The following is a 71,300-nucleotide window of genomic DNA, read 5'->3' as shown; positions in this document are numbered from 1 at the left end:
TCTGGTTTCCTTTTTCGGTCATTGGGGCTAAAGCTTTTACTCACTCCAGTACTAGATGAGGTTTTCCACACGTCCCTCCTCTGAGTACTCTTTTTACGAATCATGCTTTCAGCCCCTCAGCAGTGAGAGCTAAGTCCACAATCTGAGGATAAGTCTTCACGATCCCTGATTGTTTGGCTGCCATAATCACATCTCTAGCAATATACTCTTCAAGACCTACGATAAACTTAGCTTTTCTTGCGGCATCACCGGCCACTTCATCGAAGCAAACTTGGCTAGCTCGTCAAACTTGGTAGCATATTCGATCACGGTCATGCTACCTTGAACTAATCGTGCGAACTCTTCGGCTTGAGCGGCACGAATGGATTCATTATAATATTTCTCATAAAACAATTACTCGAATGCATCCCAAGTCATAGTATTCGGATTATGACCTTGGGAAACAATCTCCCACCATATCCGGCATCATCTCGTAACATATAAATAGCACATCGTACCCGATCATTATTTTCTACCCGCATGAAATCAAAGATAGAAGCAATCATAGTCATCCACTGTTCTGCTTTCAGTGGGTCTGGGCCACCCTCAAACACAGGTGGGTTTTGTTTCCTGAACCGCTCATAAATTGGTTCCATACGATCCCCCACATTCGGTGGCACTACCTGAGGTGCCAGTATAGGTGCGGGACGAGCCCGTTGCTCTCTCGGGTCTCGAATCCGCTCCCCGTCGCCTAATCGTCTCTTGCATGGCGGCAAATAGTTGTTCCCGAGTTTTGAGGGGGTGGAGGATGCTCTTCCCCACCACCTAACCCGAGCTCCGGCTCGCGGTTTAAACGGCCAGATCGCCGTTGCATGATCCAATATCCTGCAACCCAAAACCTTCAACGATTTAGAATTCAAACAATATCAACATCAATATGCATATGCTATTCACACACTACTTCTTCTCATCATACACTATAATTGTCTAAACAGGTAAGGCAATAGCAAATAACATAAACACTTACTATACCATGAGTCGACCTGTCCTCGCAAAGAAATGTACATATTCGACCGCCTTCAGGACCTTTAAAACCATGGCTGCTCTGATACCAAGTTGTAACGCCCTAATCTATAGGAACGCCACGTGTGTGAATTTATAAAACTAGTTTAATACTAATATAGTAATTAATTATTAAAAACTGTGAGGATAATAAAAACTTGACTAAAATAAAATACTAAAAACGGACATTATAACGGCAGTAAAAAGGAGTTCCGGAAATCCCTGTTATAAAAGATTTATCCAAAAGATGATATACAACAACAGTTCAAAATACAATTCAAAATACAGCAGACACAAGACACGACACGATCTAAAACAACTCCTGTCAACTCAACACGCAAGTGGTGGGGTCAATATGTACATTCGGAGAAGATCGCCATCTCATGGTTGTTCTAACTTTGCCTTGCCCTTACCTGCGCCACAAAGCACCCGTGAGTCACATAGACTCAGCAAGAAAAGTAATAAAAAAGGATACATTAAATAGCTAATTATACATTTCATTATCACAAAATGATTAAACTATAACATTCAACAGTAGGTAATATAATCAATCACATGCATAGAAACAGATATGCTCATATATTTGTATTGCCTAATCAAGCAAGCCCGTGTCATAATGCAATATCATATATAATATCATTGCATCACCTAATCAGGTGAGCCCGTGCCACAACTTGACACTAATATATCGCATCGCCTAATCAGACGATCTCGTACCTACGCTCGGTACTCATCATATGCCACTGACGTCCGTACCTTTTCCTGGTACGTCGCCAAATGTATTGCATCACCTAATCAGGTGAGCCCATATATCGTGTCCATAGTATCATTACATTATCATTGCCTAATCAGACAATCGATAATTTCGAAACATGTCATGCCATGTGGTACATTATACTTTTCTTACCTCAAGTTTCGGATCAGGTATGTTGGCCGACCTGCTTGGAGAACGATCGATAATCTCGGGCCCTATGTCATAACAATAGTAAATCAATAAGTGTTTATCCCAAAACACCACTTAACACTCGCGTAAGACAATCTAGGATTTTCTACCAAACTCTGTGGTATAATACACTAAAATAAAACTTATATTTTGGCTCTAAAATATACACCATATTGTAGAGCTCGTCGCAAGCTTCGAAACGGTATATAGAACGTCCAAAATAGACACCCGAGTGAAAAGTTATGATAAAAATACGATTTCTGATCTCTTATGAATTTCTAAAAACTATGAAACACGAAAATCTCAATTTTCGCACTCACCGAAACACTACCAAAACTTATCCAAATCACTCCAAACTTCACAGGGCACATATATACCATGAATACTATCATTCTTATGTAACAGAAGTTAAAATCGAGCCCTTAAATGGAAAACGCCATTAACGCTCGGACTAAGCTTTAAAAAGTTCCAAACTCGATTTCTAACCCAAAACTACTTCAATTTCAACAAGAAAACATCGGAACTAGTCCCATGACTACCCGAGAACAATCCTATAAGGTCAGAACCTTCATAACTATTCTAATTCACAAAACCCCTATACGAAACTAATTGTTATTAAACTTAAAACGAAATTAAACCTTACTTTAAGCTTCTCCGCTCTGAGAATTCGCTATCCTGCTACTACCGGAGCTTAGATCGCTAAGTTTTGGATTGAAAATCAAAGAAAATGGATATAAAAGGAGAAAATTTGGTTGAAGGGGAGAAACGAGGGTTCGTCTCTCTGTTCTCTGATAAGTTATATATATAACTTAATAATATATATATATACGTATTCAAATTTTCTTTTAACGTTAATAATAATAATAATAATAATAATAATAATAATAATATATAATAATATAATATTAATAAAAATTTTATTATTAATAATTATTTTATTATTTCTTAGTTACTAAGAAACTTTTACTTCTAGAGCGCTACATTAAATTCTACATACTCCTAATTATCCCAATACCTATATTATCAACTTATCAAAATATTCTCATTAATTCTATCAATTAAGCCTGTTATGACATTTCTAGCCCCCGATCGAGTCTCCAAGGTTGCCAAACCTGAAAATATTTTTATTCCACATATAGTTCATATTACATTCACACATACTATATAAATCTCCGTAATTTAAAAATCACGCTTATTTATCCACTTATAGCAAATTTAAAATTTTATGTTGAACTAAATTAGTTGGATTATCATCCCACTCATTACCTGGTTAACTCATAATATAAATATAAACCCTAATTATTAATTATTAAGCTTATTGGGATATTACACACATCCTCAACGTCAATCCGGACATGCCACCAGTCCAGCAAAAGCGACGCCCTCTCGACTCGGTGAAAGCCGAGGCTCTGGAGAAAGAGGTGGATAAAATTTTGACCAACGGCATGATCCGTGACGTATACTATCCGGAGTGGCTAGCCAATCCAGTCCTGGTGCCCAAGCCGAACGGGACTTGGGAAGTTTGTATAGATTTCACTGATCTAAACAAAGCTTGTCCGAAGGACTTCTTCGCGCTGCCCAGGATCGACCAGATGGTAGACGCCACTTCTGGATTCAAGCTACTATCCTTCATGGACGCCTATGCTGGGTACAATCAAATAAAGATGCATACGGCAGACCAGGAGTGCACTAGCTTCAGGACCGATAAGGGGGTATACTGTTACCTAGTCATGCCCTTCGGACTCAAAAATGCCGGAGCAACCTACCAGAGAATGGTCAACCAGATGTTCAAAGGCTTCCTGGGACGAAATATGGAGGTTTATGTAGATGAAATGCTCGTCAAGTCCAAAGCATGCAACATCCATGCAAGCGACTTAGAGGAATGTTTCGAAGTAGTCCAGAAATACGGCATGAAGCTCAACCCAAAGAAATGCACCTTTGGGGTCAAGTCAGGGAAGTTCCTGGGCTTCATCGTCAGCCAGAGGGGGGTTGAGGCAAACCCGGAAAAAATTCAGGCTCTCCTGAGCATGCCATCCCCCAGAAAGCATAAAGATGTGCAGAGCCTGACCGGAAAGGTAGCTGCCCTAAGCCGCTTCATCTCACGGTCCACGGACAAATGCATACCCTTATTCAATATACTGAAGAAGTGTCAAAGGTTTGAATGGTCGGACGAGTGCGAGGAGGAATTCAAAAAATTAAAAGAGCACATGGCCAAGCCTCCTATCCTGTCAAAACCCGTTCTCGGAGAAGACCTATTTCTATATTTGGCTGTCTCCGAACACGCGGTCAGCGCTGCCCTAGTCTGGGAAGAAGAGAAAACTCAGCATCCTGTGTACTATGTCAGTAAGCGCATGATAGGAGCCGAAACGAGGTACCCCATCATTGAAAAGCTGGTCTTTTGCCTCCTGATGGCCTCGAGGAAATTGAGGCCATACTTCCAAGCACATCCGATCAAGATACTAACCAACCACCCGCTCCGTCAAGTCCTCCAAAACCCTGAAGCATCCGGAAGGCTCCTCAAGTGGGCAATGGAGCTAAGTCAATTTGACTTGCACTACATTCCGCGAATTTCTATAAAAGGCCAAGCCTTGGCGGACTTCATTACTGAATGCAACGAAGCCGAGGCAACCCGAATATGCCGGTACCGCCAATCCCCACATGGAGAGTATTTGTGGACGGAGCCTCCAATGAAAATGGGTCCGGAGCCGGAGTGGCGATGATATCACCAACCGGACTGCGACTCCAGGTGGCCCTGCGGTTCGACTTCGCAGCTTCAAACAATGAGGCCGAATATGAAGCTCTAATAGTAGGGCTAAAATTAGCAAAAGGTGTAGGAGCCAAAAGAGTGGAAGTCTATAGTGATTCCCAACTGGTCGTAAACCAGATATTGAGAGAATACCAAACACGCGGCGAGTGAATGGCCGCGTATGTAACAATAGTCCAGGAGCTGCTCCACGAGTTCACGGACTACAAAATAGAAAGAATCCCCCGGGAAAAGAATGCTCACGCGGACTGTCTGGCTAAGTTAGCTTCAGATAGCGATATCGAAGAGTTGGGGGTAGTACCAGTGGAACGCTTGGCAGAGCCAAGCATCAAAAGAAAAGAGGCCACAATAACGGTTGGGCAAGAACCCAGCTGGATGGTCCCCATCATAAAATACATAACAAAAGGTGAGTTGCCCCAAGAAAGGGCACTGTCTCGAAAGATTCAGTACCAGGCTCATCGTTATGTAATGATGAATCAAATTCTCTACCGAATAGGACTCAGCATGCCTTATTTAAGGTGTGTATCAGACCCTGAAGCTAGACAAATCATGCTAGAGGTCCACGAAGGGTTCTGTGGAGATCATACGGGAGGACCCAGTCTCTCAAAGAAAATATTGAGACATGGATACTTCTGGCCAACAATGAAAAAAGATTGTATAGACTACGTCCAAAAGTGTGATTCGTGTCAAAGGTTCGTGAACATACCGAGAGCTCCTCCAAATGAAATCACCCTGATGACTAGTCCCTGGCCCTTCGCGGTATGAGGAATAGATCTTATTGGGTCCCTGCCAACAAGAAAATGAGGAGTAAAGTATGCAATAGTAGCAGTAGACTACTTCACCAAATGGACGGAGGCTGAGCCCATGAAGACCATAACTGCTAAAAAAGCACTAGACTTTGTTATCAAAAACATAGTGTGTCGATATGGCCTGCCTCACAAAATAGTCTCTGACAATGGAAAGCAATTCAATTGCGAAGAATTTACTGACTTCTGCAACCAACACGGAGTAGTGAAAAGCTTCTCCGCGGTGGCAAGACCGTAAACAAACGGTCAAGCGGAAGCAGTCAACAAAATCCTAAAGGTCACCTTGAAGAAAAAGCTGCTGGTCTGCAAAAACAACTGGCCCGAAGAGTTGCCAAGAGTGTTATGGGCCTACCGGACGACCCCCAGAACCACGACCGGTCACTCGCCTTTTTCAATGGCGTACGGTTGTGAAGCCATGGTCCCGGTAGAAACGTTATTCCCGTCCCACAGGAGAACGACTTAGGATCCAGTCGCAAATCAGGCTTTACTTCAAGAAGCCCTGGATCAAGTTGAAGAACTCCGGGACGAATCTCAAATACGGATGGCAGCTTATCAAAAGAAGGTGACCAAGTATTTTAACTCCAAGGTTAAAAACAGAAAATTTGCTATTGGGGATATGGTCTTAAGAAGAGTCTTCCCAGCCACCGAAGAACCCGGTGTGGGGGTACTTGGGCCAAATTGGGAAGGACCATATGAAATCGAGGACGAAATCGGCTCATGCACTTATAAGCTAAAAAGGATGGATGGAACCATTGTGCCAAGGGTCTGGAATGCCGATCACCTCAGAAAATATTACCAATAGCCAAAAATATAACTTAGATTTTGTTTAAAGAGTTTGTACCGTCTAAATGTATACAGCCTCCGCATGTTAAATAAATCTGAGTGCCTTAAAAACAAAGTTTCTATGCCACTCAGGGGGGGTACTAGGGTATACCTCACGGACAGACAAAAAACAAACTAAGTAAAATATCCTGACCCAAAGGGCAGGTCACTAAGTAAAATATCCTGACCCAAAGGGCAGGTCAAAAAGAGTATGCACAAAAGTAAAAAAGAAGCATAAGTATAAACATCCTGATCCAAAGGACAGGTCCAAAAGAAAAATACGTGCATCAAAAGAGATCATGTATAAATATAAAAACCCTAGCCTCAAAGGGCAGGTCTAAATATATACAAATGGCCCGGGGACAGGCCTTAGAAATTGTCTCCCCTTTAAATAAAACAGCTATATAAATATTGTCTTAAATAAAAGAAAAATAGCTGTAAATAAACAAATATACAAAAAAAAAGAAGAGTGAAATCTTGGTTGTACTGGGTCAAACACGGAGCGGCCTAGTCGATGCGAGGAGGAAGACGAGGTCCGATGCGTGCCTCCACCATGGCATCAAGCTTTTTCTTCTTCTCTCGGAATTTGGCAATCATCTCCTCGGGTTTGGGGTAGAAGGTAAGCTTGATGTTCTGGTCGTTTGTAGACCAAGCCATGAAGACGCCATCATCAAAACGCTTGGTGCACCGGCTGCAGGAGACGGGAGAAAAAAGCTCATCCCTTTTTGCCTTCTTTGAGGCTTGTTCCTTGAAGTCCCTGAGCTCCTTCAGCTCTGTGGCCAGGGTGGCCCTGGATTCTAAGTTTGCCTGGTGAGTTTCCTCTAAGGACCTCACCTTGGCAGCCATCTCATCCAAGGCTTCCCTGGCCTCCTGAAGCTCCCGCCTGGCCTTCGCAGTAGCTTCACCTTCCGTCCTCAGCTCCTCCTGGTGCCTGGCCTCCAGCCTATCTCTCCGCAGGGCATCCTCCCGGATCATTGCCTCCGCCTGCGCTTCCCTCTGCTTAGTCTCTTCCTCATTAGCTTTGGCAGCGGCCTCCCGGCGCTCAGCAGCCTCCTAATAAAGCCGCCTCTCAGCAGTAAGATCCTGAAGAATCTTCCTGACTTCGTCCATGTCCCCAAAATCAGACAAGACGAAGCCATGGTTGATTATGTTCTTGGAGAGACGGCCGGCTTCAGCAGCAAGCTAAAAAATAATGCAAGTATAAGTAAGAATCTCCAGAAAAGAAAACAATAAGGGGAAAAGCAAACTACAAAACACTTACCACAGTGAGAGAGTGGCTGAGGTCCTGGACTTGGAAGATGGAGTTCAAGGATGCACAAGCAGCGAACCGCTTAGGTGCACACCGGGTAAGCTGGGACGCAGACTCGCCAGTCATCTCCGCAGAAAAGGGAGCTAAGGTGGGCCCGAGAAAGCGACCGAACCAGTCCGACAGGGGGTCCAAATTTAGATCCCACGGATTCTGGTATTCCGGATGGTTAAGAGTATTTTGCATCTCAACTCGCAAGACCCTCCTAAGGGCTTCCACCTCAGCATACCCCCGGGAGTATTCGTCCATGGCGTAGTTGTGTTTAGCTATCCGAAGCTCCTGTCTCGTCTCGTCTCCAGGAACCGGAGTCAGCACAATATTGGGAGGGGCAGTATGTTCCTCCATGGGAGAGACCCCGCCATCAAGACCGTGGGCCGGAGTATCAGCTCTCCGTGGCCGTTTGGGCTCCTCCTGGGCAATCATTTTGCCTTTACGTTTGCGAATTAGAGCAATTTCTTGCTCTTCTTCACCTTCTTCAACTTCCTCAAGAAGAGCCCGGTGCCCTCCTTCACCTTCTTCAACTTTCTTAGAAAAGCCCCATTGCTTTTCTTGACCTTCTCCCGGGAGCACCTCCTCGTCATCCACTAATTCAATAGTGTCTGGAGGAGCACTGGAAGAAATCTTTAGAGGGGGGGCCATCTGGGAAGAAGTAAAGGGAGGAGGAGCCTCAGGAGTGTGAACCCCGGCAAGTTCGACCAAAATGGCATCCATGGGAGCACCTGCTACAACAAAAGAAAGAAAGCAAGTGTTAGAACATCCGTGGGAAACCACCAACACTCAAATATGACAAGCAAGCTAGTCCTACCCTGACTCTCTAATTCAGCCCTAGCAAAGTTCTAAATTTTGATGCTGGCAGCATCATCTCCGAGATAGTTGTTCGAAGGCCGGAACCAGCTGGATGTAATGTAAGCTGAAGGGCCTAAGGGAACGGGCTCCGGAGGACCAGAACCCATCCGGGACCGACCTAGGAAATCTCCTAAGTTGGAAAAATAAAACTCCTTCAAATGGTCTCCCCACCGGGTCGAGGGCATCCTAAACCTATAAAGACGCTCATCGAACCCTACAGGCCTAAGACTGGCATACTCGCCAACAGAAGGGACATAATGAACTGCTAAAGGAGACTTACCACCAGAGCCGGAAGTGCCGGCACTAGGAGTCCCAGTGTTCGGCTCTTGAGCCGAAGGCTGTGGCGTGGGAGCCCTTCTCTCCGCTGAGTCCCCAATATGAAGGGGTTTCCCGGCGATCGCCTGGCTTCTTCTCTCGACCGGGCTCCCCACGTGAAGTGACCTCCCGGAAGCTGCCTGGGCCTTAGAGTATGCCTTCTCCTGAGCCTTCCGGTAGAGATATTCCTGGTACTTCTTCTCGGCGGTGGCGATGATCTCATCCCGGAAGGTCTTCTCCGCGACCGGCGCCCTCACGTTGGGACAGATAACCCGGGAAAGGTTAGAGTCCTCCACGGATTGGTGCGGAAGGATGAGTTTTGCCTTCCTGCAGTTCTCCGTAGTGACCAGGCCCCCGACGTCAAGATCAGCCCGGTCATAAGAGGCAAAGGCCTGGGCTCTCCGAAGAAAGACCTGAGTAGGTGCGGTCCGTTCGTAAGGAGGAATCCTGACCCACTCAGTGAGGAGCTCCGGATGGTCCACCGCCCGGAACCCGGAAGAGAAGAAAAAACGATGGCGATACTCCTTAACATGAGTTTGCCTATTATACGGGACCACCCCCTCATTGGCAGGGTGGGCCCGGAACCCGTAAAAACCGTCCTTAAGTTTGTCCCCCTTCTTGGGGACAGAAACAAGTTCGTAAAAATACAATATCTCCGCCGGGCGGGGAGAACCCCATCCCCGGGCGGAGTAAAAAATAAATAAGCCTGAAAGCAAGCGGTATGCTTGGGGAATAAGTTAGTATGGCACAAGGCCGACAAAAACTAAGAAATTAACAAAATAATCTTGGAGAGGAAGCATGGCCCCGACCATCAAATGCGTCTGGCTCTAGGCCCCAAAGCCGCCGTAGTTATGATTGGGCGTCTCCGCGTCACGAGGTGGCCGGTGGTAGGTCCCTGCTGTGGAAGGCTTGATTCCAGCTACCTCCGCGATGTTCTCCAACTGATGGGGACAAGTTAGAGTGGAGTGAAGCTCGGCCGCCTCCCATCCGGTCGCCCGAGACTTGTACCCCTCCTGGGCCACAGGACCCAGAGAGACCTCCTCAAGGGTAGCCAGGCGCTTACCGCTCTTCTTAGATGATTTTGAGCCAGAAGTAGACATGTTTCGATTCTGTAAAAAGAGTTAAGATTCCAGCAGTTAGGCCCCATACCAAACCCTAAACCAAGAAAAATGGAATGGGGGTCCCCTAACCGCTGGAAAGAGGCCCCCTCCGGACACCTGTCATACAGGAAACCCTAGGAGGATTCCCTGGACAAGAGTCGGGTGCAATAAATTCACAGAAGACGACATTGTACACTAAAGAAAAAGAAAGGGCAAAAAGTAGAAAGAAAACAATCTATCATATGCCCTAAGCGACCATTATACGAAGAACTTATGGTCTTCTACAAGAAATAACAGCAAATGCGTGACAAGAGTAATCCTGTCACTAGAGCAGTGAACCCAAACTGATTATATGAAGAGTCTTAACATTTGCATTCCCAGAAACTTCGAATACAAAACCCAGAAAAAAACAAGCAGATAAACAACAGCATGCCATGCATATTAATAATAAAGCAAATGGTGCAAGGAACTTACAATGAAGTGTTGAGACTGGGGGTCCTGCTGTGAATCGAGTGAAGAAAAGGAGAACTGACAGTAGCAAACGAAGAAGAACTGGAAAAAATTGCAAAGTGTTCAAAAGTGTTTTTCTGGGTCTGAGAACTTTTTCTCTTTGGGAAATTTGAGCAAAGTTGGCAAGAAATGGGAAGTAACCGAAATGAAGGAAAGGTGGTGGCTTTTATAGGCAAAGCTGCATGAGGAACAGGCGTCGTCACCTACCAATTGAACGGTGGGGGAAGTGCACGATTCGAATTCTCAGAAATCAACGAACCAGATTGGTTTGCAATTAAGGCGGTGGAAACGTTTGAGTATCCGTCTGAAACCATTAATGCGCCGTATCAATCAATGGGCATGAAACAAATCGATCTCTGCAAAAAGTGAATCGCTGCATTAAAAGCCATCATTAAATACACCCTCACGCGCTCACAGCTTGTGCCAGGAAACCGAGGAGTCAACCGGAAGCACTTAAGCAAGCCTTGTTTTATTTTTTTCAAATAAACAAGGCTTGGGGGGTAAATGTTGCCCCTGATTTTGTCCAATATACGTGGACCAACCAAACAAGGACACGTGGATCAAGCAATGTACAATCCAAAATATTTGCTAAGTCTTTATGCTGTAAGGTGGCTTCCAGGACATAGCTCCCGGAGAAGGCATATGGAACCCTATATGCTCCCGGAAGCTCGAAGTAACGTTAAGGCATCTCCGCGACGTGTCAGGTTTCTCCTGAGCAATCAAGTCGCATTTAATGCCGCATGGGAGGAAGCGTGTTGGGACTGCTACACGCAATAAAGTCTGACGGCACAACCTCCAACCAGCAGCTACAAAGTAATGATCATTTAAGTCTAGCGACGGCTACAATGTGAAGAGTCACATCAGTCAAAAGACAATAAGGATATTCCACATAAAAACCCTACAACACCTAGGGATTTGACCATGCATTACCCATGGTATATTCATTGGGAATGCCCAACTTTATGGATACTTACAGATACATTTGTAAGGATAATTCTGGGGATCACCCCACCAAAAACACTATAAATACCCCCTCAAAGCTCATTAAATGGGATGGAGGATCTTGGGCTGCATAAGAGCAAGTAGAGTAAATACTCACCAAGAACATTCTCTGTATTTATAAGGGTGAGACCCTCACCATATCATTCTCTGTATTAAATACATCCATAAATAACAAAGACTCGTGGACTAAGGCTCATTAACGCCCCAACCACGTAAAAATCATTCTCTAACTTTCTTACAGCTCTATAACTTTATAATATTTTATTAGTTGCCGAAAAGCTCGGTCAACACAATCCTATAAATGCCAAAACTATTTATTTAATAATTAAAATTAGTTACCAAATAAAATTGTCATTTATATTATTTATTAATTAGTCTTAATAAAGTCTCTTAATTAACAAATAAACCCTAAAATTCTATTTCTTCACAATCAAGCCATATCTTAGTGAAAATTCAAAAATAAGACACAGTCTAATTTTAGAATTATAATTGATCAATTAAAATCAATTAACTGAGTCTTACAAGTAGTATTGTCTCAACTAGTATGGGGACCATGAGCCTATATAACCGAGCTTCCAATAAGCAGATCTAGAATTTACCAAGTAAATTCTCTAACTTATTAATTCCTCATTGCACCACTATAGAACTTGGAATTGCACTCTCGGTTATATAGAACGCTCTATATGTTCCACGATATAGATACGCTACAAATATTTAACCATCGTTCTAATCCCAATAATCAAAGATCCTCTATAGATGATTTACACCGAGTAGTGACAAATTTACCGTTTCACCCCTTAATGTATTTTATCCTTAAAACACTTAGCTTCCTATAAATGATATTTCAGTAAACTAATATAATCACTGAAATAAGAGCTCTTCCATTTATCTCTATTAAGCCAAGCTCGAAAGAAATCATCATTTCACTTCTATGTACATATAGAAGCTATAGATTCCATATCCATGTTTAGCGCTCCCACTCAATTGTACTATCATGTTCCCAAAATGTACGTTTTACCCGGACCAAAAGGTAGGCTTAGCTAACAAATCAAAGAACACAAATAACACTCTTGAGATTGAACCTAACCATGTCAAGATTGAGATCTTTTGATCTAAGATCAACCAGTGATATTGACTTAGAAAGATACAACGATAAGATTATAATATCTTTACCAAGATCAATATCAGTCTCAGTCCAATGTATACTCCATACATTCGAAACTAGCATACTTTGCCAATGTTCTGGAAAGAACATAATACTTATCCAATGTGTAAGTATACTTTATTACTGACAATCACATCAGTGTAAATCCAGTGCACTAACGAATCAAGGGACATTATCTTTTGAAGCATATAATCACAATTACCTTCCACTGTGTTGACATCACTGTAATTGTGAATAACTATATGTTCTGGATTTAACATATTTTGTACACATTAAACCATAAACATGAAAACTACATGTAAACATAAATGATTTCTAATCTTCTATTGATAACAAATTAGATTGTATTGAAATGGGTTTTATTTAAGGCATAAAATCCTAACAGTTTCGTCCCTCGTTTTTGTCCATGTCAAATTCAATGGTCGTATCAGATTTGACATTTGAGCAATTGAAGGCAGCGTCCTAGGTTAATTGTCAACTTGGGTGCTATTTCTAGAGACTCGGGTTTGTGGTTTTCTCCCCAAATTTATTTGAATCTTCATTATTTTTGATAATGGTGAAAATTCCTGGAGCTTGTTTTGGTGAATTGAATTGGAAACAACTTAGGTTGACAAAATGTCAACCTGGGTGCTAGGTCCCAGTTTTTCCCCTTCAAAATATGTTTGGTCCCAAAAAATAGTTGAATCTCAATATTTTCTGAAGATAGAGATGATGCTTAAAAGAATTCCTGAAAAACTCCATTTTTTGTGGCCTTGGTTGGCAAATTGTCAACTTGGGCGTAGGGCCACCCCCAAGTGTCGACCTAGGCGCTGAACCCTATTATTTATGCCCACGAAATGTTATTTTTCCTTTGGAAAGACCTATTTCCCCATTTTTGATGAAGACAGATTCAATGCAAAAGTAGAATCTTCGATCAGACACTTGGAAGGCATTTAGATTGACAGATTGTCAACCTGGGCACCAGGTTCTTGGGTCCCGGGTGTTCAAAAATTAACTTCCTCTAAATTTGATTTTGATGCCTCAAATATGTTCATGGTATGTCTAGTTAATTTTCCAGTGCAGATTTTAGCCACTTTGCACTAAGACAGCCCCAGAAATTGAAACCCTAGTTGAGGATGTCAACTTGGGCGCCGAGTGAAACGCTAGGTGCCCAGGTTGGCTTTCGAGTTATAGGTTCATGTAATCTTAGTTCTCAGGACTTGGATTAGGTTGCTCCACATCTTTATGGTATAAAATACTAAAAGATAGTGGGTTGGATTCAAGTTATTGAAGTCTAAAATTCTATCCCAAATATTTTAGAGTCAACCTAGGCACAGGGTTAGGGTCCCCTCCCAAGTCAACTACTATGACTTGGGTCTACTCAACTCCGCGATGTCATCCTTCATGCCACATGTCAAACAATGATGGCCACGTGATTATGGGAATACCCCAGCAGGCAGGCTTCCTCTTTGAACCTCCATAAAAGAGTCAAACCACCTTTTCGACATTGGGCCTCAACACAGAAACCTCCTTCAAAACCCAAACTAATAAGTCTTTCAACAACATCATTTTTACATAAGGTTTCACACAAGAAAATAAAATTGGGCTTCTTTTGAACAACAATGTTCTCAAAAAATTGACAGGCTCGTGGGTTCCCAAGCCCATGACAATTCTAACTAATGGTACTCATAATGATTGGTGGGCCTAGACACCGAAACCCACTACATGCACATTTTTTGAACCATATTTTCTGCAGGAGGCCCATTAGAATTCTCTATAGCAAAACATTTTATCTTTAATTCTGTTTGAGTCAACTCTTCATCATCTTGTTGATTTTCATAAACCACGATCTCTTTATTCTTGTTATGTGAGTGAGAAATATCAGGGAAAGATATTCCATAAATGTTGTGGATGTGGTCTTTGTAGATTAACTCTTGGAATGGTGTTCACACCAGGTTGTGAGCTGTCATGGGCTTTGCCTGATCGAAGATATGGGGAATCGAAAAAATTATGGTGGCGTCAAGAAGTAGCTTTCATTCTCAAACCATAAGGTTTCATCATTAGATGTGCTGGTGTATCAAAAAGACGGGGACAATACTTTTCTGAGTGGCCCATAATGCCACAAAGGAAACAAAAAGTCAGGATATTCTCATATCTAAATGTACCATAAAAATAGTCAATATCACACTTACAAAACTTCATTTTACGTTTCAATAGCTAATCAAGAGATAATGTTGTCCGTACCCGAAGATATTCACGTCACACACCCGTGAAATTATTAGGGTCGGATTCAAGAAAAGTACCCACATAATTACCAGCATCCCTAGCAACTTTCATAGACATCAAACCAGATTGCAAATCATAAATTTGCACCCATAGATCAAGAGAATTTAGCCTCAAAGTTCTAGGATTGTTACCATTCTTTAAATGTGCTATGATAATTTACTTCCGATCGTAAGTTCATGGATTGCAACTATTCACACGTTGAATGTTTATTTTATTTTATTTATTTTAATTTATTGTTGAAGACATAAAATAACAATAATTTAATTTATTTTGATGTTAATAATCAATCCAAAATAATCCATTCAATTTGTACTTTAATAAATTAAATCTAATTTGAATTATTATACGGACTGAATTATAAATCTATAAAATCTACAATTATGACACGTTTACTAAACAGTAATTAGAATCAGAATAATCAATAGGAGAAATCAATTGGATTAAAATATAAAATAATCAGAAACAATATTTTATTTTGTTGTTTACTAAACTAACCAGAAAAGAAATCAGAATCATTTTATTTTATTTACATAATCAAGATATGTAATCGAAATAACTTAATTTGACTAAATTGTCATTTAGAACATGTAATTATTTTTTATTTATATATTTTTGAAGGGTATATTTATCTTTTTTATTTTTAATTAATAAAGATATAATAATTAATATAAAGTAAGTAAAGCAAAGAGAAATATATTTCTTATGAAAATGTGAGACAACCTTTCTTTTTATTTTCTTCTTAATTTATATGGGTGTTAGGCTAAAATTAGTCTAAGTTTCGGGTCGTATTTTCAGTTAGTTTACACTCTTTGTTTCTAGTTTTAGGGCTATTTTACGCTTGATTCTTTTGTTTCAGGTCCTTGGATGTTTAAAGAAAGTATGTACAAGAATTGAGGAGAAGTGGTGAAAGAATCGAGAAGAAAAACCAAAGTTTGTGTCATTGCACTGTTCCGGTCGCGGCGGGAACATGCCAGTCGCGACTGGGAACATGCCAGTCGCGATGGGAACTGGCAGAGAGGATCTCGAAGTTTCAAAGTTTAACCCCGTCGCGACGGGGACTTTGCCAGTCGCGACGGGGACCCCAGTGACAGGATTTTTGGGCAGTTTCGTAATTTCACGAATTTTAAAGATGAGAATTGGTTTAAATAGTGAGGGTTCGTGAAAATCAGGGATTATTCAGATTTGGAGCCCTAGAAACAAAGGAGGAGGCTAGAAGAGCGGCTTGTGGCGACCCGGATCAATTGCTTCAACTAGTTCTTTCTCTTCTCTTTAATTTTCTATGCTATTTTCTGTTTCAATGTTAATTATGGATTTGATTATGGATGTTTTGAACTAAACTCCTATTTAGGGAGAATGATGAATGTTGTTTAAGTTTTTCCTAGTTAATGAATAATTGCCATTCCTCCATCTTGATTGTGAACACTATTCATATTTGTGTTTAATTTCCATGTGCAAGATTGATCACCTTTTACATGTTTTATGATCTCAATTCGAAATCTGAAAAGTGAGAATTGAGAATGCTAAAATTGGATAGTCTAGGTTTTGATGTGAAACGAAAGTATTTACATAGCCTTTGTGACATTTAGATTATTGCTTAATGCTGATTTCATGTTAGTTTAATTAAGAGATTAATTAGAGAGCATGAGATTTAGAACCTAGAAGATCTGAAAAGAGCTAGGTTAATTTATAATCTGTCATTCACTTCAAGAGAAGGATAGCAATTAGACATTAACATTGGTAACTTAACAACAGGATTCGTCTCCCTATTCTCTCATCTTGATTAATATTCACTTGTTTCTTTAAGTTTCTTGAATTTCTTTCTTCCTTTTTTAATCATAAATACTTTTGATTTGCCAAATAGAATTATAAGTATAGTTTAGTAGTAATTAATCCAATTCCCTGTGGTTCGACCTCACTTGCGTGAGTATACTACTTGATTGCGTGCACTTGCGTAATAATTAATAATTTTCGCAACAATGGGTTCCACTAATTTTTTTAATTCCAAAATTTAATAAACAAATGAATAGGAATCAATCTCATACAATTTATTCCCATCCACTTTTAGTAAATTAGATGAACAACTCTAACAATAATACTTATCACAATTTTTCTACATATATTTTGGAAGGAGAAGTTGCGCTCCATAAATTTTCAATTTAAAAAAGAAAAAAGAAAAACAGATCACGATATAATTTGTTATGAAGTGGAATGGCTCCACCATTTTTTTCTTCCTTCCAAAATATAAATACCACAAATAAATATAATAAATAGCATATTACCTTGATAGAGCCAGCTGGTTAAAAATAGAGATATACTAAAGGCTACCAGTGGTTCTTAGTACTTTTCTATGTATTAATATTATTATTGGTTCAACTAAGTATCGGATCCTACATATTTAAAATAATAGTTTTTAGAAAGTATCGCTAGCCAATCGCAACGCGACATATCGAGAAGGTGCTAGGCACCACTGGTGCCTAATAACAATGCTCTTAAAAATAAGAGAAATAAAGGGCACAATTGGTGCCTAGCACCCTCCTACGTGTCAATATTATTAGTGCAATTAAGTATCGGGTCCCATATAATTTAATATAATAATTTTTATGAAGTATCGCTAACCAATTACAAGGCGACACATCTAAATAGGTGCTAGACACCCAATAGCAACGCTCTAAAAATAATATGTAACAAAATTAAGTTGCTGAAACGGCAATCTCTTATTGGTTATAGGTGGAAAAAGTCAACAGTCAAACCTCTTAGAAATAAATATCATTATTAACAGTTGGATTGAAATTGAGAGAATCAGATTTCATTTCAGATCAACCATTTTCTCTCACTCTTTTGTTTTCTCTCTCATTAAGGAAAAGAGCCTTAAATCAAAATTCGAAAAGCTTAAACCCTTCTTGTACGGACGATCTCCATTGAAGAAGATAAGATTAAGCTATGCCGAGCAAGTGCGAAATCTGCTGCGAATTGCTAATCGCTATCTTGCTTCCTCCACTTGGGGTTTGTTTCAGACATGGTTGTTGCAGTGTAAGTCTTTCTTTTTCTTTTCTTTTCCATTGTTTGGTTACCGAGAAAATTAATTTGATAATTGATCTAGGTTTCTTCTTTTGGGGATTATGTAGGTTGAGTTTTGTATATGCTTGCTGTTGACCATTCTCGGTTATGTTCCTGGAATTATCTACGCTCTTTATGCAATTGTGTTCATCGATCGCGATCAGTACTTTGACGATGACCGCCGTCCTCTTTACGTGGCTTGATCTGTATTGTGATTTCTAAATTACGTTTATTGAATCTGTTTTTTAATCTGTGATGTAGTAATTTATGGTGTTTGTTCATCGATTCTGTTTATATACATTAAACTTGGATCTCCTTATCTCATGTGATATTATGCACGAGTTCTGTTTTGAAATAATGCCCTTTTGCTTGTAATGTAGTTTTTCGAGTTGACTTTTCCTATTTTCTTTTTCTAATGGAAATTGACATTTTTATTTTCTTAGCTTATGGTTTTCATAATCTGGATCCTTATCAGTACTATTGAATACTTGCTTTTCTTTTGATTTGTGTATTTACTATTTAGGTATATGATTTTGAAGAGGGTTAGCTTTGTTTTTTAAATAATTTATGTCCCCATATTGGTGTGACCAAAAGTTTCCCTTTTCTGCTCTTATTTATTGGTACCAGCATGGGTTGGGGGACCCTTTTGCTTGATAACCATTCCTTTTTTAGAAACATTTATGGCACTGTAAACTCTCTTCCACCACTTACTGTTACACTATGAAAATATCAGGACTTGTTAGTAATTTGCTTATAGAGTTAGAGTCTATAAATATTGTTTAGAGATTATTGGATATGGAATGAGAATTAGAACTTTATTCATTTTGGAAGATTGAAATTGTCGAGTGCCTTAAATCTTGAGAGTTTTGAATTTGAGTTTGGAATATAATTCACACTAATCTTTTTAGTCTAGAAATATTCTTTGCTAAGCTTGATAAGCTAAAAAGTGACTTCTTGTAAAAGGGTTTTACGGAGCTAAAATTGAAACTTATTAGAAATTCAAACAGCTTCAATAAGTCTAGCCAACCAACCCATTACTGCTTGAATTGAACTGATTCACTGTTTTGAGCTTTGAATTTTTTAAATTCTACAAAGGAGAGGACCAGTCTATGTATTGTCATGGTGTAAAACTCATTGCAAATTGTTGGTTTTCTAATGAAACCAAGTCAAGTGTAGCCACTTGGTCAGCTTCTTAACTGTCTTGTTCATAAACAAGAAGTAAATAATATGTTTGTAAGTCTATATATATTATATATTATCATAAAGATTGCAACGTATGGTGATTAAGTCAATCTTAAGAGGAGATATGACACGAAGACAAATTGGTATTTGGTATGAGGAAATGGAACGTGGTGACGTCTACCCATATCTAAAAATAGGAAACGTTGTTGTTGAGATGTGAACACATCATCTGCATCGTGGTCTAAGTTTACTAGAGAAGGAAGGGCTCACGCTCGAACACGTGTTACACATATGTATTTGTTATGGGATTTTCGACAAACTACATAGTATGATATATTTTTAAGCTGAAGAGCTTTCAAAGAAAGAGCTTTTCTCCACTTACCCATCAATTGAATTTTGCACGCTTTTTACAATGCATTCTACTTTTTAAATTACACTTGTACATTTTAACAAGGATCTTTGACGCATGCACTACCTGTGTTCCCACACTAGAATAGAATCCTTCTCTTTGCATGCTGGGCAGCACCCACCCGTGCTATGTGCATCCGTGCCCTAACTTGGTTGTCACTCACTCCTTCTCACACACCTATGCTCAGTTCAAGAATTTGACAAGTTTTTAGGATTTTTAGGAGGTTTTTCCTCGCCATTTGGCAGTGTATGTTTATATTGTGGCTTTTGTACCTCTAATAATTTTGTAATTGCAAGATATATCCATAAGTAAATTTTAACAATATCTTTTAATTTTATACATATAACCCTCTAATTTTTTAGCAACACCTTTTATATTTTACTATTTGTAAATTTAAAGCGTCAATTAAATATTTATTAAGCGTCAATATCTAGATATATGTGGCATGTTTTTATTGAATTTGTTTAGTGTCTTGTGTAAGCAAATATTTCCAGTGACACCATTTATAAAATATAACTAACACTTCAGATTTGAGATAAATTAAAAATGACATTTTTTTTTATTATACATTAATTAAATATAATTTTAAAATAATTTTATTTAATAAATACTTTTTTTATTATTAAAATATTAAATATAACTTCATTTAACTTATCAAATTAAAATTTTTAACTGACTCACCTAATACAAATAAAAAGTGGATATAAAGCATAATTTTCTCTTCAAATTTTCTGACAAAAATAAACTTAACGGATAATATGGATTAAGTGTAACAAAATTAAAATCATAAACGAAAGATATACCCTGTTCCAAAAACTGCCACGTGGCATTGATCTTTCCGTTGAAATGACCGATATGCCCATCAACACCGTACTGCATTAGAAGTGGAAAATTTGGCAACGAAAATTACCGAACTCTATCCCAAATGGAGAATAACGAAGATGGAGAGACCGAGTCAGGACCCGGCCAAGATTGGGCCGAGTTGACTCACGAGTGCCTGATCAACATCCTCTCTCGGCTCACCCTGGAGCACCGATGGCTTGGGCCCATGTTCGTCTGCAAGTCCTGGATGCACGCGTGCAAGGACCCCTCTCTTCACTCGGCGTTCGATCTCCAGTCTCGGTTCGACTCGGTGCTCGAGTCGCCTCGATGGTGGTTGCCCGAGTTCGAGAGGAAGATCGATTCCATGCTCCGATCTGTCGTCGACTGGAGCGATGGGTCGCTCACACAGATTCGCACCAGGCACTGCTCTGATCGATCGCTCTCATACGCTGCCGAAAGGTATAAACAATTTACTATTTTTTTTTTTAATTTATTATTTTAATGGGTATTTCTTTATGATGATTGGCTGTGAAATTAGGTATTGACCCTTAACAAAAAATGGATTTGATTGGTTGTGTGTGATTAGTAAATATCCCCAAGTTTCTAAAAATGAAACCTTTAAATTTCAATCTCAATTTGGCTAGAAGCTCATGATTCATCGTCTTTTATTGCATCTGTGGTTTAAGATTTGAGCTTTTTATCTGGGTTTCACTAATGGTTTGCAATGAATTTCATTTACAAGTGTTTGTAGTAGTTGATCACATGTAGACTTGTTTTGTGTTTTGAAGTATTTTGCTTTCGAAACTCTTTGATTTAATTATTAGGTGTTTGAATCTTGAGATTCTCTCAATAAGAAGCTGCGCCAATGTTACTGATGCTTCCATGGCTATAATAGCTTTTCGGTGTTCCTTACTTAGAGAGATTGACATTAGTTATTGCTATGAAATATCTCATGAATCTTTAGCCTTGATTGGAAGGAATTGTCCAAACCTTAAAGTCATGAAAAGGAACTTAATGAATTGGTTAGATCCTTCCCAACATGTTGGAATTGTCCCAGATGAGTACCTAAATGCTTGTCCTCAAGATGGGGATGCTGAGGCTGCTGCAATTGGGAAATACATGCCTCATTTGGAGCATCTTGAACTTAGATTCTCCAAGTTAACGGCTAAAGGGTTTGTTTCGATATCCGAAGGGTGTGTGAATCTAGAGTACTTGGATTTGTTCGGGTGTGCAAACTTGACAAGTAGAGATATTGGAAATGGAATAACCAATCTGAAGAACTTGAAGGAAGTGAAAAGGCCTAACTTTTACATACCCAGGTCTGTTTTTCACACTGAGAGGTATGGTCACTGGAGGTTATATGATGAGAGATTCCAAACTGATGTGTTTAGAATCTAATCAGGTTATATAAACTTGGGAGACTAGCATACTTGTGTTGTGATATACCAAGTTGGTTTGATTTGATTTTCAGCAACAAAAAACCATTCTTAATTTGATAAGTTGCAGGATTTCATTGTGTATGTATATATATGTGATACTATATTACCAATGTTATGATTCTGTATTATTAAAACCAATGATCATGACCACATATTGTGAATTTGTGATACATTGTCAATTTGGTGTGTTTGGAGTGATGATCTTTAGTGATGTATGAGTCTATGACATGGTTCTAGATTGTCAAGTGGAACAATGTGTGTTGGGCTCTTCAAGTTTTGTGTTAAAGGCTTAAAACAGTTTTTCTGGAGGTTGATGAGTGTCTATTTTAATATGCAAATCAGAGAAGGGAAAAAATAATTATATAAATATATAGAGATATAGAATAATTCTATTGTAGGCACTTTGTTTTAGTTTTGTTCCTATAGTACAATGGCAATTTTTTAGCTATTCATATATAAGACTTTTGGATGGACATATTAACAAACATGTATTTGTGTGTATCAAATTAAATAATTTAAAAATTAATGTTTAAAAGATAAAAGTTAAGAACTTTAATATAATTCCTCACAAAAAAAAAAAAAAAAAAAAAAAAAAGAACTTTAATAAAAAATATTAAAGAAAATAAATATCATACAATGACATATGCCAAAAACTCCTCTATAACACCCATAATTATATGTCAACAACGGCTAATTTATAAAATTATATATTATTATTATTATTATTATTATTATTATTATTATTATTATTATTATTATTATTATTATTATTATTAGGGTTTAGGGTTTAGTTATCCCAATTTTTAATTTTCCCTATTTTATGTTAATAAAATACAAATCCAGAAAGTGAAGAAGAACTAAAGTAAAATTGAAAGGGAAAAAAAGTGTGAATGAAAAAGAAAAAAGAAAAATAAAACCATATTTATTGATTTAAAAACATGATAGCCATAGGCTATGAATGTTAAAGCAACAAAATATACACAAAAAAAAAAAAAAGATACTAGTCTATAAAATATAAATTTTAAAAAACAAAGAAGAAAGGGTAAATACCATTTTAGACTCAGTGTTTTGTAAAAGTTACCAATTGGACCTTCTGTTTTGTTAAATGAAAAAATAGACCTTGTATTTTCAGAATGGTACAAATAGGACACTGAACTGATTTTTTGTCAAAATAAAATTTAGGCTAATTAGGATTTTTACCCCCTAAACTTTAACATGTACCAAATCATGCCCCCTGAACTTTTCTGGCCGTTAAAAATTTCCCATGAACTATTGAGATTGTTAGATTTAAGGACTTTTGTTTAATTTCATTCAATTTTATTATTTTAGTGATTGTTTATGTACTAAACCATGCTCCCCAGACTTTGATATCTACCAAATCATGCCCCTCGAACTTTGACATATACTAAATCATGCTCCCCGAACTTTCATCCATATTAGACTTTTTTTTTTACTAAAATTAGACAAAAGTCTTTAAATCCAACAATCTCAATAGTTCTGGGGGCATTTTTAACTACCTTAAAAGTTCAAGGGGCATCATTTGGTACATGTCAAAGTTCGGGGGGTAAAAATCCTAATTAGCCTAAAATTTAATAATAATCCGATCTAAAGGTGTTATGACAAAACTGTTTATATTTTTTGTATCTCTTCGTGTTAGGAATTTTCTTCAAGTTGGTTATATTATTATTAAGTTTTATTTTGACAAAAAATCAGTTCAGGGTCCTATTTGTACAATTTTACAAAATACAGGTCTATTTTGTCATTTAACAAAATAGAGGGTCACAAGATCCAAAATAGTATTTACCCTATATTTAATAAGTTATTTATAAAATTATGGCATAAAAAAACCATAAAATGTAAACAAAATGGAAAATCCAGTATTATTTAATTATGCTATAAAAAAATAAATCTTTAAAATTTCCCATATTTCATATAATTTATACTTATAAATATCTATTCCCAAACACATACACACATAAATCATTATAAAAAAGTTATATTTGCACCACATAAAATGATAAGTACATTTTATTATTAAAATAAAACAAACTGATGTTTTTTTTTTTAAAAAAAATTACTCTTAATATATATTTTTTAAAATTTTTTCCTCACATTATTTTATGTTTATTTCAATACTTATTTTAATTTTATTTTCATATATATATATTTTAAAATTATATATATTCGTTTAATTTTTTTTTTTTTAAAAAATTTACATAATTTTTTATTTTTATTTTTATCATAATATTTAAAATATAATTTATTTTCATTTGATACATATATTTTTAAGAATATAATTAAAAGAAAAAAAAATTAATAAAATTAAGGGGAATTACTCCATACACTTTTTTTTAATTTTTTTTTTCAAATTTACGGTTTGAGTTTCTAAAGTGGTTGGAGTGCTAGTTGCAATATGGGTTTTCATACGATTTTTTGTTACAAATTAAGTTGTAGTGCTAGTTGCAATAAGATCTTCTATATAGAATTCCATAAAAATGCAAAAAGAAAAAAAAAAAAAGCTGTTTTCAAGTGTAAAAATAAAAAAGTCCCTAAAATTAAAGATATAAATTTTATATAAATTAAAAATTATTAAAATAAGATATCTTTAAAATTTATGTGAATTATCATTTAGACCCCTCATTTATTGATGTAAAATACCATAATAGACCTCTGATACCATAATAAAATAAGATAAATGCTAAAAGGCACCAGTGGTGCCAAGCACCCTTCTACGTGTCAATATTGCTATTGGTTTAATTAAGTATCGAGTCCCATGTAATTTAATATAATAGCTTTTAGGAAGTATTGCTAACCAATCGCAATGCGACATGTCTTAAGAGTACTAGGAGGCAATAGCAATGCTCATAAAATAATGGCTTAAATATCCGGTGGAATATTGATTTACAAGTACAATAAATATTTATCTAAAGCTGATAAAAAACAGGTGGTACTTATGTATAATTGTCCATCGTGTTGGGTCATGTATTTAGCAACAATGTACTATAGCCAACCCCATAATATAAATATATATATGGTTGTGAGTTGTCATTCTATTTCCCAATCAAACGTGTGTCCCTGAAACATTTTTGATCATTAAAAAAAGTTTGTTATAATTCCTTTCCAAAATAAAAAAAAAATGATTTTATTTTATATTTCTATAAATATGCCTTAATTAAACATAACCAAAAGCATAGGTTCATTTCAATCTATAACATTCTTTTTTGATAAACATGAAACGTAGTTTTGTGTTGTTTTCTCTTACAACAATTTCTATTGTGTTGATCATACTATCTTCTAATTCTCAGCCATGTTCATGTTCATCAATTCATGATCAAGACCAAACTTATCACCATCACTATCATCATCAACAACATATTATTGCACCAAAAACTAAAGATTTTGTTGGTTCATCATCAGAACTCGATCATCAAAAGCTTCGAATTTATGTCAAAAGAAGGGGAGGAGGAGGTTACTATGGAGGATCATCAGCCGCGGCCACAATTCAGAAACCTTTTCTTCATTTCTTATTGTGTTTGGCTTTGGTGTTGTTTTGATTGTAATTAATTTGTTTTTCTAATTTTATATGTGCAATCTTTTTTTCTTTTTTCTTTATTGTCAAAGTTGTTTTTGTTGAGTAAGTTTTATAACTTTATAACTATAAAAAGAGTAATTTGTGACATAAATACTTAAGTTTAACTTCTGATTATAAAAAAATATTTAAATTTAATTTTTAGAGGTAATAATACATAAGTTATTTTTCCGAAACTTTTGTAGGTATCTAGCTCGTGTTAAGTAAATTACCACGTGACAATTTTTTATTGGTCCAAGTCATTAAATTTTTATTTTTATTTTTGTAAAAATTAATTGAAATATACCAATAAAAAAGACACATAGATAATGGCTTAACATTTAATCTTCAGGTACCTATATAGTTCTAAAAATATAACTTAGGTATTATTACTGTCAAAAATTAAACTTATGTATTTATTTACAACTAAAAATTAAACTTAAATATTTATGTCGCAAATTATATATATAAATATATATTATTTTTGTTTGCAAGTGTGGGGTTTGAAAAGAATGTGAATGTGAATTTATTATTTTGATGCATTTGAAATTTGTCTAATTCTCTTTATAAAAAGGGGTCTCTCTCAAACAGTTATTCGTTTAAATGGAAGCTGTCGAGAGTATTTCTAAAATGCTCCATTTGTGTTTTACTGCGCAAAGCACCATTTAATTTATTTTGATTTGGTAAGATTTCATTGAAGTCTCCTATAACCAGCCATGTAGATAGAGGTGCAACATCCTTATGTCTTTCCAAAGGAGTCCAAGTGTGAATGATCTTTGCTGGATAGAGGGAACTCCATAAAAAGTAGTAAGTTCCATCTTGTGTTATTTGCAAAGGTAATATAACAATCAAAAAAATTTGCATTAAAATTTAAAATATATACATGTACATCATCTTTCCAAAGCAACATCAACCCCCCTAAACCTATTCTAGGGACTTCAAGTCCATTATTGAAATTTAAAACTTGACAAAAGCAAAAAAATTTCATTAGGACCTAATTTAGTTTCCATTAAAAAAAGTACATGTGGGGATTTCTCTTTAAGAAAACAAAGATGAAAAAATGCGCTTGGATTCCCCAAACCACACGCATTCTAACTAATAATTTTCATGGTTGATTGTGGGGCTGAGATTTAGCCTCCGCTGCATTATCAAGAAAACCAACAGAATCCATAGGAGCATTAGAAACTTTCTAGTTTGGATCTTCTTCAATTGACAAGGTTGAAGCGAACATGTAGGTTGATTATGTTGGATATATTTTACCAGGATCTAGATTTACTAACAAGTATGTTTCATTAACATCCTAATATGAATTCTAAAACAATGAAATAAACACATATAAAGTTTAGTAAACCTTACATTGGGTGCAGCGGAATATAATGACTCTTTCCGTTCAGATATCTAGCCCTTGATTCCTTTCTGTAGCAGAGCATTATCAATATCTGAACCTGGATCTCTTTCTCTCCTTCCTTTGATGCTGATTCTCCTTCTTGTTGGTTGATTTTCCACAGTCTTACACACTATGATTGAGATACCACTTGATGTGTGTGGGCACTCACTCATTCACTCAAGGATTTCGAAATTTAGAGAAGAAAAGAGAAGAAGAAGTGGTTCGACCTATAGAGAAAAGAATAGGAGGCTCAAATTTAATCTGACAAAGTTCAAGTGTGAATGAGAGCTATCACTATCTATTTATAGGTAACCTCCTAGGTTTAAGTTAGAATTATTTGGCATTAAAATAATGGAAAAATAAATGATAAAACCCTATAAGTGTGGCCGGCCATGGGCCTTGGATAATGTGCCTCACTTATGTAATTTTGCTGTTTTATCATTTCTGCATCTCATTTTCTCAAAAACGCCAATTTTCAAATTCAACCATTTAAATGCCAATTATAATTATTTAACAACTAAAATTAATTATTAAATAATATTGTCATTCAATATATTTATTAATTTGACATATAAAGTCTCTTAATTAATAAATAAACCTAGAATCTCTTTTCTTTACAATTTCGCCCTTGCTTAGTGAAAATTCACAAGGTAGACATAGTCTAACTTTAGAATTATAATTGATTAATCAAAATCAATTAACTGAGTCTTACAAGCAGTATGGTCTCAACTAGTATGAGGACCATGGGTCTATATATCCGAGCTTCTAATAAGCAGATCAAGAATTTATATCTTAAACTCACTGACTTATTAATTCTTCGTTGAATCCACGCATAGAACTTAGAATTGCACTCTCAGTATATAGATTGTTCTATATGTTCCACGATATAGATACGTCATTAGTTATCCATTGTTATAATCCTAATTTGATCAATGACCCTCTAATAGATGATCTACATTGAATAGGTGTTACGAATTTTATATTTGTTACGCAAGTGTACGCAATCAAGTAGTATCTCACGCAAGTGAGGTCGAACCACAGGGAATTGGATTAAGTACTACTAAACTATACTTATGATTCTATTTGGTAAAATAATAAGTTTGCAATTTGAAAGTAAATAACTCAGAAAATTAAAGAGAAAATAAACGACGATTAATCAAGATGAGAGATTAGGGAGGTGAATCCTGTTGATAAGTTACCAATGTTAATACCTAATTGCTATCCTTATCTCAATGTGAAAGACAGATTATAAATTAACCTAACTCTTTTCAGATCTTTTAGGTTCTAAATAATATGTTCTCTAATTAACTTCTTAATTAAATCAACACAAAATCAGCATTAAGCAATAATCTATTCGTCACTGAGGCTATGTAAATACTTTCGTTTCACATCAAAACCTAGACTATCCAAATTTTAGCATTCTCAATTCTCACTTTTCAGATTTCGAATTGAGATCATTGAACATGTAAAAGGTGATGAAGCTCGCACATGGAATTAAACACAAATAAAGATAGTATTCACACATAAGATGAAGGAATGACAATTATTTATTAACTAGGCATAAACTTAAACAACATTCATCATCCTCCCTTATTGGGAAATTTAGTTTAACATAACTCTAAAAACATCCATGATTAATTCAAAAACAAAACTAAACATAAAAGAAGAAATTAAGGGTAAAAGAAAGAAACTAGAAGGTGATATCGCTCCGGGTCTTCAAGATAGCTTCCTCTCCACTTGCATCCACTATTTAGGTCTATTTCTGCTTACTTTTGACCTTCAGTGTCGTATTCCTTAGATAGGGATGAGAAGTGTGCCTCCAATTGAGAGAAAAATCGACATTAGGTCAAAACTACGACGTCCGTACCAAGTCGCGACTAGCCCTTAAGCTGGTCGCGACTACAGGCAAACCTCGAAAATCAGAGGTTCTGCCAAATCTCGAAGTCGCGACCAGAGTCGCGACCAGGAAAAAGGGTCGCGACCTGGCTCTCATGAGGTCGCGACTACTGACGCTTCTGGAGCCGAATTTTCCAATTTTTTTCCAGTTTATCCCAGTTTTTCGCCATTTGACTGAATTTGAACTTTAACACTCCGGGAACTTGAAATAATGAAAATCAAGCGTAAAACTGCTCCAAAAAACACCAATAGACGAGATAATGCTAACTTTAAAGACCCGAAACATAGGCTAATTATAACCTAACAAAATCCCCCAAACTAGATTCTTACTCGCCCTCGAGTAAGATAAAAAAACTAACTACGCTATCAGATAATTACTATGCTGCTGACTCATGTTCTGTTTTCTTCCTTGCATAAACTAGAATTTTGACCCTACTAACTCTAACAATTAACTCGGATGCTCAATTAATAACACTATGTACAACTGCAACAATTTATTCAAATGTGAAACATTGTTATAAAAGTTTTACTCTTTCCAACAGTTCCACAATCCGATAACTCATAAGCTTGCATGCTTACCTTTCTCCACTAATGTTGACAGTATTCTTTGGAATCATTAGGTCTTTTAAAGGCTTAAGTATAATGGCTCAGATATTCAGGGATAGGCAAAAGACAATTTTTGGCTCAACATATCATAAGCACACAAATAGAACCCACAAGCTTCTTACTTTTCTTTTTCTAGAATCCCATAATGTTCCCCACTTTACCAAGATTGATAGAAGACATCTCTATTATTTTTCCAACATCACTGAATCTTTTTTTTTTCAAACATATTTTTACTTTTTATTGTTCTTTTTTTCCCTTTTTTTTCATATTTCATTTTTTTTTCAGTGACATTGAATTACAATTTCTCCTCTTCTCAATCTTACAAGTTTTTCTCCCTCTCACTAATTCCTCTCACTAAATGTTTCTTCTCCCCCAAACTAATTATGTAGCTTATGATATCATGGATAACATGGTGAAGAAAAAATTATTAGTGTGGTTGCACAATTTTTCAAATCAACGGGTGAAAAACAAAACAGGTTTAGGCTCAAAAGGTTCACTAGGGATACACATTATTATGGTAGGCTTGAAAGGCTCAAACTATCCAACAAATGCCTAAGTCATATTCCAATTGAACACTATCAAGGATTTCGCCTCAAAAGAATAAACATGCAAGTTCTAAGCTATCCTGTCAATCGTACCACAAACCATAGTAAAACAGTTATAACAATTTTCACAGATTGAGTAATTTCAGAAAAACACAGGTTTCTAAGCATCCAAACTAATCCAAAGAGTTAACAAAATCAAGCACACAGTTATTTTACAGTTTCAGATCACGTCACACTAATCAGCAGTATACAACTATCGTCAAGCTTATTGCCATTCCTTGACTAAAACAAAAAACTAAAACAGAAAATTAAAATGCAGAAATTAAAGTGCAGAATTTAAAATTTTTAAGTCTTTCCCCCCAAACTAAATATGACATTGTCCCCAATGTATACAGTAATTATGCAGAGAAAAGAGACTTACCTGAGACCCTCTCAGAAAGGGTTGGGTGGACCCTTTTCATCCAAAAGAGCCCTCGTACTAAATGAAGAAAATTGACCACCAATAGTGTTGATTTCAGATTTTTGCACAAGAGTAAGCTCACCTTCAGAACTACCACACATCAATCTTTTCCAACGACGCTGAATCGTTCGAAGTCGCTCTTTAGGCTTTGCTTTCTTCTTATCAGCTTTAACAAAAGAACCCTTCACCATCTCGATCTTGCAACAGGTAGGAATGTCAGTTGGGGCAAAAACATTAAAATTGACCTTTTCATCTTGCACTCTCAACTTTAACTCTCCCTTTTGAACATCTATTACTGCTCGGCCCGTGGCTAAGAATGGTCTTCCCAAAATAATGGGAATAGTTGAATCTTCCTCCATATCAAGAATTAGGAAATCAGCAGGGAAGATAAACTTACCAACCTTCACCAGTACATCTTCAATTATCCCACGAGGATGAGTCAAAGAACGATCTGCCAGTTGTAAAGTCACTGTTGTAGGCTTTGCTTTTCCCAATCCTAGCCTCTTGAAGACAGACAAAGGCATTAGATTAATGCTTGCTCCTAGATCACATAGAGCTTTAGTTTCCACCGAACCCCCTATAGAGCATGGAATATTGAAACTACCCAGATCTTTAAGCTTGGGCGGTAGTTTCTTTTGCAAAATGGCGCTACACTCCTCAGTTAATGCCACTGTTTCATAGTCCTCCAATTTTCTCTTCTTAGACAATATCTCCTTCATGAACTTCACATAACGGGGCATTTGTTCCAAGGCTTCAGCAAAAGGAATGTTGATGTGTAGTCTTTTGAAGACCTCTAGGAATTTGGTGAACTGCTTGTCTAGACTTGACTTTTTGAGCCTCTGATAAGGTATTTTCACATGGTGATCAATGCTAATTGGTGGAGACTGTTGTGGTTGTGTTGGGCTGTCAATAGCCTTCTCTGATGTTGGTGTTGGGGTTGTCTTTGGTTGAGCTTCATTCTCCTTTTCTCCATCAGCTGATTGTGGCAGTTCAGGACCATCATAATTTTTACCGCTTCTCAGGGTAATTGCTTTACAGTTTTCTTTGGGGTTTACTTCAGTTGTGCTAGGCAAATTCCCTTGAGGACGGGTTGCTACTTGAGTTGCTAGTTGGCCCATCTGAGTTTGCAGGTCTTTGATTGAAGATCTAGTTTCAGTCATGAATTGAAGCAGTAAATCTGTTTGCAAACTAGAATTTCCACCAGAGGCTTATTGCTGATTAAACTGTTGGTTCTGATTCTGGTTCCGATTTCGTTGCTGATAGAACCCACTGTTTCTTCGGTTATTACCCTGGCTGAACCCATAATTGTTGTTGTTATTCTGCGAAAAATTTCCAATGGATTTAGCTTCATCCACATCTGCTTGACACTCTGAAAAGTGATGATTTCCTCCACATATCTCACAAACAATTTGGGCTTGTTTAGCTTGCCCTGCAATTAGCTTTGTCTATGCCTCAACCTGAGCTGTCAACTTTGTGATGGCATCAACCTCTAACACACCAGCTACCTTCTTTGATTGACTCCTTCAGTTGGCCACTGCTGATTGTTTAAAGCCATCTCCTCCAATAGATCATAAGCCTCATTAGCACTCTTTCTCATAAAGGCTCCACCAGCTGCTGCATCTATTAGAGTTCTAGTGTTACCAACCAACCCGTTGTAGAAGTTGTGGACCAGCATCCACTTCTCTATACCATGATGAGGACACTTTCTGATCAGATCCTTAAACCTCTCCCAGGCCTCATGGAGAGATTCATTATCTTGTTGGCAGAAGTTGTTAATTTCTCCTCTCAGCTTTGCAGACTTGGCTGGAGGAAAGAACTTTGACAAGAATTTCGTTGCCAGATCATTCCAGGTGGCAATAGAGTTGGGTGGCAAGGAGTTTAACCAACTCTTGGCTCGTTCTCTAAGAGAGAATGGGAACAGTCTCAGTCGAATAACATCATCACTAACTCCATTAACTTTAAAAGTTTCACAAAATTCCATGAAGTTAGAGAGATGCAGGTTAGGATCTTCAGAAGGGAGGCCACCAAACTGAACTGAAGACTGCACCATTTGAAGTATGGCAGGTTTGATCTCAAAGTTGCTCGCATCCACTGCCGGTGGCCTGATACATGACTGCACTCCCGTCAGAGTAGGGAGAATGTAATCTCTCAAGCTGCGGCCATTAGCTTGATCTTCCACGGCGCCACCATTATTACCGTTATTACCTCCATTGTTCGCAGCATTAGCATTCACATTAGCAGCCATGATTTCCGAAGTTTCAGCAGTTGCATAAACTCCTTCTTGCCTCTTGTTCTTTCGGTTTCTCCTACAAGTTTTCTCGATTTCAGGATCAACTGGTAAAATGACAGCTTGTCCTTGACGGCGCATACACTTAGGATTCCTGAAATGGATCACGAAAATATTGCAAGAAAAAGGTTAGAAAAATCAGCAAGAGAAAAAATATACCAAAGTAGAAGTTAGTATAATTTTGTGTAATATTAATCTTTAAACAATTTCCCGGCAACGGCGCCAAAAACTTGTTACGAATTTTATATTTGTTACGCAAGTGTACGCAATCAAGTAGTATCTCACGCAAGTGAGGTCGAACCACAGGGAATTGGATTAAGTACTACTAAACTATACTTATGATTCTATTTGGTAAAATAATAAGTTTGCAATTTGAAAGTAAATAACTCAGAAAATTAAAGAGAAAATAAACGACGATTAATCAAGATGAGAGATTAGGGAGGTGAATCCTGTTGATAAGTTACCAATGTTAATACCTAATTGCTATCCTTATCTCAATGTGAAAGACAGATTATAAATTAACCTAACTCTTTTCAGATCTTTTAGGTTCTAAATAATATGTTCTCTAATTAACTTCTTAATTAAAATCAACACAAAATCAGCATTAAGCAATAATCTATTCGTCACTGAGGCTATGTAAATACTTTCGTTTCACATCAAAACCTAGACTATCCAAATTTTAGCATTCTCAATTCTCACTTTTCAGATTTCGAATTGAGATCATTGAACATGTAAAAGGTGATGAAGCTCGCACATGGAATTAAACACAAATAAAGATAGTATTCACACATAAGATGAAGGAATGGCAATTATTTATTAACTAGGCATAAACTTAAACAACATTCATCATCCTCCCTTATTGGGAAATTTAGTTCAACATAACTCTAAAAACATCCATGATTAATTCAAAAACAAAACTAAACATAAAAGAAGAAATTAAGGGTAAAAGAAAGAAACTAGAAGGTGATATCGCTCCGGGTCTTCAAGATAGCTTCCTCTCCACTTGCATACACTATTTAGGTCTATTTCTGCTTACTTTTGACCTTCAGTGTCGTATTCCTTATATAGGGATAAGAAGTGTGCCTCCAATTGAGAGAAAAATCAAAATTAGGTCAAAACTACGACGTTCGTACCAAGTCGCGACTAGCCCTTAAGCTGGTCGCGACTACAGGCAAACCTCGAAAATCAAAGGTTCTGCCAAATCTCGAAGTCGCGACCAGAGTCGCGACCAGGAAAAGGGATCGCGACCTGGCTCTCATGAGGTCGCGACTACTGACGCTTCTGGAGCCGAATTTTCCAATTTTTTTCCAGTTTATCCCAGTTTTTCGCCATTTGACTGAATTTGAACTTTAACACTCCGGGAACTTGAAATAATGAAAATCAAGCGTAAAACTGCTCCAAAAAACACCAATAGACGAGATAATGCTAACTTTAAAGACCCAAAACATAGGCTAATTATAACCTAACAATAGGCACTAAGTTACCGTTACACCTTCAATGTATTTTATCCTTAAAACACTTAGTTCCGTATAAATGATATTTCAGCAAAGTGAAATGAGATCTCCACCATTTATCTCTGTTTAGCCAAGCTCGAAGGATATCATCGTTTCACTTCTAAATCCCTATAGAAGTTATAGATTCCATATTTATGTTAGCTCTCCCACTCAATTATACTATCATGTTCCCAAAATGTACGTATCACCCTGACCCAAAAGTAGGCTTAACTAACAAATCAAAGAACATGTATAGTACTCTTGAGATCGAACCTAATCATATCAGGATTAAGATCATTTGATCTAGGATCAACATGTGATATTGAATTGAATAGATATTACGGTAAATTTTAACAAATCTAATCAAAGTTCAATATCGGTCCCTTCCGATGTATACTCCATACATCCGATGCTGGTAAACTTTGCCAATGCCCTGGAAAGGACATAACACTTATCCAAGGTGTAAGAATACCTATCGCTGATTATCATGTCAGTCTAAATCCAGTGAACTGACAAATCAGGGAATAAACTTTCGAACATATAATTAAGATTATATTCCACTGTGTTGACAACACTATAATCATTAACAAATTGATATATTATGGACTTAAATAGAATTCATACATTATGTAAATAATCATGAAATAAATCATGTGAACCATGCAACATTAAATGTTATTTCTGATCTATATTAATAAGTAAATCTGATTATATTGAAATGAGTTTTATTTAGGGCATAAAACCCTACAGATTACCCCTACACCTCTTAAGAATGTCTCTAAGTGAATCTCTTTCTTGTTGTTTCTTTGGGTTGCAATTAGGAGAACAATTTTCCTTCCCTTGTTTCTCCATACGAGTAGAGACAATAAGAGATGGAGAGGCAGTGGCATTGGTAAGAGGCATACTCAGAGTACATATGTTTTGTGCCATAATGTTTTTAGGTAGAGGTGGATAAGTTGCAATTGTGTTAAAGCAATTTCCATGTCTTGATATAGGAATATAAATACATGTTAGATCAGTAAATGTATCAGGTTCCATGCTTGGAAATGTTTCTGGAGCAGTAGTTGGAGGATGATCACCTTCGGTGTAGTGGAACTCATGGCAAAGAACTGGTGTGAACGTTTCTCTGGTTTGAATGTTGCTGTTGTGAACATAACTTTCTAGTTTTTTGGTTTTTCAGAGACATCCATGGTATTGTCCAAAGGTGCATTCAAACATGAGCTTTGAATAATAGGGACACAAGCAGTCATACCAGTAGGACTTTTCTCATTAGAAATTTGTTGCAATTCCATCTGGTTTGAGTTTCAACCAGAAATATTAACGTGTTTTGCCTGTACGCTGTGATGTTGAGAAGATTCTCCTTGAAACAAAAGCCTTGGTTTCAATTGAGATCTTCCATTGAGTAATGATATTGTCAAAGTGAGAGATGTTCTTGCCAAACGAGTGAGTAGGGGCTAAGCACTTCCTTTTGCAAAATCAGTTCTATATCGATCATAGTTAGAGGTTGGAAGTGTTGAACCTTTAGTTGTAGGCCTATATTCAAGTTCGGGTTCCTCTCCATTTCAAGTTTTTCAAGAAAAATTATACACTTATTGAAAGGATCATGGCCTAATCTCCCAAACTCCATGAAATATTCAAGAAGTCTCTCATATCTGAATTCGACCTAAAAATTATCTCGGACTTGAGACAATGTGATCATTCTACCTCGCATTAAAGGTTTGGTGACATCTATTTTCACTCGAATACGCAAGAATGGACCACAACCTTCAAAAAGTGAGTCTTCAAAAACTTCAATGAATTCACCTATTTTGTTTCCAAGTGCCTCAGCCAACTTCTTGGTTTTGCTCATGAATGGCAGCCTGTAAATTTGAATCCAAAAAGGCGAATAAATAAGATTCGATGAAGAGATATTTTGGAAAACATTTGGCATGTAAATCACAATATGATGATTCTAAAAATGAAATGGTTCTCGGGTCAAGACTCTTTGCTTGTCTCCTTCACACCTGAAAGTGAGCACAACCATGTCCTCATCCTCAGAAATTATCACAAGAAATTTCTTATTCCAATGTTCAACCATTTGCCTCTGTAGTGTAGAAAGCCATACCTTCTTTGTAGTCAATATTCGTGCATACAGAACACCATCTAGTACTAATTCAGAGTCAATTGGTTCTCTAAAATCAAATTCAAATACTGTTTGTTCTTCCTCATTGAGTGTGATCTTTACCTTCATTTTGTCATTTGAAGGGTCCATTACGATGAAATAAAGCACGCAAACCTAGGTAGATGCTTTGTATTTGGATTGAAGGGAGCAGTTAATTGTAGAATTTAAGGGGAAGAAAAGATGGTAGAAGGAAACTACTAAAGAAAATTGGAAAAAAAGAGTTAAAAAACCATTGTAGACTTAACTGCCTCTAAGCACAACTAAAGGGCAAATGCTCTTTTTCCTAATTAAACATTTAGTGACATTAAGTTTAATGTCATATTTACTTAAATTTTCCATCTTTCCCCATGATTTTGTAAATAGCCCTATATCAATTGATATGTGTAATTCAAGACTATATATAGTGTTTAGTTTCAAATTAAATATATAATTTTGTCAATTATTATGAATAAAATTTTGCTGCAATAATTATTTTCATTGCAATATATATATCAGACTATAAATTAATCACACGATAAAAAATAAAAAAGTAATTGAGAGAGATAATATTACTTACAATTAAGGGCATATATATTTATATATTACTTGCACATATATATTTAATTACACATATATGGTTGCATGAAACTATAAGCAATTAATAAAAAAGTGTAGAACAAGGGAAAGGACAACTTTCATCATACAAATTTTCAAAGTGATCATAAAAGTACATATACACATAATATATATGTATGTATAATCCCAAAAAGCTAGTCTCAAATTAGTGGAAAGAACATTATAAGACAGGGAAGAAATCCAAGAAGAAAGAGTTGTTTAGGGCTTGAAATTATTAATGGTGCACTTTGGCTGTTCTTAGGGCGCCTCACAAGGTCATTAGATCCACCATACACTGCCTTTGCTTTTCTAATAGTACTCAATTTACCATCACCATGAATATGGTTGTAGTAGTTTTCTCTTCTTGATAATTCAGAACCATTCTCATCATCATCTACAAAAAAAGGAGATTATTATTGTTATTAATAATGAAGAAATAATAACATGGGACAAATAATAATAAGATATATATGCTTACACTTGTGTTGTTTGTTCTGATCTTGATCATCAGATTTGCATGAAGAAGCAATGATCATAATTATGAAGAAGAGCCAAACAAGGTATTTGATCTTCACCATGATGATATTAATTATATTTATAATTTTCTTAATATATATATAGATAGATAGAAGATGTTGATATTAGAGGTGGGATTGTGACTTAATCCTTAACTAGAGCTACCATGCTTTTAAACACTTATAAAGAAGGCCATATAGATAATATTTAAAAAACAAGAAGGTAAAAATCTATTCGTAAACAGTAGTTTGTCGATGAATAAATTAAAGAAGAATATGGCATCAAATTGAGGCCACTCATGAAGTTTTCTACATATTCTTTAATAGTATTACTCTCACATTTTGTGTATATATATATGTCATGTGTAAAAGCTTTAAAGAGGAATTAAACTTTTCTGGTAATACAGTTACACATGACATGACTAGTTCCATATTATACTTTAATTAACTAGAGATTTATAATATTATGTATTGTAAGGAAGGAATTTTGTTGTTTGTTGTAATTTCATTTGTGAATTATGGTAAGTAATTAAGAAAGAAGAAGAATAAAGGGGCTCCGCCCATTAATTTATTTCAAAGGAATCGATTCACCTCTATTAACTTAATAATTTTACTTATTAAATAATTCTCTCAATCTCTAGATCTCTCTAATATTATATTATATACTCGTATATTGTGTTACATTTATTATGAAATATTATATACTATAATTTTTTTTACTTTTAGTCACAACAAAATTTGTGACTAAAAGTATAAAAATTGTGACTAATTATAAATTATTATTTTTATGTTGTGACTAAAAGGTTCGTGGCTAAATGTATTAGTTACAAAAATTACAATTTGTTGTGACTAAATGTATTTTTAATCACAATACTTGTTGTGATTAAAAATAAATTAATGACAACTTGTGTCTAAATGGTATATTTTAGTCACAAATAATTTTTTGTTGTGACTAAAAATCACATTTAGTCACAAAAAAATTATGTTGCGACTAAAAAATTAACATTAAAGGTAACAACTTTTTGTATTGATATATGGATGTCCAAATCACCAAATTAATTATCATCATTAATACTTGATTGTATTTCTCTTTGTTATATTGATTTAGTTTCACATTCTTTTAGTTATATTATTTTGTATAAATAGGAGTTCACCCCATTGGAAGAAATAATTGAGAAATTCCCATTCAGTTTCTCTTTCTCTCTTCATCTTCTTTTTCATTTCTTCTTATCTATTTTATATTATTTTATAATACGTTATCACTTATCAGCACGAGTCTTTGCCCAAGCTTCAAGGTAAATATTTTGTTGAAGTTCTTGAATTATTTCAAGATCACGATTCACTAAATATATATCTATATATATACTTATCTGACTGAAACAATTTCAAGAACTCTTTTTTTTTTTTATTTATATATCTATATATTATATATGTATGTATATATTTTTATATGTTTATTATTGAATTCATATATATATATTGTATCTCTTATTGTTTATTAACGATATGATAGAGAAAATTTAAATAAATTATACATATATCTAGAAGATTATGTATCCTCGATAAAATATTGCATATATCTTGAAGACATGCATCCTCAATACAATCTTGCATATATCCTGAAGATTATGCAAGTATAATATTTATATAACTAACTGAAATATAATAAAAGAGATGAATACATATTCATATATATGTTATTGTATTCTTTGAGGACAATGAAAAGTAATCTAATATCGATATAGATTTTGGCAAATTTTTCATGAAGTAAATATTTTCTACTTGTTAAAAATATTGTATTTATCTGAATACAACTAAAGAATCATTAAAAATATAATTATTATTGATGCAATTTTATAGTGGGTTTTGAATACCCAAAAAGAATGTTAAGAAAATTGCATTGAAACATCAAAGTATAAGAATAACAATGAACATGACTAATGTTATTTAAATACACGAGACATGTATTTATTGTTCATCATTTCCTGCGGAGAATGATACAAATTGATTTCAATTAATTTTAAAGAATTTTCGTATTCTATATATTAGTCATGGGCTTCATTTTTCCTTGGTCCATCAACTTACTTATATTGTTCATCTCTGTTCGACCTCGCTTAGGTATCACTCTAGGGATCTCCATTGTTGGGTCTAATTCTGAGTCTGAACCTGAACCTGAGTTTGAAGTATCTAGAACATAAACAAAAATAATTTCACATGTTAGCTATAATAGAGTGACTACATAAACAAATATTACCACAACTTAACTATAACTAAGTAACTACATAAACAGAGTTAGGGGCGAGGCCAAGTGTGTGGTCCAAGTTTGGGGTCAGGGTCGAGTCTAGAATGTAGGGTTTGGACCCGGAGTCGGGACTGGGGCCTGGGGCCAAGGTTGGGATCAGATTGGGTTCATGTTGAGATATGAAATATTGAAGTTTATTTTATTTTTTAGTAGTAAGAAGGTCTAAAAACATTTTAGCAAAAACGTGTCTTGCATTTTGAAAATGACAGAAATTATTTTTTATTCACTTTTGAAAACACGAAAACAGAAAATAAAAATAATATCAAATAACTCGTAAATCTTTTAATTCTCATATACATCACGCATTGCTCATAAAAACAGAATAAATATGCAAAAAAAAAAAAAAAAAAAAGATGTAACAAGGGAGATAATTTCTAACAAAGAGACATACTACTTATATATAAGTTTTAAATATGTAGCCGATTATAAATTATTCAGTTTTACTAAATGAACTAACAAATATGTCAGGTAAGTAAAATTGTGAAATGATCAAGATAGCCATCTTGAATCATGAACTTGTCCATTTAACACATCTTTTAGTATATTAACACATTTTTAGTGTTTTAGGTCTTTTTTTTGATAATTTAATTGTCAAAATATTCTTTAATATATTGTGAATATTTTCTAAGAATAATATAATTTTTTTCTTGTGTTTTATTGCATTTTTATGGATTTCATTTTCATTTAGGAAGTTTTCATAAAAGAAAAAGAATTCTTTTAATGGAAAGTTTGATTAAATGAGTTATTTTTTTGAAAAATTTACTTTTTCTTTTTGCTAGTTGCTCTTTTCGGTTTTCATATGAATATAGCAAATTGTATAATCTTTATATAGTTGGTATTGAAGTCTAAATCGTAATCTTGGACTTATTTGGAAGGTTTCTTGATTTGGCACTACATAGTGAAATTTTGTCACTACAAATTAGGATTTTTTTTAAGAAAGTTTTGTACGTAAAAACGTGATGTGGCTATCTCTATGATTTCTATATGTTATAAATAGGACCTAGAGAGTAAACAAACATTTCTATCTCTTTAAGTCTCATATTTTCATGCTTAACTAGAGCTACCATGCTTTTAAACACTTAAAAAGAAGGCCATATAGATAGTATTTAAAAAACAAGAAGGTAAAAATCTATTCGTGAACAGTAGTTTGTCGATGAATAAATTAAAGAAGAATATGGCATCAAATTGAGGCCACTCATGAAGTTTTCTACATATTCTTTAATAGTATTACTCTATATATATATATATATATATATATATGTCATGTTTAAGAGCTTTAAAGAGGAATTAAACTTTTCTGGTAATACAGTTACACATGACATGACTAGTTCCATATTATACTTTAATTAACTAGATTTATAATATTATGTATTGTAAGGAATGAATTTTGTTGTTTTTTGTGATTTTATTTGTGAATTGTCGCAAGTTAATTAAGAAAGAAGAAGAATAAAGGGGCTCCGCCCATATAATTTAGAGATTTTTACACCTCATGTCAAAATTGACATCTTTTTTACATTTTTATCAATACACGGTTTTTTAAACTTTTTTAACTTTTACATTTTTCAATTTTACTTTTATAAAAGTTTCATAATTACAATTTTACCTTTTCCCTTCTTCCTTACACACGTACACGCACGCCACCTCATAACTCCTTTCTTATTTTTTTTTTTTGAATTTTTCATTTATCTGATTCTTCCACTCTTCAAACCGAGCTTCCCACGATCACCATTATCAAGCCCTAACCCATTTCTTCTTCCCACGATCACCTTCTCCAAGCCCTCACCCACGATCACGCCAACCTACATTGTCATCCTCCACTATATTTTTTCTATATAAATGGCAACCACTAGAAGTGGTTCGAAATCACCATCTCCGGCGAAGAAACTTTCTAAAAAATCGAAGAAGCCTCCAACTGTTACTTCCAAAGTCGAACCTAAGATGGGGTTAAAAAAAATTGCTAAAAATTTAGTGGGTGATGTTCCAGAGACATCGGGCACTAAGAAAAGAGCCCTTCCAGTTAAGCCCGATGCTCATAAGACTAAGAGAGCAAAAATTTCCAAGTCTGCACGCGATGTAAGTTTCTCTTTGTTGTTTTTAAATTTTTCTTTAGTTTTTTTCTAGTTGTTTTATTTGTGGTGTTTCATTTGATGGTTTAAAGTTTTCTCCATTTTTTGTTCTAGGTTTCCTCAGATTCTGATTTTGAGGATGAAGTGCATGCTGAGGACCAAAAGCCTAAAGTTGAATCGAAGGTAATTTAAAATTGCTTGGTTTCATTTTATTGTGTTAATTTTTACATGAGCTTTTTAGGTCACTGATTTAGGTGTTTATTAGGATATTTTTATGTTTTTTTGTTGTTCTTTATGTATTTCTGTCATGTATTGTGGTTGATGTTGTTTTGTTGTTTTTATTCAGTTGTTGTTTGGTTGTTGAAAAATTGCCCAGTTCAATTCGTATTTTGTTACAGTTTTGAATTGCTTTTCCCCATTGGTTGTTTATATGTTTATTTTGAATTTGTTTTCGGTTGTTTTACACACTACTAGTATTGAGAAGCATTTTACTAATTTCAATTGCAACAAGATCTTTCAGTGTTGTTTATTCTTTAGTTTTGTATATGTTTATTGTGAGTTTTTTCTCGGTTGTTTGTCACACTACTATTATCGACTACCATTTTCGAAATTTCAAAACAACGAGCTTGTACAGTGTTGTTAATATTTTAGTTGTTTTTTTTATAAGTTGTGACAGTGTTGTTACTGTATTTTTTTGAAAGTTGTTTATCTCTTACATTTATCATACTGTAAGGGTTTCATAAACGTTGTTTTTAGGTTTTTAATTGGTTGTATTTTGGTTACTACATTTTTATATATTCATTGTTATTGTATCTAAGATTTGTTGCTTATGTTTTACTTTCTATTTCTTTTTTTTGGCAGGTCCATGCTAGGACCTCAGTGAAGGTTGAAGGATTTGACTTACCAAAGAAAAATCCCGCTAAGGTGTCCTTTTTTTTAAAAAAAAAATTATTTTTATTATTTGTTTTCTGTTTTTGTTTTAGTTTTTTTTTGTTTTTGTCCTGATTTATTTTGTCTCAATTGATACAGGAATGGGATTATATTTATGACCAGAAGAATCTATTCATTGCGAAAGCCTATTCGACTGCTACTTTCCAGGTGATAGAGAACATTAAGTCTTGTCTTTCAGATGTACAGCTTGAAATGTTTTCCAAAACCTGTTTTGGACATTTCCTTAACCTTCCTGACTTTAAAGTTCAACCCCAAGTGTTTCATGGGTTGTTGCTCCGGGAGGTTCAGCAACCTAATGATGCTGAGTTGTGGGTAATGATACGCGGTGTTAGGCTTAGGTTTAGCATTGAGGAGTTTGCTTTGATTACTGGGTTAGACTGTGAAGGTGACTGTAGTGTTTTAGATTTTAAGCGTGACGTTAATAGTCTTTGTGAAAAATATTGGCCAACTTCGTCCTCTATCACTAAGGAATCTGTTAGGGAATGTTTTACCACCAAGAGGTGGGGTGATTCTGATGAGGATGCTGTGAAGTTGGCAGTTTTGTATTTTGTGGAGTGGTTCTTGCTTAGTGGCACTAAGCATAAAAATGTACCGAAGTCTATTTTAGATGTTGTAGATAGTGGGAGGTACAATGAATTTGCTTGGGGCCGGAGTTCTTTTGAATTGACTATTTCCTCATTGAAGGGTAAGCTTGATAGTTGGGTTGAGGGGGTTAGGAAGGCAAGGAGTTCGGGAAAGAGGCCGAGTGTTTTTTACACTTTGATTGGTTGTCCTCATGTTCTTCAAATTTGGTTCTACGAGTGTTGTAAGTACATGAAAGGTAAGTACTGCCAAAAGGAAAACTCTCGTATTCCAAGGATCACTCAGTGGACATGCAATAGTCAGCCTACTTTCAAAGTTTTGAAGACTACTATTTTTTATGTTTCCAAAGATAAGGTATATCTGTTTGTTGTAATTTGGTTTTTCAGTAGTTGTTTTTATGTTGTTTTTCATTATTAATAATCTTCATAACTGAAATTTAAATTTTGTTGTTTTTTGATCAGCTGCAACTTTCAAATATGAGGCCCACGGCTGGTGAGTTCAAAGCTTTGAAACTGAGCAGTTTCAAGTTTGACACTGACTACAACTCTTACAAGAGTCTTCCTGTTCCCGAAGAGCCAACTGTTACTCAGAGTGACATTTCTGTCAAGCTTGATGCTTTTTCTGAGAAATTTCATGGGTTGGAGGTCAAGATCGATTTGTTGCATACTTCCCAACAGAAGATTTCATCTGAATTGGTTGAGTTGAAAGAGTTTGTGTCTGCACAGTTTGTTTCTTTTGGTGCTCAGATGGCTTCAATGCAGACACAGTTTTCTACTGTTTTTGCCGATTCCTATGCCAAGGTATTTTAGTTTTTCAATAGTTGTTTTTCGGTTTTTTTTAAGTTGTTTTATACTAATTTAATTTGTAATTTCAATATAGGACAAAGGCAGTGACTCTACCAATGATGATGATGGAAGTGGTGATGAAGCAGATTTTGATTTAAATGAATCTGAAGAAACTGATGAAAATGAAGAAGAGAATGTTATGGGTGATGAAGAAGGGGAGGGTAGTGAAGGTGAAGAGAAGGATGGTCAAGCTGATGAAGATTCTGACTCAAAAGAAAAAAATGATAAGGGCAGTGATGATAAATCCACTGATAGTGAGGAGAAGGTAGATAAGTAGACAATGTAACTAGGTTTTAGTTACTTTGTGTGGTTTACTTTGTTGTAAGTCCGTTTTAGGTTGTGGTCTTGTAATTCTATGTTCTTGTTATGTTTTTTTTTTTTTTAAGAAATTTGCAACTATTTTTCAGACTATTTATTTGTATTTATTATGTTATTTATATGGCTGTGTTTATAGATTATGTTGTTCGCAATTTATTGTTGGTCTTCTTATTTTACTTGTTGTTTTTATTTTGTTTTTAAGTTGTTATGTAGTTTTTTTTTAGTTGTTGAAGTCTTTCACAAAAAAATAACTTCACTTTTTTTCTATTTTCTTTTTCCTTTATTTTCTGTATCAAGAATTTCGTTGATTTCAATGACGGGCCTACTCAAATAGATGTTGAGGCTACTGTTCAGTCCGGTGTAAAAGCAGTTGAGATTATGGTAATGTTGCTTTTGTGTTGTTTTTTGGTTGTGTAAAGGTTGTTATTTTTTAACCATGCTCTAATTCCTTTTTAATACCATATATAAACAGATGTCTTCAGATGGAATTGGTGGTGATCCTTGTAAACAGATTTCAGTTTCTGAAAATGTTGAGGTTACGGATCGTCGTCTAGTTTGTTTTGAGGTATATTTTTTTTTTTTGTTGTTTTTTAGTTTGTTCATACTTTTTGTGTTTAACACTGTATATTTTCTTTCATTTTTGTGGAAAAAATATATTAGATGGGTTCAACAGGTCTCAATGTTGATTCTAACATTGAACTTGAAGATGACCCAATTCCCGTTGAAGAAACTCCTCTTGTTGACAAGAGGAAATCTAAGAAACCCATAGCGCTGACGTCTCCGTTTATGGAGTATGACTCTTCCATTTCTAGTTCTAAAGATGGTTCTGGTTATGGAGTTGTTAAGTATGTGGCTGGGTTGTGTCCTCTCGATGATAAGATTGGTGAAGATGTAGAACATAAAGACGAGAATGATTTTGACTTGTGGCTTGGTGAAGGACGCCGATCGAAGAAAGATCCGTAAGTGTTTATTTTCAGCATTTTTGTTGTGTTTTTGTATTTTTTGTTTTTTACTTTACTATTTATGTTTCAATTTTTTTTTTTTAATGTTAGGCATGACAAGGAGAAGGTTTACTTGAAGGGTAAGGATAAGATTGTTCCGCCTTTTCGTTTTGGCGTGGAAGATGTTGCAACCAAGATGTGGTTCCACAAGCTTGCATATCCTGGCCAATGTTTAACTAATTCTGTAAGTTAATTTATTTTTTCTTTTGATTTTTTTCAAAAATTTCAGTCTATAGTTTTCTTCATGTTGTTTGTTGGTTGTTTTTTAGTTGTTGAAATATAATTCATTTTCTGATTTTCGAACATTTCTCATTTTTTATTGTTTAGCATCTGGACATCATTTTTTACTATCTACGTAAAAAAGGAAAGTATGCAAAGGAGCCAAAGGTTAAGTTCACAACCACCGATTGCTTATTCTTCAAAACCATTCATGCTTTGTATGAAAAATTTATTGCACAGAAAAAAAATCTTTCTTTGATAAGCACTTGACATGCCATTGCTGATTATATCAGAGGTAGAAAAATGTTATGTGGTTCCCCTTGGCATTTGTGCGATCATGTTTTGTTTATCATCCATATGGAGACTGAATCACATTGGATTCTTACTCGATTGAATATTGAGGAAAGGCGTATGTACATGTACAACTCCTTGTCGACTGCTATGAAAGATAGTGCTGCTATCAAAGCTTGTCAGCCATTTGCGGTGTTGTTGCCCCACTTTTTTGCTTTGTTTGATGAGTTCAAAAAGGAAAACAAACCGGTTTGTTTAGACCCTTTCGAAGTTGTTAAGGTTGATGGTTTGCCTCAACAAACCTCGAAGTAAGTTGTTTTTATTTTTTATTTTCAAATGTTTTTAAAATTTTGTATGTTATTTTCCTTTTTTAAGTTTTTCTGCTGTTGTTTTTTGGTTTTTTTTTGCAGTGACTGTGGTTGTTTCGTTGCATCGTTTGCCGAATACTTCATTGATATGAAACCGATTCCTCCCATATTTGATGTTGAGAAACACCGTGATAGGCTTGCTGTGTTGTTCTATAAGTATGCTCGCATGAAAGAATTGGATTTTATTGATAGTGAAGATGAGGCTCCTCCAAAGGGTCCAAAGAAGAATTTGTCTTAGTTATTTATTGGTTGTTGTTGGAAATACTACTTTTTTTATTTAGCTTTTGTTTTTTCTATTACCAGATTATGTTCATGATCATAGACAAGTTGTTGTTTCTATAATGTTTTTTTCTTTATTGGAATTGGTTTTTTATTTGTTCATATTTTTGGATTTTTAATTTTTATATTTACTTTAACTCATGACAGCATACTATTAACAACCTTATTACAACCATCTGACAAACAAGTAAATTGCATTTTAATCACTTTATGTAGTTTTTTTTCCTTCTTATTAATTTCAACCTTCTTCCACTAATTTAATTATTTAACTATAATATTTGATGTTCCTTTGTATATTAATGATAATAATACCAATTCCCTATTATCAATATCTCTCCACATAAAAAATCACAATAAAAAAATATATGTAACAACCAATCGTAATATGCAGTATGTGTTTTCTAAATGTTTTAATATAGTTGTTTTTTGGTTGATGTGTAGTTGTTTCCACTTCTATGCTGTAATTCTTCTGCAGGTCTTTTTGTTATGTCCCTTTTGTCCACACTTGTTTTGTTTCTTTGTTTCCCAAGCTGCTGCCATTCTTCTTTTCCTCGGCCTTCCAGACTTGATTATTCTCTCCTTTGGAGGCAACACTATGATGTCTTCAAAAAATTCTGGAAGTTCCCATTCTCTTACGTTTCCAACTGGGTATACTGTTTCTTCATATGTTTGCAGCCATGCTTTTGATGTGTAGTATTGTGCACAGTAGTTGTATGTGTTTATGTTCAAGTCCTTCATGACGGCGACTGCATGGTTACATGGCATTTCATCTTTTTGAAATCTATTGCATGTGCACGTCTTCTCCTTCAAGTTTACTATTCTTGTTCTGTCTTCATCTATCACCTCAAACAGGTTTTGGTTTGCTGGTTTCACCTGCATGTTTTAAACCAACTTTAAAACAACCAAAAAACTATGCAAAAACAACTGTTTTCATTTTACTTTATGCGAACGATAATCTCAACTTACTGTTAGTCGCAATGACTGTACATAGTTCCCTATGAGTTTTTTCTCAGATGATGGTGTCAGCCTTGTTGTGCATTTTTGTGCCTCCTTCCTATTATTGTATGTCCACTCTTGCATTTGTCCCCTCAAGCACTCCATTAATGTTGTCACTGGTGTTTCCCTTGCTGCTAAATTTGCTGAGTTCAGTGCCTCAGCTATGTTTGATGTCATGGTAGAGTACCTATAATTTGGACAGTTTCTATCATAGTTCTACTTTTGAAAAAAAAACTCAAACGCAACGCATAAACAACGCAAATACAACGCTTTAAATATCTGAATATATCATTAATTTTATCCTTCTTATTAGTTTTCACCTGTTGTTTTCTGAATGATACCTTGACCATTTTTCATGGCCAATTTTTTCCAGGTACGGTCTTATGCGCTTATCCAAGTTGTCTAGCTCCCTCATATGGAATTCAAACTCCATTTCTGTGTAAGCTTTTGCAGCTGCAAAGAATGGCACTCTGAAATGCTTTGCATTTTTTTTGAATTTTGTTTTGAGGTTCGACAAGAGGTGGAAGATGCAGTAGCCATGTGTTATTTCAGGGAACACTTTCCTAGTTGCTTTGATGATGCTTTCATGTCTGTCTGATATTAGGCATTGACATTCTCGAACCCCGAATGCTTCTTTTATTTTTTTTAAGAACCACTCCCACGATTTATCGTTCTCAGAATCAACTATGTAGTATGCTAATGGAAAAATTTTTGATTCTGCATCTTGTGTGTTGGCAGTGAGCAACGTGCCTCCATATGCGGCCTTTAGGAATGTACCGTCTACCACGATGATTGGTTTGCAGTTTGGCCAACCTTTTATAGCAGCATTCAATGCAACAAATGCATATTTGAAACTGTCATCATCATCTTTCTCTATGTCTATTAATGTTCCTGAATTTTAATCAAACAGGATTTTGTCAAACAACATGTACGCAACGAAATAACAACGCAAAAACAACTGTTTTTTCACAAATATTTTCAAAGTAAAATTTTTAAATTTTTTTTACCTGGATTTGTTTTCTGTAGCATGTACAGGTATCTTGGCAAGAGATTGTACGACTCTTTAGCATTTCCATGTAGCTGGGTTTGTGCTCGCGCTTTACTACGCCATGCTTTCATGTAATTCATCTTTATTCCGTATTTGTCTTTCATTTCTGTCTTTATGTCTGCAGGGCTGCACTTTGTTTTCAGGTTCAAGAATTTTGGTTTTACAAAATCTGCTATCAACTTTGATGTAGCTTGTCGTTGATCTCCAAATCTTATTGTAACTGCACATGTGTGTTCTTCTTCGTAGCTCCTTATTATGAATGTTTCTGTGTTTCCATTTTTTGTAGCCTTTAAACTCCATTTGCAGTTTGTGTCCAAACACACTATGTTGTATTCTTTTGTGCAAGATTTCACTACTTTGTATTGAAATGTCTTCTTGATTGCAAAGTAGCATAGTGTACTTATCAATGTTTCTTTGTCCTTGTAAATTTGCCCCTTCTCTATTGTTTCATGTCGTTTGTCATTGATGATAATCATTTCTGTGTTGTCCACTTCCTCTTCTTCTTCCTGGTTGTTTTCGAGTTGCTGTACCATTTCTGCAGCCACAAGCTTTGCATAGTCGGTGAAGTCGAAATCTTCATCTACCGCCGTAGTTTTTTCTCTCGTTGTTTTACGGTTGTTGTATGGTTGATTCGATGACACGTTCTCGTTTCTAGGAAAAATGTATCAACTTCACCGGATCCCATCGTCTGCGTTGAGATAGTTGTTGCTTGGAAGTTGTTCTTGTGTTGTTTCCGGAGTTGCCGCAAGTCTTCTGTCTGCGTTGTTCTCATACGATTCCATGATCATATTGTTCCACACCATTGTTTGTTTAGGTGGTGCCGTGTTACTGGTTTTGTTCACACACAATGGGTACCTTGTGAAATCAACCTCCTTCGTTAATAGCTTTATGTAGAACAACAGACTTTTGTCATCCTTGATTTGTAGTGGTTGGCCTCCTTCCTTCAGTTGATATTTCAGTTGTAGTTGTGTTGATTCATGGTTGCATTGGAGTTCTTCCATCATTATTCTCATTAGTTCCTCAAAAGTGCACTTGGTCGAAATTAATTCTCCACTTGATTCATAATCAACATAGTTTTTGTTGTCATCCCAATGCTCATTGCTCTGCACCAATATTTGTAATGGTTCCGTTTCCTAAAATAATGTAAATTATTTACTTGGTTCAGTTTTTGTAGTTGCAAACAACTATTTTAATCTGTCAAAACAACCAATAAACAACTCTTTCCACCAATAACTTATGCATCTCACACTTTCATCTGGCCGACTATTTATATAGGTTAAATCAACTATCAAACAACTATTTTAAAAACAATCAGTAATTAATAACAATAGATTCATATTTTCTAGTTTGTAGATCCCAAACAACTATTATTCCACTGTAAAACAACTTGTAAACAACAGTTTTCAGAATAAAATACTGTAGCAACTATTTATTTGCGTTAATGTTTATTTTCATGCAAACCGTTGTTGTTTTTTTCTCAGCTTCATCAATATTTCATTATTATTTCAATTTAATCCGGTTTTCATCAATTAATATCAAATTTCTATTCATCTACCCTAAAAGTTTTTTTCACGTTCATGAAAAAATTTGTTTACCTTCAATTCTCCTTCTGATTCAATCATGGGTGAGTTTCTTTGATTTCCAGCTCTCCTTCTACTCGGTTCTTCTCCTCTGATCGCGATTTCTTTGTTCAATGATTGTTGTTTTTGAGTTTTTTTTTGTACATCAATGGAGGTTTCCTGGTTTTTTTTTTTTCCTTTTCGTTTTTGATTTTGGATTTTCGGGATTCAGCTTGTTTCCTAAGAGTTCTACATTTTTTTAGATTTTGATTTTGCTGGTTTTGGAAGAAAAATGGTTGAGATTGAGTTGTTGGGGTTGGACGGCTGGGTCACGAAGAAGGATCGGCTGTTTGGGTTGAGAATGGTGGTTTCCGTTTTCTCAGCCGGTATTTTTGTAATTACCAACTTTTTAGTTTCCACTTTTGTTTATTTTCTTTTTTAGGGTCATAAATGTAAATTTCATCTATTTTTGGTCTATAATAGAAAAAATCTCTATAATTTATTTCAAAGGAATTGATTCACCTCCATTAACTTAATAATTTTACTTATTAAATAATTCTCTCAATCTCTAGCTCTCTCTAATATTATATTATATACTCGTATATTGTGTTACATTTGTTATGAAATATTATATATATATATGGATGTATAAATTACTAAATTAATTATCATCACTAATATTTGATTGTATTTCTCTTTGTTATATTGATTTAGTTTCACATTTTTTAGTCACATTTTTATATAAATAGGGGTCCACCCCATTGGAATAAACAACTGAGAAATTCTCATCCAGTTTCAATTTGCGGCATAACCTCCTTAAGTGGTCAGGTTTTTGCAACTAACTCCCAATTCTAAAATTTTAGTGGTAAAACCTCCTAAACCCAAGTTGCACTTAGCCCTTTCCATCCATTTTTGGCTGTTAACTGCCATGGTGGAATGTTTACGTGTACACAGTGTACACGTGTCACAATTTTATTGGTCCACGTAAATAAATATTAAAAAAGTAAAAAAAATTAATTATTTTAAAAATAAAAAATAAAAAATAAAAAATTAATTTTTCTTTAAAAATTTAAAAATTTAAAATTAAAAAAAAATAAAAATAAAAAAACCCTAATTCCCACGCCCTACTTCTTCTTCTTCTTCTTCAATTATTGTTTGTGTAGTTCTCGCCTTGCCTTGGAGGAAATGCCTGAGCCATGCTGTTCTCCTCTTCCACCGCCTCACCTCATTTACTGCTCTCCCCCTTTACTGTACCTGCTCTGACCTTTCCAACTTTTCCCTCTGACCCCAGATTCAGGTGAACACAACTTCATTTACTGCCTCTCGGCTTCGTCGGAGGAAAGGGCCATTACCGTTTGGGGTTTTTTCGTTCGACGGAGTATTGTAGGGGTTTGCATGTTGATTGGTCTTGGTTCGTCAGGCGTTGTAGGGATTGAGATAGCGAAGGAAATTTTGAATTGGAAGCTGAGATTTTGGAACAGAAACATGTTGGATTGGGAAATTTTCTAGTGGCGGCATCGAAGTTGAGACATAATAAAGGGGCAGTTGGCATACAGGTTGAGTCGGATAAAGAGTGTCCGTAGCTGTGACGTAGTGCATCATGGAGTAATCTGTGTACCCAGCCGGTTGGGATATGGGTGTTTTGCTCTTTTCGGCCATCGAGAATTGGCTTTCTGATTTGGTTCTCACTGGTGGGAGGTTAGGGATTAGATGGACGAAAGGAATAGACGAAGTGGAGTAAAAAGGAGAAGAAACTCTTGGAGCGAGAGATCTAGGATTCGAACCGGAAACGCAATCAGAATTTATTTTAAGAAGAAGAAGAAGAAGAAGTAGGGCGTGGGAAAAGAAGAAGCATGTGGCAATTAGGGTTTGTTTTTTTTTTATTTTAATTTTTATTCTTATTTTAAATTTTTTAATTTTTAAAGAAAAGTTAATTTTTTTTTATTTTTAAAATAATTAATTTTTTTTTATTTTTTTAATATTTATTTACGTGGACCAATAAAATTGTGCCACGTGTACACTGTGTACACATAGACATTCCACCATGGCAGTTAACAGCTAAAAATGGATGAAAAGAAATGGATGAAAAGGGCTAAGTGCTAACAGAACTTGAGTTTAGGAGGTTTTACTACCAAAATTTTAGAACTGGGGGTTAGTTGCAAAAACCTGACCACTTAAAGAGGTTATGCCGCAAAATTACCCTTTATATTATTCTATATTATCTTATAATACGTTATCAGCACGAGTCCCTGCCCAAGCTTCAAGGTAAATATTTTGTACGAAGTTCTTGAGTTATTTTAAGATCACGATTCACTAAATATATATCTATATATATACTTATCTGACTGAATTTATTTCAAGAACTCTTTTTTCTTTTTCCTTTTTATTTATATATCTATATATTATATATGTATGTATATGTTTATTATTGAATTCATATATATATATATATTGTATCTCTTATTGTTTATTAACGATATGATAGAGAAAATTTATATAAATTATACATATATCCAAAAGATTATGTATCCTCAATAAAATATTGCATATATCTTGAAGATTATGCATCCTCAATACAATCTTGCATATATCCTGAAGATTATGCAAGTATAATATTTATCATATAACTGACCAAAATATAATAAAAGAGATGAATACATATTTATATATATGTTATTGTATTCTTTGAAGACAACAAAAAATAATCTAATATCGACATACAATTTTTTCCTGAAGTAAATATTTTCTACTTGTCAAAAATATTGTATTTATGTGAATACAACTAAAGAATCATTAAAAATATAATTATTATTGATGCAATTTTATAGTGAGTTTTGAATACCCAAAAAGAATGTTAAGAAAATTGTATTGAAATAACATCAAAGTATAAGAATAACAATGAACATGACTAATGTTATTTAAATATACGAGACATGTATTTATTGTTCATCATTTCCTGCGGAGAATGATCCAAATTGAATTCAATTAATTTGAAAGAGTGTTCGTATTCTATATATTAGTCATGAACTTCCTTTTCCTTGGTCCATCAACTTACTTATATTGTTCATCTCTGTTCGACCTCGCTTAGGTATCACTCTAGGGATCTCCATTGTTGGGTCTAATTCTGAGTTTGAACTTGAACTTGAGTTTGACATATCTATAACATAAACAAAAATAATCACATGTTAGTTATAATAGAGTGACTACATAAACAAATATTACCACAACTTAACTATAACTAAGTAACTACATAAACAGAGTTTGGGGCGAGGCCAAGTGTGTGGTCCAAGTTTGGGGTCAGGGTCGAGTCTAAAATCTAGGGTTTGGAGCCGGAGTCGGGGCTGGGCCTGGGGCCAATGTTGGGATGAGATTGGGTTCATGTTGAGATGTGGAATATTGAAGTTTATTTTATTTTTTAAGGTCTAAAAACATTTTAGCAAAAACGTGTCTTGCATTTTGAAAATGACAAAAATTATTTTTTATTGTCACTTTTGAAAACATTAAAATAGAAAATAAAAATAATATCAAACAACTCGTAAATCTTTTAGGAGGCGTTTGGTTGGGAGGAATGAAAATATAGGAATAGGAATGGGAATGGAAATGAGAATAGGAATGGAATGGAATAAAATTTAAAATGGATAAAAAAAATTGATAAAAAAATAATTAAATTTTTTTTCTTGTTACATTGGAATGGTCATTCCTTCCTTTTTAAAATGGAATAGCCATTCCACCAAAATGGTGGAAAGAGCATTCCATTGGAATGTCATTCCAATACTTTAAAATGCAACCAAACAAAGGAATGGAATAAAAATTATTTCCTTTCCATTCCATTCCATTTTATTACATCCAACCAAACGCCACCTTAATTCTCATATACATCACGCATTGTTCATAAAAACAGAATAAATATGAAAAATAAAAATGTAACAAGGGCGATAATTTCTAACAAAGAGACATATTTGTAACAAAGAGACATACTACTTATATATAAGTTTTAAATATGTAGTCGATTATAAATTATTCAGTTTTACTAAATGAACTAACAAATATGTCAGGTATAATGAATCATGAACTTGTCCATTTAACACATCTTTTAGTATATTAACACATTTTTAGTGTTTTAGGTCTTTTTTTTTGGTAATTTAATTATCAAAATATTCTTTAATATATTGTGAATATTTTGTAAGAATAATATAATTTTTTTTCTTGTGTTTTATTGCATTTTTATGGATGTCATTTTCATTTAGGAAGTTTTCATAAAAGCAAAAGAATTCTTTTAATGGAAAGTTTGATTAAATGAGTTTTTTTTTTTTTTTTTGAAAAATTTACTTTTTCTTTTTGCTAGTTGCACTTTTCGGTTTTCATATGAATATAGCAAATTGTATAATCTCTATATTGTTGGTATTGAAGTCTAAATCGTGATCTTAAACTAATTTGAAAAGTTTCCTGATTGGGCAATGCATAGTGAAATTTTGTCACTACAAATCAGGATTTTTTTAAGAAAATTTTGTACAAGTGTAAAAACGTACGTGGCTATCTCTATGGTTTCTATATGTTATAAATAGGACCTAGAGAGCAGCCAAATATTTTCATCTCTTTCAGTCTCATATTTTCATATCTCAGTTATGTGAGAAGAGTGTTTCTTTTGTAAAATCCTAGAGTGTTCAATTAGATTTTGGTTTTCTTTGTAATGATCTATTGTTAATCATAGAATAAGTTGAAGAGAAACTTTGAACAAGCTTGGGTTTTTGGGGAAAGACTTTTCTAAGTCTTATTTCAGAAGGAAGTGAGTATATATCTTCGGAAGAAGATCTGTCAAAGACTCATTTCAGGAGTAAGTGAGCACGCATCAATAGCTGAAGAAAATTTACTACTTGGTGTGTTTATGAGATTATATTAGTGAGATGGATTACAAAGAGTTGCGAAAAATTATTAGGAGTCTAATTTTATTTAAGTCAATTGCTTTTGTAATCTTTGATACTTTACTAATTGATTTTATTCTCTTGGCGTGACACTATTGACTAGTACTGTTTGAAAGAAAACTGATACCATGTATAATTCTTTTGTGTGAAGTTTTTATATTCTGCACTATTATTTCTGTTTTGTTATTACTATAAATTTATTTCTGTATTAACAAGTTTCAAATATTTTAGTGATCGTTACAGTTGTATTTTTCTTTACTGTTATTAAAAAAATTTATTGGCATGCATATATAAAAACACAAATTTTCATAGTTTGTTGAAAATAATGAAATTACCTCTACCGAATTCAGTGAGGACCACAATGATTGGGATAGTGACAGCTAATCATCAAGATTTCAATTGTACAATTCTGTTAATATTTCCCCTACAATTCAGGGATTCTATAGTACATGTATATTCCCTAAATATTCCTTTACTAGAATATTCTACCCTGTATTATATATACTGTAATGTTACCATTCAAAGAGGTATCCGTTGAGCAACAATCAATACAGTCAGTAAAAGATTTTCTCTCAAAACACTCTGTTTCTTACCTTTTATCTTGGTATCAGAGCAAGTGATCCATGGCTGCCCCTGCTGCTGCCGATTCCACTGCTACTGCAGAAAGTTCAGCTCCGGTTCCAGTACCACGAGCCGTCGTTCCCTCAGTCTCTATCTTCCAAAGCCTTGCCCCTTTAACCCTGAAACTTGATCGTGGCAACTATACCTTCTGGAAATCGCAGGTTCTACCCGCCTTGCGCGCACACGACCTTGAAGGCTTTGTGCTGGGAACAAAGGAATGTCCTCCCCAGTTCGTAGACAACACAGTCGGAGAAACCACCCCAGGAGAGACTCGACAACTCAACGTTGGGTATGCTCTCTGGCGAAGAACAGACCAAGCCATAATGAGTTGGCTCCTCAACTCTATATCAGAAACCATGTTCGGTCATGTGGTAAGGTGCACTACCTCTTTTGAGGTATGGCACACCCTAGAACTCTTATTTACTACTCAATCCAAAGCTAGAACTCTGCAAATTCGTTTTCAGCTTCAGTCCCTTAAAAAGGGAAATTTATCTGTTCATGACTATATGATGAAGATGACAGGTCTTGCAGAAAATCTATCTGCTGCAGGCCAACTCATATCTGATGAGGAACTCATACTTTATATTCTCGGAGGTCTTGGACATGATTATGATCCAGTTGTGATCACTCTTACCTCTCGCACTGATCCCATTACTCTTCAAGAGGTGCAATTCCTTCTACAAAGTCAAGAAATGCGCCTGGAACATATGAATATCAATGTTGGAGGAGATTCAAACAACCCCAGTGCCAATCTTGCAACTCAGTTTCGAAGGTCTGTTGGTATTGGAGGAGGTTCAGCTGGTGCAAACAACTCCCAAGGAAGAGGATACTCACCTCGTGGTCGTGGCCGTGGAAGAGGAAACGGCCGTGGAAACAGGCCAGTGTGTCAACTTTGCAATCGTGTTGGTCATGTTGTATCTAAATGCTATCATCGTTTTGACATCAACTTTGTTCCCACTGGTTCTGGTACAAACCAGACTACTGCCAACAACACCACTGGACAACAATCAACCAACCAAGCTCAACAAGCTTATTTCTCCTCTTCCTCAATTGATCCACACCAAGACAATGCATGGTATGTAGACAGTGGGGCCACAAACCACATTACCTCTGATGGACAAAATCTGCAACACAAGACTGAGAACAAAGGTAACACTCAACTCCTCATTGGAAATGGCCAGCCCCTTTCCATTACTGAAATTGGAAATAGCATTCTCAAACTTCATGATTCCTCAAATTTACTCCTCAATGACATATTCTGTGTACCTCAAATAACCAAAAATTTATTATCCATATCTCAGTTAACAAAAGATAACCATGTTTATGTTGAATTTTACTCTAACTGCTGTGTTGTTAAGGATCTGGATACGAAGAAGGAGCTAGCTCGGGGAACGCTTAACAATGGTCTATATCGGCTTCAAGTGTCCAAGTCATGTTCTGGTTCATCTCAGTCGAGTCTTTATCTGTCTAAGTCCTTAAATTCCAAGAAGAGTATATACTCAAAATGTAAGAGTCAATCAAGTAGGCACACTGCCCAGTCCATGTTTGTCGAGTCATCTAACACCAAGGATATTAATCTTTGGCATATGAAGCTTGGTCACCCAAGTCTAAATGTAATGAAACATCTGTTAATCAATGAAAAACTTTCCTTCAAACAACCCTTAAAGTTCTGTGATGCCTGCCAAATTGGTAAATCAAGACATAAACATTATGCCTTGTCAACCAAAACTGCCAAGAAACCTCTTGAAATCATCCACTCGGATGTATGGGGTCCCTCACCAATTTTATCCAAAGATGGATATAGGTACTATGTCCATTTCATTGATGAATTTACTAATTTCACTTGGATATATCCTTTAAAGTTAAAATCTGATGTCAAAGAAATATTTCTCAATTTCCAAAAGTTTGTTGAAAGAAAGTTTGAATCAAAAATCAAAACACTTCACTCGGATTGGGGGGGTGAATACAGAAGTTTAGCTCCATTCTTAGCTGCATTAGGAGTCCATTTTAGGCACCCATGTCCTCACACTCACCCTCAAAATGGTAAGTCCGAAAGGAAGCATCGACACATAGTCGAAATGGGACTTACTTTGATGATTCAAGCCTCTATTCCTCTTCAATACTGGTGGGAATCCTTCAGTACTGCAACATTTTTAATTAATCATCTCTCAACCCCAACTTTAAACCATAAGTCCCCCATTGAAGCTCTCTTCAATGTTAAACCAAACTTGCATTTTCTGAAAGTGTTTGGATGTGCATGCTTCCCACATCTAAGAGCCTACAATCAACACAAGTTGGATTTTCGATCCACCAAATGTGTTTTTCTTGGGTACAGTCCAAATCATAAAGGATACAAATGCTTGCATCCATCTGGCCGTGTGTATATTGCTCAAAGTGTAACCTTTAATGAAACTGACTTCCCTTTTGCTCATGGTTTTCATGTGTCTCACTTCAAGAGTTCTGACATAAACACTTGTCCCACTCAAGTCCAATATCATCAGTGGCTGCCTTTTGTCTCCTCAGAACATGATGAACACATTGAACAAAGCATTGACCATGATGAACAACATCATGTTCAATCTGATAATGACCATTGTTCTGCAACTCCTCAACTGTCTCCTTCTCTATCGGCCAGGGACTCAACATCAAGTAGCAAAAGTAAAACTCCTGCCTCAGTTACATCATACTCTACCCTGCCTTTAGAAGTTTTCTTACCAATATCTCTTTCACCTTTGCCAAACCAACCAAATCCACCAAACCAGCCACACCAGTCGCTGCCTACATCATCACACCAGCAACCTCAACCACAAATACCCAACAAACAACCTCCCAAACCCACACACACCAGGATCACCCGCTCAAAGTCAGGGATCTTCAAACCTCGGCTCCTCCTTGCAGCTGCCCCTCAATCAAGTCCTACCACAGATCCTCCCCTTCAAATCCCAGAAACTGTGGAACAAGCTTTATCCTCACCTAAATGGAAAGCTGCAATGGATGATGAACGACATGCACTCTTGAGAAATAAAACATGGAAAGTTGTGCCACGACTTCCACACATGCATGTTGTTGACAACAAGTGGATATTTCGCATAAAATATAATGCAGATGGCTCGGTCAATCGATTAAAGGCTCGCCTTGTCGCCAAAGGCTTTCAACAACAACCGGGCATTGATTTCTTTGAAACGTTTAGCCCCGTGGTCAAATCATCCACCATTCGAGTTGTGCTCTCTCTAGCTGTCTCCCACAATTGGGACATCCAACAAATTGATGTCAACAACGCCTTCCTAAATGGAACCCTTCAAGAAGAAGTGTTCATGGAGCAACCAGCCGGTTTTGTTGATCCTCAAAATCCAACTGCAGTTTGTAAACTTGAGAAAGCCCTGTATGGACTGAAACAAGCGCCACGAGCATGGTTTGATAAACTCAAAACAACTCTACTTGCTCTCGGTTTTACCAATTCTGTAGCTGACACTTCACTGTTCTTTTTCAACAAAAATGATGCTCTGCTCTTTGTCCTTGTGTATGTAGACGACATCCTTTTGACAGGGAACAATGCCACTCAAGTTCAACACATAATTTCCCAGCTTCGACAATCCTTTGCCCTCAAATCTCTTGGATCGGTGAAATATTTTCTTGGCTTTGAGATCAGTAGGGGGCAAGATGGCATCCACCTATCTCAAACCAAATACACACTTGACCTTTTAAAGAAAACCAACATGTCTCATGCCAAATCCTGTCCTACACCCATGAATCAAAGCAACAAACTAAGCCTCCAAGACAGTGCACCATTCCCTCATCAAACTCTATACCGAAGCGTCATTGGCGCCCTTCAATACCTCACTCTCAGTCGACCTGACATCGCCTATTCTGTGAACAAGCTGAGCCAATTCCTACAAGCACCAACTCAGAATCACTGGAACGCCTGCAAGAAAATACTTCGCTATCTTGCTGGCTCAATTGGAGATGGAATTCTTTTCTCTAAATCACCTACTCTGAACATTGAAGGCTTCTGCGACTCTGACTGGGCAAGTTCCCTGGACGATAGAAAATCTACAACAGGATATTGCATATACTTCGGAAACAATCTTGTTAGCTGGTGTTCGAGAAAACAGAAGTCCGTAGCTCGCTCCAGCACAGAAGCGGAATACAGGGCCCTGGCTCAAGCCTGTACCGAAGTAGTCTGGCTCAAATCTCTCCTCACTGAAATTGGAATCAACTGCAAAGAACCAGCAGTGATCTGGTGTGACAACGCTTGTAACGCCCTAAATTATTAGGCACGCTACCCAAAATGATTATGAAACCCTAATCCCCTAACCGGAATTACTAATTAAAAACAGCACAGAATTTAAACTTTTATATTAAACAGACTGAAAATAAACTTGTAATATATTTAAACTTTTTCAAACATAGTTGGGATCCCAAAAATATTTACAAAATTATTACAAGTTCTTTCTTACTAGCCGACCTAAGCGGCAAAACAGAATACAAAAGTCAACACTGTTAGACCCATAACCCGCTTGGTCTGAAGTGGCATGAACATGTACATTCTTCGCCCTGCTCCTGAAACTCATGGCTGATCAGCTAATGCCTTACCCTTTCCTGCACAGTAGAGCACCCGTGAGCCAAGCCCAGCAAGACAGTATAAATCATAACAAATATATTATGCTCATTCACATATGTCTGTATAGCACAGACCTGATCATTATTTCATCATGCCCATTTGTGTCTACGTGGCATAGACCTATGTGTTGCGCTCACACATCTAATTAAATCTACATGACGTAGACCCACGTGTTACTCTCACACGTCTAAATACATTAAGGCCTTAGAAGCGGTTCATCTCGGTTATGAGTACCGAGTCCAACCTGATTATGCCTTGAGCACATAATCCTTAAATCTCATTTCAATTATCATGGCATGGCATTTATATACATATATCACTAGGGTAATAACCCTAGGCTATTAGACCGTTCCTATTAGGCTAATAACCCTAATCCCGGTTACTTAAACATTCATGCATATCATTCTCAACATAAGCGCCACTGCGCATACTCTATGTGCTAATCACTGTCTTACCTGTTGTCCCGCAATAGTAGAGATTCCAAATCCCCGGGTGCTCCTGACCAGGTGCCGGTAATCCTAGCCACACACAATCCGGGATTTTCACAAATAGGGTTAACCCCTGATTTCACATTCATAAAATAAATTCATGGCATTTCAAATACAGATAATCACATAGAGCTCAAAAAGAGCTTTCCAACGGTATAAAGAACGTCCCAAACGGAGTCCCGAGTCAAAAGTTATGGCCAAAACAAAATTGAGAAAAACAGAATTTCTCACTGCCAGATCCAGTCGCGACGGCCGAAAATCCCGTCGCGACTACTGGGTTTAGAACACCCCAAAACTCCATTTTTAAGGTCTTAAACATGTTAATTTTCCATAACTTCGAACCTCAACTAAAACAGAGGATAAAAACACAAAATTCATGCATAAATCCACAACCAAAATCAGATTTAACCATATACAACTTTCAAGCTCCAAACTTGACCTAAAAATCATGCTCAAATCCACAACATTCAAGCTTTCAAGCTTGAGCTTAATTTCAGCCTACCCAAACAAATTCCAGCAATTAAACACTAAGTTCACACCTGAAATTCCATCCTAGAATCACCATATAATCTCAGCCCAAATTCAATAACAAACATACAACAAGTTAAACTCAAATCCATTCCAAGATAGCACCAATTCACCCAACATGTAGCAAGAACAACCTAACCCATGCATAACCAAAATCAACAAACCTAAACATGTTCTACAACAATATTCAGCAAGCAAATACAATTAAAAATCAGTAAGAACTCTACCTCACTTCCAAATCCAAGCCAAATCAAGAAAAATCCAAGTTTCAAGCCCAAAATCCCAAGCTTTTTCCTCAATTTCCAAGTTGCAAACTCAAGATAGTAAGAGAGGGAGAGGGTTCGGGTGAGAGAGAGATAAACCAGAAAATATAATTCATTTTCTCCCAAAATCAATTTTTGGTTCAAGTAAATGACTTATGGTCAAATGACCATTTTGCCCTTAAGGCTTAAAACACACATATTCCTTTTCAAGGGCATAAATGCCATTTCACACCCAAATATTGCCAATTAAATTTCAGATTATCAAATATCAATTAAAATGCCAATTAATTCAATCTAATTTTCATTTCGGGCCCGAACCCGGTTCGGCCCGAAATACCCGGTTGTGACTATACCGCGCCAACCTGTCAGAACACACCTGAAAAGACAACACAGGCATACTATATAATAATATAGTTCTATTAAGCACGTAATTAAATTAATCTCAACAATTTACCCTTCTCGGGTCATAATTACCAAAATGCCACTGGCTCACCAACGGGGTCTTAACATGTTAAATTCATATAATTTCACATATGTTGAACTATATAATAATATAATTCCTCAATTAACTCATAATTATCTAGTTAGGGTTTTGCTAATTCTTTTCTTAATCCCGGGTATTACAATTACCCCCTCCTTATAGAAATTTCGTCCCGAAATTTACCTGAACAACTCCGGATATTTCTGCTGCATATCCGTCTCGAGCTCCCAGGTTGCCTCCTCTGCTTTACTGTTCTTCCACAGTACTTTCACCAGTGCCACAGTCTTGCTTCTCAAGACTTTTTCTCTTCTATCAAGTATCTGCACTGGTTGTTCCTCGTATGATAAATCCGGTTGAAGTTCCAATGCTTCATAACTCAGAACATGGGATGAGTCTGAGACATACTTCCGAAGCATTGAAACATGAAACACATTATGTACAGCTGCCAGCGCTGGGGGCATAGCCAACCTGTACGCTACTTGCCCTATCCTTTCTAGGATTTCAAAAGGTCCAATGAACCTCGGGCTAAGCTTTCCTTTCTTCCCAAAGCGTTTTATGCCTTTCATCGGAGATATTCGGAGAAATACCATGTCCCCGACTTGAAAATCAATATCTTGACGCTTTGGATCGGCATAACTCTTTTGCCTACTCTGAGCCGCGAGCATTCGCGCTCTAATCTTATCAACTGCCTCACTTGTTTTCTGAACAGCTTCGGGACCCAAGAACTTTCTTTCACCCACTTCATCCCAGTGAATGGGCGACCTACTTTTTCTTCCATACAAAAGTTCATAATGAGCCATCCCGATTGTTGCCTGATAGCTGTTATTATAAGAAAACTCGATCAGGGGAAGGTACTTTACCCATGATCCCTCAAAGTCAAGCACACATGCCCGTAGCATGTCCTCTAAAATCTGAATGGTCCTCTCGGATTGTCCATCCGTCTGAGGATGAAAAGCTGTGCTGAACTTTAACTGAGTACCCATAGCTCGATGCAGACCCTCCCAGAATCTCGATGTAAATTTCGGATCTCTATCCGACACAATGGACTTGGGGACACCATGCAGACGCACAATTTCTCTAACATATAACTCAGCATACTGATCAATGGAGAAATTCGTCCGAACAGGTAAAAAGTGAGCAGACTTTGTAAACCTGTCCACTATGACCCACACAGAGTCAAATTGTCCCGTGGTTCTAGGCATACCTACCACGAAGTCCATAGCTATATCTTCCCATTTCCATTCTGGTATTTTCAGTGGCTGCAGCAACCCTGCAGGTCGCTGGTGTTCAGCTTTTACTTGCTGACACGTAAGGCACTTTGCAACATACTCAGCGATGTCATTCTTCATGCCTGGCCACCAAAACATGGCTTTCAGGTCTTGGTACATCTTTGTCGACCCTGTATGAACTGAATAAGGAGTCGTGTGAGACTCATCCATGATCTCTTTCTTGATGTTCTCATCCATAGGCACACAAATTCGATTCCCAAATCTCAACATTCCCGTTTCATCCACTGAAAAATCACTAGCCTTCCCGGCCGAAACCCTAGCTCGGGTTTTTATCAATTCTGAATCCTGCTTTTGTGCTTCTTTAATTCTCTCGAGAAGAGTGGATTGCAGGGTAATATTAGCCAATTGCCCCATAACCAACTCAATTTGAGCTCGAGTCATTTCATTTGCCAGTTGTCGGGAGATTTGCTTCATAGTACTCAACTGACTCTGACCTTTTCTACTCAAAGCGTCAGCAACCACATTGGCCTTACCAGGATGATAAAGGATCTCACAATCATAATCCTTCACCAATTCTAGCCAACGTCTTTGTCTCATATTCAAGTCCTTCTGGGTGAAGAAGTATTTCAGACTTTTATGATCAGTGTATATCTCACATTTCTCGCCATAAAGGTAATGCCGCCAAATCTTTAGCGCAAATACCACTGCTGCGAGTTCTAAATCGTGAGTAGGGTACCTCTGCTCGTACTCCTTTAACTGTCGAGAAGCATAAGCTATTACCCTCCCAGCCTGCATAAGCACACGGCGAGACCCTGTCTCGAGGCATCACAATATACCACAAACTTTTCCTTATCTGAAGGAAGAGTTAGTACAGGAGCGGTAATCAAGCGTTGCTTTAACTCTAGGAAACTTTTCTCACACCGATCAGTCCAAACAAACTTCTGGTTCTTTCGGGTCAGCTCCGTTAAGGGTACAACAATCTTTGAAAAACCCTCAACGAACCGACGATAATAACCAGCCAAACCCAGAAAACTTCTGACCTCTGTAGCTGACTTCGGTGCTGGCCAATCTCGAACAGCTTCAATTTTGGCCGGATCCACCATGATCCCATCTTTATCCACTATGTGCCCCAGAAATGAGACACGGGATAACCAGAATTCACACTTTTTGAACTTAGCATAAAGCTTGTGATCTCGTAACCTTTGCAAAACCGCTCTGAGATGCAACTCATGCTCTTCTTCTGTCTCAGAGTACACCAAAATGTCGTCAATAAATACAATCACGAACCTATCCAGATAATCCTTGAACACTCGGTTCATCAAATCCATGAATGCCGCCGGGGCATTAGTGAGTCCAAAAGACATCACAAGAAATTCATAGTGTCCATACCGAGTACGAAACGCAGTTTTTGGGATATCTTCCTCTCGAATTCTCAGCTGATGATAGCCTGAACGAAGATCGATCTTGGAAAAGACCGTCTTCCCCTTCAGTTGATCAAACAGATCATCAATTCGAGGTAAAGGATACTTGTTCTTAATGGTAAGCTTGTTCAACTCCCGGTAGTCAATACACATTCGCAGGGTTCCGTCTTTCTTCTTCACAAACAAAACCGGAGCACCCCAAGGTGAGTAGCTCGGTCTAATGAATCCCAGATTCAATAATTCTTGCAACTGTATCTTCAATTCCTTCAACTCAGCTGGAGCCATTCGGTACGGTGCCTTAGACACTGGATCCACTCCCGGAGCCAGTTCAATAACAAATTCAATTTCCCGAACAGGTGGCAATCCCGGCAAATCTTCTGGAAAGACATCAAGGAACTCACATACCAATCTCGTATGCTCAGGCCCTGATGTCACAGGTTGGCTAGTGTCCACTGTAGTAACTATGAACCCTAGACAACCTCTACCCATCAGGTCTTTAGCTTTCAACAACGATATTCTCGGTATGCGTGCCCCCTGAACTTTACCCACGAACACTGCTGGGTTAGCACTATCGGGCTCAAACACCACCATCTTTCGCTTACAATCAATCATTGCTCCATATTTAGACAAAAAATCCATTCCCAGGATTATGTCAAAATCAGATAATTGCAGTTCAATTAGATTGGCGGTCAATTCACAACCGTCAATCCAAAAAGACAAGGACCGAATCCACCTTGTGGATACTATCAGGTCTCCCGAGGGTAACAGGGTTCCAAACCCCGAAGCATAAATATCACATGGCTTATGTAAACTTTCTATCACTCTACTCGATACATATGAATGAGTAGCTCCCGAATCAAATAACACAGTATAAGCACAACCATTAATAGATAACTGACCTGTCACAACTGAGGGACTAGCATCAGCATCTGCCTGAGTTATAGTGAAAAGTCGCCCCGGGTTCTGAGCAACATTCTTCTTAGGCTCTTCTTTCTTGGCTTGGGGACAGTCTCTGATAAAGTGGCCCACCATGCCACACTGGAAACATGCCTTGGCTCGGCACTCACCAGGATGATGCTTCTTACATTTAGGACACTCAGGGTATGACCGGAATGAGGACCCGCGGCCTTGACGGCCACCTCTGTTTCCCCGAAACTTTCTATTTCCTCCTGAAGCTCCGGAAGCCTCAGCCTTCCGCTTGTGCTCAGGGTTGCTACTGTCGATCCCCTTACTGAAATTACCACCAGCAGGAGGATTTGATGCCATGGCGGCATCCTTTACAGCCTGCTCTTTCATCACTTGCTGCTCGGCCTCTTCAGCAATTAAGGCCAAGTCTACCACTCTCTTATACAGAGTGTCATGGGATGTGGTAATTTTCAAGTCTCGACTGATTGTAGCATTCAGTCCTCGAACATACTTCTGTTTTCTAGTAAAATCGGTAGGCACCAAATCACCAGCAAATTTGGATAATCGGTCAAATTCCAGAGTATATTCAGCCACCGACATCTTCCCTTGAGTCAACTTCACAAAGTCTTCCTGGTGTGAAGTCCGTACAGCCACATTATAAAACTTTTCTTCAAAAAGTTTCTTAAACTCATCCCATGTCATCACACTGATATCTCGAGTCTGATTCACTATGTCCCACCAGACGCGGGCATGATCTTGAAACATAAAGGCCGCACAATTCACCCTCTCAGTTCCCGTCACCCCCATATTATCGAGGATACGGGTAACAGTGCTCATCCACTGATCGGCCTTAATAATATCAATGCCTCCCAGAAAAGCCGGAGGTTGTAGCTTCACAAACCGCTCGAACACAGAGTCCCGGTGCGGCATAATATACCCTTGGTTACCCACCACTGGCACAGGAGCTGGTGGTAACCCTTGATTAGCTGGGACAGCTTGTTGCCTCAAACGTTGCAACTCTTCTTCTTGACGAAGTATGACACTCCGCATTTCATGAAACATCTGCTGCCAGTCAGTAGGAGGATTAGCATTAACAGCCTCCGCATTATCCCCCGGATTTTGCGGAGGTGGAGGCGGTGCTGGTGGATCGGTTCGGGTAACCCCGGGCTCTACTTGCTCGCCCCGTGGTCTGGATGATTGCGGAGGGTCCATTACTAGTACCCCTGAAATCAACAACCCCAGCGAGTTAAGCACCGATACCACACTTACGCACTTATTGCCATAAACCCTAACTCATCTATTTACCTCATTCATATACACATAATAATTAACATTTATAACATGGCATCACATAACACATATATACTATAGATGCTTGCATACTGCCTAAAATGGAAAGCGGTAAACAGATGATCACACATACAGTCAAGTATTTACTCTCAATACTTACTGCACCATGAGTCGAGCTTATCTCTGACGACGAATGTACATGTTCGGCCGGTCTACAGGAAGTTTAAAAACCTTGGCGCTCTGATACCAAATTGTAACGCCCTAAATTATTAGGCACGCTACCCAAAATGATTATGAAACCCTAATCCCCTAACCGGAATTACTAATTAAAAACAGCGCAGAATTTAAACTTTTATATTAAACAGACTGAAAATAAACTTGTAATATATTTAAACTTTTTCAAACATAGTTGGGATCCCAAAAATATTTACAAAATTATTACAAGTTCTTTCTTACTAGCCGACCTAAGCGGCAAAACAGAATACAAAAGTCAACACTGTTAGACCCATAACCCGCTTGGTCTGAAGTGGCATGAACATGTACATTCTTTGCCCTGCTCCTGAAACTCATGGCTGATCAGCTAATGCCTTACCCTTTCCTGCACAGTAGAGCACCCGTGAGCCAAGCCCAGCAAGACAGTATAAATCATAACAAATATATTATGCTCATTCACATATGTCTGTATAGCACAGACCTGCTCATTATTTCATCATGCCCATTTGTGTCTACGTGGCATAGACCTATGTGTTACGCTCACACATCTAATTAAATCTACATGACGTAGACCCACGTGTTACTCTCACACGTCTAAATACATTAAGGCCTTAGAAGCGGTTCATCTCGGTTATGAGTACCGAGTCCAACCTGATTATGCCTTGAGCACATAATCCTTAAATCTCATTTCAATTAACATGGCATGGCATTTATATACATATATCACTAGGGTAATAACCCTAGGCTATTAGACCGTTCCTATTAGGGTAATAACCCTAATCCCGGTTACTTAAACATTCATGCATATCATTCTCAACATAAGCGCCACTGCGCATACTCTATGTGCTAATCACTGTCTTACCTGTTGTCCCGCAATAGTAGAGATTCCAAATCCCCGGGTGCTCCTGACCAGGTGCCGGTAATCCTAGCCACACACAATTCGGGATTTTCACAAATAGGGTTAACCCCTGATTTCACATTCATAAAATAAATTCATGGCATTTCAAATACAGATAATCACATAGAGCTCGAAAAGAGCTTTCCAACGGTATAAAGAACGTCCCAAACGGAGTCCCGAGTCAAAAGTTATGGCCAAAACAAAATTGAGAAAAACAGAATTTCTCACTGCCAGATCCAGTCGCGACGGCCGAAAATCCCGTCGCGACTACTGGGTTTAGAACACCCCAAAACTCCATTTTTAAGGTCTTAAACATGTTAATTTTCCATAACTTCGAACCTCAACCAAAACAGAGGATAAAAACACAAAATTCATGCATAAATCCACAACCAAAATCAGATTTAACCATATACAACTTTCAAGCTCCAAACTTGACCTAAAAATCATGCTCAAATCCACAACATTCAAGCTTTCAAGCTTGAGCTTAATTTCAGCCTACCCAAACAAATTCCAGCAATTAAACACTAAGTTCACACCTGAAATTCCATCCTAGAATCACCATATAATCTCAGCCCAAATTCAATAACAAACATACAACAAGTTAAACTCAAATCCATTCCAAGATAGCACCAATTCACCCAACATGTAGCAAGAACAACCTAACCCATGCATAACCAAAATCAACAAACCTAAACATGTTCTACAACAATATTCAGCAAGCAAATACAATTAAAAATCAGTAAGAACTCTACCTCACTTCCAAATCCCAGCCAAATCAAGAAAAATCCAAGTTTCAAGCCCAAAATCCCAAGCTTTTTCCTCAATTTCCAAGTTGCAAACTCAAGATAGTAAGAGAGGGAGAGGGTTCGGGTGAGAGAGAGATAAACCAGAAAATATAATTAATTTTCTCCCAAAATCAATTTTTGGTTCAAGTAAATGACTTATGGTCAAATGACCATTTTGCCCTTAAGGCTTAAAACACACATATTCCTTTTCAAGGGCATAAATGCCATTTCACACCCAAATATTGCCAATTAAATTTTAGATTATCAAATATCAATTAAAATGCCAATTAATTCAATTTAATTTTCATTTCGGGCCCGAACCCGGTTCGGCCCGAAATACCCGGTTGTGACTATACCGCGCCAACCTGTCAGAACACACCTGAAAAGACAACACAGGCATACTATATAATAATATAGTTCTATTAAGCACGTAATTAAATTAATCTCAACAATTTACCCTTCTCGGGTCATAATTACCAAAATGCCCCTGGCTCACCAACGGGGTCTTAACATGTTAAATTCATATAATTTCACATATGTTGAACTATATAATAATATAATTCCTAAATTAACTCATAATTATCTAGTTAGGGTTTTGCTAATTCTTTTCTTAATCCCGGGTATTACAACGATGGTGCTCGACAACTCGCCTCTAATCCCGTCTTCCACTCGAGAACCAAACACATCGAAATCGATGTGCACTTCATCAGGGACAAGGTACTAAACAATGAAGTAGAAGTGAGATACATTCCAACAGAGGAACAAGTTGCTGACATACTTACCAAGTCTCTCAACATACCACAATTTCACTATCTCAAAAACAAGCTTCCTGTCGTCTACACACCACAGCACAGCTTGAGGGGGCGTGTTGAAAATAATGAAATTACCTCTACCGAATTCAGTGAGGACCACAATGATTGGGATAGTGACAGCTAATCATCAAGATTTCAATTGTACAATTCTGTTAATATTTCCCCTACAATTTAGGGATTCTATAGTACATGTATATTCTCTAAATATTCCTTTACTAGAATATTCTACCCTGTATTATATATACTGTAATGTTACCATTCAAAGAGGTATCCGTTGAGCAATAATCAATACAGTCAGTAAAAGATTTTCTCTCAAAACACTCTGTTTCTTACCTTTTATCTATATATATGAGTTACTCTTAATAGGTTTTACCCTTTGAGTAGGTATCATTATAAAAATTTGAGTTTTTATGCTTAATTTTTCTGTTTAATTAAAAAAAATCTCTCATTTCTATATTATATGATCTGAGATTGTTCCATCGACTGAAAGAAATAAAAAAAAATATTTAGCAAACAAAAATAAATAAAAAAAATTTGAGTTTGACTTAGATATTGTTTATATAAATATTTTTTATATATGGTGTAAAAAGAAATACTCTTTTATATTTTTTATTAATTAAATAACTAAATTAAGTATAAAAATTTAAATTTCTCTCTTATTATTTGTCATTAGATCAAAATTTAATAGTTTTATATTTCTAAAATTAATAATTATAGTTAAATTTTTTACTAACCACCATTGAGTAATACCCATTAAGAAGTGTTCTATATATAATTATTTATAGGAAAATTTACATGGTATATTAACTTTTGCTATTTTTTACAAAAATACTGCCAAGCGGTATTTTTTACTTTTTTACTGTGTTTTTTTATAAGTTTCATACTGCAGTATACTGTGTTAAGTTTTCACTGGTGTTCTACCGGTATTTTTTAGTTGTTCTACTGTTGTTTTGAGTTGTTCTGTTTTGTGTTCTACTGGTGTTTTATAAAAACACAGTATTTTTAAAACTTTTTCGTGTGACAGTATTTTTGTAAAAGTTAACTTAAATTCCAGTACTTTTGTAAATTTCCCTTATTTATATCTACATAAATGGTTTTACATATGAAAACTAAACAATTAAAAGCTTTGAACATGGGAAGAAAACCTTTCATTGTTCATGAAAACTACAACAAGTGAATCCCAAAATTAAGTCTCAAAATGGAAAGAAGATTATAAGACATAGAAGAAATCCAAGTAAGAGTTGTTTAGGGCTTGATGATGTTGGTGCACTTTGGCCGTTCTTCTTCTTTTTAATCATGTCTCCAGTTCCACCATACACTTGCTTTGCTTTTCCAACAGAATTCAATTCATCATCATCATGACCATCTTCACTTTGATCTGCTAACCCTAATTTCTGATGGTAGTCATTGATCTCTCTGGTTGATAATTCAGAACTGATCTCTACACCATTCTCATCTGCACAAACAGAATATTAATTAATATTGTTATTAATTATTATAAAGTAATAAATAATAACTATACATAATATCTTTGAACAAAAATATATATATATAATTATATATATATATATATATATATATATATATGCTCAGCTTACACTTGAGTTGTTTGTTCAGCTGGTTATCAGATTTGCATGAAGAATTAGCAGCAATGCAAAGAATCATGAAGAAGAGCCAAACAAGGTATTTGA

The 71,300-nt window shown here is 36.2% G+C and overlaps 7 protein-coding genes, 1 long non-coding RNA gene and 1 other non-coding gene across 9 annotated transcripts in view; 5 read left to right on the top strand and 4 right to left on the bottom strand.

The window, feature by feature from the left end:
- The first annotated feature begins 17,666 nt into the window (after window positions 1-17,666).
- LOC115724439 (UPF0057 membrane protein At4g30660) lies at window positions 17,667-18,384 on the top strand. The gene is made up of 2 exons (XM_030653726.2): window positions 17,667-17,915; window positions 18,011-18,384. The coding sequence occupies exons 1-2, from the start codon at window positions 17,826-17,828 to the stop codon at window positions 18,143-18,145; spliced, it is 225 nt and encodes a 74-aa protein (XP_030509586.1). The 5' UTR covers window positions 17,667-17,825; the 3' UTR covers window positions 18,146-18,384.
- A 1,934-nt stretch (window positions 18,385-20,318) lies between these two features.
- Window positions 20,319-21,970, top strand: LOC115725603 (F-box protein SKIP1). Its single transcript, XM_030655185.2, has 2 exons — window positions 20,319-20,814; window positions 21,180-21,970. The coding sequence occupies exons 1-2, from the start codon at window positions 20,459-20,461 to the stop codon at window positions 21,751-21,753; spliced, it is 930 nt and encodes a 309-aa protein (XP_030511045.1). The 5' UTR covers window positions 20,319-20,458; the 3' UTR covers window positions 21,754-21,970.
- Window positions 21,971-31,941: 9,971 nt separating this feature from the next.
- Window positions 31,942-32,048, top strand: LOC115696161 (small nucleolar RNA R71). The gene has a single exon (XR_004007752.1). It is a non-coding gene; the product is annotated as a small nucleolar RNA R71 (small nucleolar RNA).
- A 4,765-nt stretch (window positions 32,049-36,813) lies between these two features.
- On the bottom strand, window positions 36,814-37,470 carry LOC115725594 (uncharacterized). The gene is made up of 2 exons (XM_030655173.2): window positions 37,270-37,470; window positions 36,814-37,185 (listed from the first exon to the last, which is right to left on the bottom strand). The coding sequence occupies exons 1-2, from the start codon at window positions 37,367-37,369 to the stop codon at window positions 36,953-36,955; spliced, it is 333 nt and encodes a 110-aa protein (XP_030511033.1). The 5' UTR covers window positions 37,370-37,470; the 3' UTR covers window positions 36,814-36,952.
- A 3,533-nt stretch (window positions 37,471-41,003) lies between these two features.
- On the top strand, window positions 41,004-44,561 carry LOC115694917 (uncharacterized). The gene is made up of 6 exons (XM_061117001.1): window positions 41,004-41,681; window positions 41,789-41,857; window positions 42,536-42,598; window positions 42,704-43,561; window positions 43,669-44,007; window positions 44,087-44,561. The coding sequence occupies exons 1-6, from the start codon at window positions 41,445-41,447 to the stop codon at window positions 44,327-44,329; spliced, it is 1,809 nt and encodes a 602-aa protein (XP_060972984.1). The 5' UTR covers window positions 41,004-41,444; the 3' UTR covers window positions 44,330-44,561.
- A 1,305-nt stretch (window positions 44,562-45,866) lies between these two features.
- Window positions 45,867-46,831, top strand: LOC133038748 (uncharacterized). Its single transcript, XM_061117000.1, has 2 exons — window positions 45,867-46,189; window positions 46,292-46,831. The coding sequence occupies exons 1-2, from the start codon at window positions 45,894-45,896 to the stop codon at window positions 46,485-46,487; spliced, it is 492 nt and encodes a 163-aa protein (XP_060972983.1). The 5' UTR covers window positions 45,867-45,893; the 3' UTR covers window positions 46,488-46,831.
- A 19-nt stretch (window positions 46,832-46,850) lies between these two features.
- LOC115694916 (uncharacterized) lies at window positions 46,851-49,105 on the bottom strand. The gene is made up of 4 exons (XM_061117958.1): window positions 48,532-49,105; window positions 47,845-48,415; window positions 47,495-47,711; window positions 46,851-47,401 (listed from the first exon to the last, which is right to left on the bottom strand). Exons 1-4 carry the CDS (start codon window positions 49,103-49,105, stop codon window positions 46,982-46,984), a joined length of 1,782 nt encoding a protein of 593 aa, XP_060973941.1. The 3' UTR covers window positions 46,851-46,981.
- A 10,937-nt stretch (window positions 49,106-60,042) lies between these two features.
- LOC133039060 (uncharacterized) lies at window positions 60,043-61,098 on the bottom strand. Its single transcript, XR_009688592.1, has 2 exons — window positions 60,751-61,098; window positions 60,043-60,273 (listed from the first exon to the last, which is right to left on the bottom strand). It is a non-coding gene; the product is annotated as an uncharacterized LOC133039060 (long non-coding RNA).
- Window positions 61,099-70,666: 9,568 nt separating this feature from the next.
- LOC115725515 (uncharacterized) overlaps window positions 70,667-71,300 on the bottom strand; it is a 968-nt gene continuing 334 nt past the window's right edge. The window contains exons 1-2 of the mRNA XM_030655066.2: window positions 71,208-71,300; window positions 70,667-71,065 (exon numbers count right to left, since the gene is read on the bottom strand). The exon at window positions 71,208-71,300 is cut by the window's right edge and continues 334 nt beyond it. Coding sequence (XP_030510926.1) covers window positions 70,803-71,065; window positions 71,208-71,300 — 356 coding nt within the window. The 3' untranslated portion in view covers window positions 70,667-70,802. The remainder of the gene's footprint in view (window positions 71,066-71,207) is intronic.

Source organism: Cannabis sativa, chromosome 6 (genome assembly GCF_029168945.1).
Source record: "Cannabis sativa cultivar Pink pepper isolate KNU-18-1 chromosome 6, ASM2916894v1, whole genome shotgun sequence".
In the NCBI taxonomy this organism is placed as follows: Eukaryota; Viridiplantae; Streptophyta; class Magnoliopsida; order Rosales; family Cannabaceae; genus Cannabis; species Cannabis sativa.
Note: the sequence above shows the minus strand (reverse complement) of the source record. Positions and strands in the feature narration are given on the sequence as shown.

Excerpts from the sequence above, each read along its gene's own strand:
- LOC115724439 (XM_030653726.2), top strand. The coding sequence starts at position 17,826 with ATGCCGAGCAAGTGCGAAATCTGCTGCGAATTGCTAATCGCTATCTTG. Across the intron at positions 17,916-18,010 it reads TCAGACATGGTTGTTGCAGT|GTTGAGTTTTGTATATGCTT; the intron begins GTAAGTCTTTCT and ends GGGATTATGTAG.
- LOC115725603 (XM_030655185.2), top strand. The coding sequence starts at position 20,459 with ATGGAGAATAACGAAGATGGAGAGACCGAGTCAGGACCCGGCCAAGAT. Across the intron at positions 20,815-21,179 it reads CTCTCATACGCTGCCGAAAG|GTGTTTGAATCTTGAGATTC; the intron begins GTATAAACAATT and ends TTTAATTATTAG.
- LOC115725594 (XM_030655173.2), bottom strand. The coding sequence starts at position 37,369 with ATGGTGAAGATCAAATACCTTGTTTGGCTCTTCTTCATAATTATGATC. Across the intron at positions 37,186-37,269 it reads TCAGAACAAACAACACAAGT|ATGATGATGAGAATGGTTCT; the intron begins GTAAGCATATAT and ends CTTTTTTTGTAG.
- LOC115694917 (XM_061117001.1), top strand. The coding sequence starts at position 41,445 with ATGGCAACCACTAGAAGTGGTTCGAAATCACCATCTCCGGCGAAGAAA. Across the intron at positions 43,562-43,668 it reads TTTATGTTTCCAAAGATAAG|CTGCAACTTTCAAATATGAG; the intron begins GTATATCTGTTT and ends TTTTTTGATCAG. Across the intron at positions 44,008-44,086 it reads TTGCCGATTCCTATGCCAAG|GACAAAGGCAGTGACTCTAC; the intron begins GTATTTTAGTTT and ends ATTTCAATATAG.
- LOC133038748 (XM_061117000.1), top strand. The coding sequence starts at position 45,894 with ATGTTATGTGGTTCCCCTTGGCATTTGTGCGATCATGTTTTGTTTATC. Across the intron at positions 46,190-46,291 it reads TTGCCTCAACAAACCTCGAA|TGACTGTGGTTGTTTCGTTG; the intron begins GTAAGTTGTTTT and ends TTTTTTTTGCAG.
- LOC115694916 (XM_061117958.1), bottom strand. The coding sequence starts at position 49,105 with ATGGTACAGCAACTCGAAAACAACCAGGAAGAAGAAGAGGAAGTGGAC. Across the intron at positions 48,416-48,531 it reads GCTACAGAAAACAAATCCAG|GAACATTAATAGACATAGAG; the intron begins GTAAAAAAAATT and ends ATTAAAATTCAG. Across the intron at positions 47,402-47,494 it reads TACAGTCATTGCGACTAACA|GTGAAACCAGCAAACCAAAA; the intron begins GTAAGTTGAGAT and ends TAAAACATGCAG.